Source organism: Oxyura jamaicensis, chromosome 5, assembly GCF_011077185.1.
Source record: "Oxyura jamaicensis isolate SHBP4307 breed ruddy duck chromosome 5, BPBGC_Ojam_1.0, whole genome shotgun sequence".
Classification (NCBI taxonomy): Eukaryota; Metazoa; Chordata; class Aves; order Anseriformes; family Anatidae; genus Oxyura; species Oxyura jamaicensis.
Genome location: NC_048897.1, coordinates 28,038,198 through 28,105,541, shown reverse-complemented (window position 1 = coordinate 28,105,541; position 67,344 = coordinate 28,038,198). Strand labels below are relative to the sequence as shown.

The window sequence follows — 67,344 nt, the reverse complement described above, 5'->3', positions numbered from 1 at the left end:
AGATGAGATAATTATTCAAGATCCAATCTAGTCTATTTCCAGAAATCTCTTGATTTTTCTCCATGATATTTGTATTTGTTGTCATTGTGATCAGCTGCTTTTAATATATTTTGACATTTTATTTTAAACCTACAGTTACACATTAGAATAATTATGGCTACTAAGGCAAATTTAGTTCTTAAGCATCAGTGTAGGTCAGTGTAACAGTCTGATCATATGTGCCTGCAACATTTCTGAAATTTCATCTCCCAGGATCAGGGACGGACACAAGCAACTGCTCTAGTAACAGGCTGGGAGCTCTCACTGCATGTGGCAAAGTAGGGACTGCACAGCTGTAGCTTTCCTGCACATAGGTCTGCAACATCCTCTCCTCAGAGGCACTGTGACTACCAGTGACCACCATGGTATTTCTTTCATAGGATATGCGGGTATTTCCCTCTCTCAGACATCTGGATGAGCAGTGGTGAAATGTGGAAGCTGAGGGGTACCTGAAAAACAGCTACACACTACTGCATCACTGTAATTTCTTAGACTGCTGAGCAAGACAGGGAAACATCCTCTTGCCACACTTGCACACATTTTGTTGTGTTCCTTGCTCAGAGATGTTATTGCAACTCATAGTTAATCTTTTCAATCTCTTCTGTCCCCATGGAAATTTTGGACAGCAGAAAAAAATAGCACAGTGTGATACAAGTTGCTATAATTGCTAATGCTGGCCAGATTAGTTCTGTGCAGTCTCCTATTTTTCTTCCTCTTCTCCCTCATCTTCAACAAGAATATTGAATATGAGAAATGATACTGATTTCAAACTGAAGCTCTTAAAGCAAAATGCACATCTTCTATGCAGATTGGTGTGTTTAATTAAAAACAAATCTAAAATAGTTCTCCACAGAAACTGTGCAATTAATCCAAGTATTATAGTTTGGATTACCAAAACCAATCCATCTAAACTGATTCGGGAGATCCATCCACGCTCCAGGGGTGTGTTACATCCATGCTTTTGTAGGGGAATGCTGGTCTTTCAGGTGAGTTGCCTCTAAGGGAGGCACAGTTTGGGGGATCAGAATGTGCTGTTATGATTTCTATAAGTTTGTAACATTCACAGCATGCACAGTAGTATTTTCGGCTTTGATAACAGGGTGATGCAGATTGGAAGGCCTCATGTTACATCATCTTTGGTGACTGAAAGTAAAAATTCTTGAAATGGGTGGAGAAAGAATTGTTATAGTTCTCTGCCACCCTGAAATGATAAATGCTTGGAAAATTCTAAAAATTTTATTGAAGTGCCTAAAAAGAAAATATTTATGCTACACAAAAAATCTTCTAGACCAGTCAGTAGCTGAATTTGAGTGTTCTTGTGTTGGTTTGAGGTTTCTATTATTTGATTGGGTATTTGTAGACAGATGGCCTCTTGTAACGTTAATACAAACAACTTATGTAGAGTGATTGGGTTGTGTAGTAACTGGGGAAATAGGGATTAGGAAAGAGGAGAGCCTGCCAAAACCTAGTTTCTGTTTATACACAGTTAATTCCTTCTTATAGCAAATTAAGCTTTTCTTCCTCGGACATGTTCAGTTATTTTGATCGAGTAAACTAGTTTACGATACTGAGAAATGGAGGTTTGTAGGTCAACCTCATCTTCCTGTGATGCTTCACGGGTATAACAAAGAAAAGGTGATTTGCGAGTACATTTTTGAGCTGATTTACATAGCTAAACCACCCATACTTCTGAGCCTGAGCCAGCAAATCTATAAAATGCTATGAACTTCAGATGATGCAAGAAATGTTGGGAAGGGACTTAGCTGTGAACAGAGTTGACCAAAAGAGAGCTGAATGGGAAATTTCTGTGTCCTGTCATTTTTTTTTTTTTTTCATTGCACATTGTTCCTCCCGTCTACCTTTTGATTTGTACCATAGTGTTAATTGAGCTTATATTTCTTTTAAATTTCTTTATCACAACTATCACATTTAGAAAAAATGTAAATAGGGAAAACAGTTAAAACTTTGCTTACAAAATCAGCAGGAGTATTTGGCAAACACTAACAAGATACAACATTTTAAACTTGTGGAGAATTTAGGATGTGAAAAAACTCTATTTGAATAATGCCATCAGTTGCGCCCCCTCTTCCTTCTCTTCCCTTGAAAGAAATGTGACCAGCTTTCTCTGCTTTAGGTTTTTAGGTGACTCCTGAATGAAGATATAAAACTGAGCTTATGGGGGTGAGGCATTTTGAAAAACATTCATAGGTGAGAGACTTGCAGCAGGAGGAATACAGAAACCTCCCCAAACCTACTGTAGCAACGTCTTTTATTAGCCTAGAACTGGAAGGGAATTAAAAAGCAGATTCTTCTGTCCTGACCACAGAGAATTGCGATGTGGCTGCCCAAATGTAAGCTGATTGTCTGCACAACCATAAAAATCAATGCAGAGGAGGAGGCACTTTTGGATGTTCTCTGTCTGCTCTGCTGCTTGCATCAGATGAGCTGCGTTGTGCCAGCCAAGTGACATTTTTATCCAGGAACAGTTAAAGGAGCCAGCAGCAACTAGCTCAGACATAGTCACGCCCACTGCAGGTAGCTCTGCTTGGTCATCTGAATCCCACCCCAACTGCCTGCTGTTCGACGGCTGTTCCGAACACCACAGCACACTGCCTGCGGTATTTTGATACTTGGGCCTAAGCAAAAGGAGCTCTCTGACCTAAGTGGTGTTTCTCCTCTTGGATGTTGACACCGAGACAAAATGCATCCTGTGATGAAAGGAAAGCATGTACAATGCAGTTCAAAGTATCAAAACAGTTTGCTGAGCTGGCAGGAAATTTAATTTAGCACATGGGACTTAATGCTGTGAAGATTAAATGTTCTTATTCAGATGAGAATGAAAGCCTTGTGATTGCCTTATCAAATGAAACATGTGTAGGGCTTCCAGTCACCAGGCCATAAAAGCACTGAGATAATTCTGCTCATTACAAAGGTCTTTCTAGTCCTTCTTCTTCTTGCTCCTCTGAAAGTGTTTTAGCTAAGACAGGATGACTGACTGGCATAACCTCATCTAGCTTGCAGTCTACTGTATCACTGATACCAATTTAACCCAGGGCTCAGGAGCTTCAAATGGGTTGGATACAAACAAGGGAATAAGAGACCAGGGCAGGCTAGGAAACTCTCTCTCTCTTGCTTTTTAATTTATTTTTCCATAAAATTTTTGAGGCTTTCATCAACCATTTCTGGTATTTCCAAGTGTGAACTAACTTTTGAAGAGAGAGACATCTGTATTTTGATTCTTGGTGATTTTTTTTTTATTTTTTTTTTTTCCACAAAAAGCATCAATGTCAGGTTCTAACCACACAGATGCACTACAAATTCCTATATCTTTACACCCAAGATTCCTGAGCTGCAGATTGTTGGAAGCTGGATAAAACCTGCTGCAGAGACACCTGGAAAGCATCAATACATGATTAGCATGTTGCTCTTCTCTTCTCTCTTCTTTTATTCCCTAGGTTTCTGCTATTGGCCACTGTCATTGACAGGTTGGTAGGCTAACAGAAGATTTGATATGATTGCTTAGGTCTCTCTTCAGCATAACACAAGTACCTACCACGGTAACAGAGCTGTCACTCTTTGTCTGGTTGGGTTCCAATGTGGCCAGTCCTACCGAACTTCTCAATCCCAAGCAGTGCAGAACCAAGGTGGCAGAATGTGGTACCTAGGCTAATAAGGCTAGCTGGCTTGATGCTTATATGCAGGGGTCAGCTGGTGGCCACTTTACTCAAACAAGGCCCTCACTAGCAATGCTTGTGAATCTGAAGAGCAGCACAGATGCCTCCTGGGCAAAACTGGAGCTCCCACCCACTGAGGTCGCACTGGGGTCCTGTGACAACTGGTGTAGGTGTCTGTGCTCAGCTGCTCAAAACTCCTTTCCTGCCACTACCAGAATGTGCTTATGAAGTCAGGAGCTGCATAACACTACGGTGAAAAACTTATAGAGGAAAACAATATGGAGTATTCTTAATGGAATATTATTAATAGTAAGAGAAAAATGATACTATTAATAAGAGTATTAAGAATAGTCATGGAATTTCCAGTTTTCCTAAGACCTCCAGATTTTTCTGAGTGCTGTATAAAGGCAGCTTGGCATCATTTTTCTGGCGGGAAGCTAGAGCAGTTTCTGTACCCAAAATACAGAAAGCTGAGTGCTCTGTATTATAGTTTTAGAAGATCAATAGGTCCCTTTGTTTAGGGATCTTGATGTTAAAAGAAAAAACCTCTTGTTTATGTGCTGCCTTGGCCTATTAGCCTTGTTTGTTACTAATAAAAGTTCTTTCAGAGCACTCTGACGGATCAGTCTTGAATAACTTTCCATAACCAGCAAAGCATTAGACAGGAAAAAATAGACAAGAAAAAAAGCCTCCTAAGGTCTGCCTTTCTACAGGCAATGTACCTTTGGGTATGAATTTCAGAGTGGGTAGAGAATGTAATTCTGCTTGGCATGGAAATATATACTAAGTGGAAATAAATAAATTTAAAAAAAAGATTCAGGAAATATTCTTAGCTTATCAGTTCTATGCGTGCATTAGCAACTTAGATGAGAATAGTTTCCATGGTGAAAAGTTAACTGTGCATGCTTCTGAACTGTTATTGCAAAATAAGAGGAAGGGGGAAGTTTAATAACTAATGTATTGGGTTGGGCTTTTTGTGTTTTTTTACATATCTTTTAGCAGCTGTGGGCAGGGGAGCATGGAACGGACATGTTTCTGTTCTCAAATGGAAAAAAATAACCTTCAGAAATTTTCATTGGACAACATTCAGAAACTAGGAGCATTCAATATTTTTCTCTAGGCAAAGGAGAACATTTTATGAAAAGGCAAATCGCAGGAAGCACCCAAACAGATGAAAATTTGAAATATTTTTTTATATTTTTTTAACATAGTCTTCATTTGCACACCCAACCTATTGGTGCAGTTAGAAAGCACTGCAGATTTATATAATGAGAAAAATCAGTTTTCTCATTTATATAATGAGAAAAATAAGTTAATAATATTTTAGAAGAAGATCAACATTTTCCAAATGTGAATGTCTAAAGTTGCATTCATAAGTCTTAAAGTTTAGCCTCCTACAGAAGAATATCTTAATTTTTAATAAGCTCTGGACATACGCAAATCCCATTGGAGTTGGGAATAGATGCTAATTTGAAAGTAAAATAACTTTTCTAGAAACTTATATAGGGATTCTAAGGTATCAATTCTCTTCACAGAAAGAGTAAAATCAATGCTATCTGAGCTGATGATACATTTAGGTCTTCTAAAAACTCTTCTTCTTGGACCCAGATCTTCAGTTTTCAGGTTCAATGTCTGTTTTGCTGAAGAGTCCACCTTTCTGCTCTCTCTCCATCAGAGCAGATGTGGACCAGTGGGAAATTTTGGGCAAAAAAAATGCCTAGGTCATGCCAGGGAGGCTGAATCTTGCTTTTTTGGAAAGTACTTCAAGATAGCACTGAAGTAGAGCATGTGGCTTGTGTGTTACACTACAAGCCATGCATCCATACTGCCTTCAAGGGACTGCTCAAATGCTTCAAGTTAAATATCTGTGAGTACTCTACTGGATCAGAGGCCAGCAGATGTGGCAAACAGGGAGTCACCTGCCAACTGCTGATTTTGTCCTACACAGTGGAACCCTCTGCCCTACCTTTGTTTCCTTCTACACCATTCCGTGTCATACCACCTCTTCAATTCTCAGATCCCCTGCCGAAAACATCCGATCTCTTTAGTGACTGAACTAGATGTTTGCTTGCTCTGTAGGCAGCCATGGAGGATTGTGTAATGGGGCAGAGCTGATGTTTCCACAGTGCTCTGGGGAAGCTCTGCTTTGCATTATTTTGATGCCATGTAATGGTCTTAATTTTTAAAGGTTACTTTTGGACACTGGATTTCTTGCTTATGCTTGCTGATTTCAGCTGGCTGAGGCTGATGCCGGCTCTCTGCTTTGCCTGACCTCCTGTGAAGAGGAAGCAAGACGATCCTTTATTTTTTCACAACCAGTCTCCAAAGGAGGAAAAGCCCAGTTCCCGATTCAATTTGCAGTGCTCTGCAATGCAATTCCCTCATGATACCCTCTTCTCTCCTATTTTTTTGCTGTAAATTGCAAAGGCTTCACCAATTGAGCTGCAAGCCTCCCTTGGCATCTACCTGTATCTGTAGCAGACAGGCAATACCTTCATGTAGCTCCCTCCAGACCTTTGAGTTTGCCTATGGAAACTTTGAATGAGCTGAAGAACTGTGGTGGATGGGTAGAGTTGTAAAAATTGCCCAAAGCAAGGAAGTAGATGTGCAAGAGACTAACAGCAGCACCACAGCGTCAACACTAGTGAGTCATCTCCCTGTTGGCACTAAGCACAAGGGTGACACTGCCCAGCAGTGACCCAGAAGACAAGGCCACTGCCTTTCTTGCAAATAAATAGTGTTTTTTCCACCCTCTGTACAACAAAGATCTTTATTTTTTTAAGCTAATGAGACTGCTCTCTATATACTGAGTTCAGTTACATTTAAGCAACTTAGGTATATTGTATAACAGCAGAGCTCCTTGGCATTTATACAAAGGGAAAAAAATCAGATGAATAAACTCATGTTTTATGACTCAGCAGACAGAGTCTCAGTTTCTGGCTTTCACACAATCCTTCTCTGCAACCTTGGGCAAGCTACTTAATTGCTTTCTGTGCCATCAGTAAAAACCTTCCCTTCTCTGTACCTCCTATTTTATCTGTAGACACGTTAATGCAAATATTATCCTACATATTTGCATGGTACCTACCAGCTAGGGAACTTTGCTCCTGGTAATCCCTAGGCATCATTAGAATTAAGAATAAACCAGTAATATCTGAGTAACATCAATTTATTTCAGCCTACACTCCTTTAACATGTCTTCTGGATGTCTTCCAAATATTGCCAAACTAGAAATGAAAGCACTAATAAGAATGTATCTCCTGTCATGTAGTCTGGCTACAGGTTCCACAAATAGAGAGCTTTCAATGCTGAAGACTGAGCACAGATGCCATGCCAGCAGGGAACAAGGCTGCAAAGGGAAAGTTGGAGCCATGAGCTGCCTGGCAGTTACTGTGAAAAGTGACCTTTTTATTCACTGTAACATTCTTTGTCTCATTTTCTTCCTGCCAGAGTGGTGTGTGTGTACAGGTGGGCAGAACCTACGAAACATGATTCCTTGCCTTGCTAATGTCATGCTTACCGTTATTAGGGAGCTTTTCTTTTTCCTCTTGGATTTGCACCTCAGGTTCTGCCTGCCTCCTGTAAGAGATTCCCAGGTACAGATCAAGGAAGGGGAAGGTGAAATACTTCCTGAAGAGTTGCCTTTGGAGGTCAGCAAAAATTATAACACATGCAATACGTAAGGTACCTCATATTAACATGTAAATAAAAACCAGTTCTTCTGAAGTTTGGGCAAATCTAACAGGATTTGTAGCAGGATATTTTGAAAATAAATAAATGCTGAAGAAGAAGAGAAAAGAGAACAGGCAAATATATCCACCAACCTTCCTTCTCAATCAGTTTCAGGTGTGCCCAATTTTGCCTTGAAACTACATTCAAGCAACAGGGTGAGACTAGTCTCTTTCAGCAGTATGGAAGGGCTTTATAAGCACTCATATAACAGCAGCTCTCTTTTTGGTCTGTTTTCACAAGCCTGTGATGCCTACATCTGTATCAAGACTTAGGTTCTTTGGTACTGTGCTGCTTCTGGCGGTGTGAGGTATTGGTACTGTGCTGCTTCTGGCGGTGTGAGGTAGCTCTTAGAATCGCTCTATAGAGGTCTGGTAAGGTAGGTGGGATAATTTTGTTTATGAGTTGGCCCAGAGTTTTGCAAAGGAGAAGAGAGGATGGCACAGTCTTTCCAGAGTCCTGTTCCAGTTGGAGGGAGACTTCTGTGGCCTGTTATGAAGTGCTGGAGGTTTACATTTAGCTTTTCCTGTCGGAAGAAATGGATCTGGCAAACAGCCAACTAGCAAGCTATTTCTGGGAAACTACTTTCTTAATAATTAAAAGCACCTGGGCAGACTTTCCTTGTCCAAACAGCACTGTCTAGCCAGGCCTTGGGGTCAGAGATTCAAATGTGGAGTGGCTTTAGCAGTGGCAGAAGTTTAGGAGGTCATGGTAGTCCTTTGCCTTGCACATCTTGGATGTCCATTTGTGTACCTGAGGTAAAGTTGACAAAGGACTGAATGAAAGTCTGTGACCTCTAGAGCGTCAAAAGCTCCTTAAAAGCCAAGTGTTCATTCTGGTTGTGCCAGATGTTCAGAGATAATGAAATGAACTTAAAAATTATGTCCCCTACCCTGTCCCCAGCGATGCCTTTTGGGTGGTGACCCTTTAGGGATCATGTTTCTAGACTTATTCCTGCAATCAGGAGGGACCCAGTCACATTTATTTTTAAAGAAGGACTGGGAGTCTTTCCTGCCCGTGATGCAGGTGTAGGTACTTCTGGAAGGAGAAAAAGCTGCTGTTGTGAGGCTGGCAGTCAAACTGTTAGAGGTGGTGGTGATCTTGAACTCATTTGAAATTAAATGAATTCAGAGGAATTGAGATGACTGGAATTATTTATAGTTGAATGGAAGCAAGATCAGACTTTGTATTTAGGCAGCTCCTACTTACTTAGTAGCTTTATTAGTCAATAGGTGTCTTTTTGAAAACATGGTGTTTCTACCTGATGTCATCTAGGGATGGAAGGGGGGACTGCCAGGGCATCCTGAGAAAACATTTCTCAGTTGGCTAACAGCTGTCTTCCAGCTTATTCTGCCAGAACCTAGATGAGGCAATAAACCTTTCACTGCTAAATGTGGCAGTTCCTGTAGTTCGTGGGATACCAGGAAGGAATATGGCCCGCATTTGTGGATAATGTGCTTTATAGATGCAGTAGGCCAAGTACAGCAGTCCTTTGTGTCCAGGGAAGAGAAATTAGAGAATGTACTTGGTAACTACCCTCTAGAAGGGAATAGCACCACCATTAAGTGGTAAATAGGTTCTTTATCTCTTCTGTTGCGTAGGTATTACTTATGTCTACATACACCTTAACCTCTACCTCAGGCTGTTTTTGTATACAGCATCCCAAATGTCAATAAAACACACAAGAAAGCCAGTAATTACCACACAAAATTAAAGGGATTAAGATAGGATGCTAGATAATCTACCTAGATAGCTCAGTTAGATTTTTACCTTAACTAAATGAACTTGTTCAGAAAATCTAAGCTTGTAAAGAGCATGTAGATGACAATAAATCTGTTATCCGCTGCTTTTCTGAGCTGCAGGGATTAGAAATCTCTCAAAAGGACACCACTTTGAACCTGCACGGCACCTGCTTGCCTGAGGTTCAGGTAAGGTTGGTCAAACTGCCATGATAGGTGGGCATGGGGAGTCTTCTCATGGCAATGATGCTTCCCCTGTATCAGGTGTTAAGTATTCCTCTTGGGGGTGTTAGAGCAAAGAAGCCAGTGACTGAGAGCAGAGAACCCAGGCCTAGCCAAAAGCATCAGCCTCAGCATACCTGGTTTGTCAAAAATAACAGCACAGTCTGACAGGAAGCCCACGTGGTGTATTTATGGCCACATCTGCAGTGCTTTCAGCCACAGATAGCCCTACCTCCACTTTGCAGTTTGTGGTGTGGCAGCAGCAATGCTTCTTGAACAAGAAAACTTATTTTCTTTTTTAGCATTTCCCTGCTTTTGACTTGCAGCTTTAATATTGAAGATCTGTGCTGTATGATTCATGTTCCTGGTCAGCCAGCTCAAACACTATTTCTTTGCTTTGGTATCACCTGGAGGTATGAGTCTTGTGGAGAAATAAGGCAGTAATTTTCTGCCATACCTGTGCTATCTGTTTTGCTTTCACCCCATTCTCTTCCTGTTTCCTTTCTCCCTGGCCACTGTGAAGTTATTCCTTGCCAAAAAGGGGCTTTTTTACAGTGGCACAGAGTATCTGTACTGCTGTAAAGCCATGCTGAAGACAAGACACTTGTTTATACTCAAAAGGAGTTATGTGCTTAATCTGGGCTGTCTTCAACTAGCAACAGAGATGACAGTTACAGCTCCTTAGCCAGTCACTCATGGGAAAAAAAAAAATAATCGAAAAACCCTGCATCTTTTCTGGCACAGAATATAGTCTGTAGTGCTGTTGCCCTGCTGCACTGTCTCACTTTGGAGTTTGCTAGCAGATCTGCAGCAATTAGCAAGAAGAACAAGTATGAAAATATCAAATGATCAAATGTTTTCATATCCTGTAAAGTTCCTGCAACAGTGTATATCTATACAGATGCACTTTGGGAAGTTCAGGATCTTTAGGAAAATGAATTCTTTCAGTTTTAAGAGAGCAGACTATTCACCCAACCTTTTTAAGTTGTCAAATAGCTGTAAAATTAACTTGGACTATTGTTGGTGAGTACTTGTTGAAGCAAGCAGAATCTAATCTATCAATTTCTAAGTGCCTTCCATGGGATTTATTTGTAATTGTTGATGTGGCTTGCTTGCCCTCTGGGCACTTGTTTTCTTGCAGAACAGAAGCACCATTCAGAACGGCCTATTGTTTAACTAAGGAATCGCAGGTGGAAACATCACAGACTGAAACTATTAATCCAGAAAGCAATGTACTAGTCTGTCATTTTTGTTCATATGCAAGCGCATATTTTTAAAATATGCGGGAATAGCAATAGCAGTACTTTATTGTTTGTTTTGTTGTTCATTATTTCAGCGAGAGTTTAATGAATGTGAGAGCTTCTTTCCAGGAACATAAGGAAGGTGCATAGCACTGACTGCTGAAGTAGTAGATAGCAGTTTTTCCTTAAGAAAATACATACTAAAACAAAAAATCTAGAAACAGAACCTGAGAATTTTCAAAGGGATATAAGCCAACTTGGCGCTCAGTTCTCATTGAGAGTTGAAAGGGCAATGTAAGAATTTGGCCAGCTATGCCTCAGCATGTCTTGCAGGATGTTTACGGCTGTAGTGCCACAGTAAATAGCAGGTTATTGCCAAAACATCATTTCCAGTCTGACAGGACAAGTAAATGAACAAAGATCAGAGTGCATCACCAGGCATTAGAATTGCAAGTGCAGGGATGCAAATTCAGAGCCAGGGAGTGTAGCCATGCTAGCTGGGATGTGAACTGGTAATTTTTTGATGTCAGCTTTTGTTTTCTTCCCAGGCAGATGTCTTCCTAGCCTTCTTGCCATTGCTTTTCAAGCTTGGTTGGTAGGTTTAATTGTTAAAATTCTTGAAACCATCCCAATTCAATCACACTGGTTTAAGCCCAGTAAATAGCACCTGGTAGCCACCAAAAAGAGGCTCAGGATGGTCTCAGTCTCTCTCTGTGCTGAATACCAAGACTCCAGGGACTCAGACTTAACTTCCTTACTTTTTGCCTTTCTGACACTTCTTGTATACCTATGTAAAAGGCAAAAGATGTTCAGCTTAAAGCTGGCATTTGTGCTGGTTATATGTAAAACAGCACAGTTGTGCTCCAGATTTTTATTGCTCAACTTACTGGTTTTCCTGCTTCATTACAGTATTAGCAAAGGTAGATTGCTATGGAAAAAAATCATGATTCAATACTGTGTGTGAAAGGAGTACAAGTGGATGCATCCACATCACTTTTAGGGGCAATCTCTGCAGTGAAGCAAGAGTTGATTGACTCCGGAAACTGTAGTCACCTAGGATATCCACCAACTGTTCTTTCCTAATCTAGCTGACATGCATCACCCTTGAAAAACATCTACAATCTCGTATAATTTCAGCCCATTCTTTTTTTTTCTGGGGGGCTGAGCAGAAGACATCATGAAAGCCTGGTTAGCCTAACCCTAACCCCTAACGCTAACCCTCTGCCACTCAGTTAACAATGTTGAAAATAGGGGAAAAGGAGGCTTGATCATTTTGTCAAATAAAATATCATTATTTGCTTTTTAATTTCTTTAACTTGTTCCTTCTTTAATATATTGATATTTGCCACTTTGGGATTTGAGCAGCCATCTATGGCTAGAGATTATGGTCCTTACATTTGGGAATCTTGGATCTGTTAGTTACCAGTCATTTTGGCAAGTGGTGTCACAGAGCCATGGTGTTACAGACAAGTTTAAGTCCTCAGTTTTTAGAGATGGCAGGATCATTGTAGGACATCGTGGCAGATGGTACTTCTGGACAGCATAGACTATTCAGCCGCTGTCTTTTTTTACTGTCCTATGACAGAAGTCCCCAGTCATATCCACACATATCTACATGTAGTTCACATCGGCCAGGTGACTTCACTTGTTCAGTAGAGCAGACTCAGCAATTGTGAAACTTTGTAGCACAGCTTTAGAAAGCACAGGCTCCCAGATTCTCCCAGTATTTTCCAGACTCGTGTCAGTCCCTGCTGCTTTTTGCTCTATATGCCACCTCAGACCTGTCCCTTATTTATGGGCTGCTGAGATACGATTGTGCCCTTTGGCAATCCCTGCAGAGATTGTCTGTCATGAACATTGCTCTCCTGTCTGAGTAAAACTCTGTATGTTTGTTGTGCTAGTGGTCCTTTGCAACTCATGACATTATTCCTGCGTGAAGCCTAGTGACTACATGGGATGGCATTCACAAGGCAGGCTATAGGGCCAGGATTTCTTCCCTACACCCATTGAAGCTAAGCCCATTCGTTGCTGCATAGAAGACAACCTGCTTATAAGACTGATGTCTGTTTGAACGTGAGTCACCTACAAAAATGTTCTGTTGTGTTGGGAGTAGCTCAGGTGCTGCAGATGCTTTGGAGTGTGATATTCTGTGGGTTTTCAATGCATATTTTCCCCTCAATTATTATGTAAAAGATATCCTCCCTGCCCACCTTCCCTCCCACTCAGGAAACTGGCCGCTGAATGAGAGTAATAGATTGACTGAAGGTGTTTCCTGCCTCCGAAAGTCATTTTCAGTTATTGCACTCTGAAGTCGTGTTGAAAGTCAGGTCAAAAAAAGAAGACAAAAGCTTGTATTCAGTTTGTTCTCTTTTCTAGCTTCCACCATGGCAACAAAAAGCAACTAAAACTGTCTTTCTCCTCTCCCTCAGTCAAAAGAAAACCATTCCAAACCTGGCCTAACCAGGACACAGAAGTTAACTTTCCTCTTTCAAAAAGTGACATAGCCTTTGAATGTCCTATTTGGTCAAATTTCACCATCCAACTTAAAGATGGTCATGCCAGCAGCTCAGTACACCTTTTATTCCTTGTGAGGAACATAAGAAAAGGCAAGAAAATGTGCTGCTTAGGAGTTACAATACTACAGAGCAGTCCTCAGCCAGTAGCTCTGGCAGCTATAGACTGTGGAGAACTTATGTGAGCAGAAACCAGGTTAAATCCACATCCAACTTCAGAGACATTCCAGCATCTATTATAACAGTAGAATTATCCAAGGTGCAGTACTAAATAGGTGTTCTATTTTTTTTTTAACCAAAGCTGCTGCTGAGTGTAGCATTTGCTGCAAATTCTTTTTCTGCCTGCAGCTAGATACCCCAGGAAGATCCACAGCACTCATGAAGAGTCTCTTCTCTCATTCACCTCTATAACCTTTTAATGAGTGTAGCATTATCCCTTCCATGCACTGCACTGCTCTGCTCTTGAGGATGGCTTCTAATGTCATGTCCAGTGTTTGCCATGTCTCTGAGGCTGGGCAGAGAGACTGAACTGTGTGCTGTGATCTTCCATTTGATCTGAGAACATCAGAACCAAACTGAGTACCAATTTTTGTTCTGTTTTATTAATACTTGTGTGTGGACATAAGTGTAGATATATAAAAACCTTCTCCTGTGAAGACCTTTAGTCAATCTTCTTTTAGTCAGTCTTTTCTTCCAAGGTTATTTTAAAAGCAGCAGAACTGGATTAGTTCCCAGGACAACACTGTACATTATGGTGAGGCATGTTTTAGTTTATTCTCCCCTTATTTCTCTGTTGCAATATAAAAGGGACTGGAGTCCTGTTTTCCGAGTTGTTCCCAAGAGATGCATCTGAGTTCAGTGTGGTACATGGAATCCTGAAGGACCTTTTTGGGGTCTGAAGAAGTGGCATAAGTAAGAGTCAGAGCAATGTCAAGCAGAAGGAGCACTTTGGGCTTACATCGCTTCAGGGCACTGAGCAATGAGGGACAGGACAGAAGGCCGTTTGTCATTCAGCATGAGTCACACAGGTCCTGTCTTGCCTGAATCGGTGAACTTGGCAATGGCAAGCAAGAACACACAGTGCTTTTTGGATCCCAGTCTGAAATCATATCACTGAGTGCTTCCTCTCTTATTAATGACAATAGTAACGTACACTTTCTTCACCCATTGTCCTGTCTTCCCTATTTAAATGGCAAGCTGATGCTAACACTCATTTTTTGCTGAGTGCTTATATAGCACTTTGGTACAGCAAGGCCCTGTTTTGGACATGCTGCTGTAAGCAACTAAGGGATGCTCTATAGGGGAGGCCACAGATAAATCTATCCAGACTAGTGTCCTGTCTCTGTCAGCATTAGGAGATTGTGCTTAAGAAGAGCAAAGAAACCTGACTGCCATCTCAGGTCCATGACTAGCATCCAGTCTTCGATTCGGGATATTGCAGACTCACCTCTGCCTTCTTCCTATTTATGGACATGTCCTTGGATTTTTCACCCTTCTTTATGGAACTGCTTATGCCATTTGCCTTTAAAACCTTCTGTGACTACAGATTGCTATGTTTGCTGCCTGTTATGTAAAAAAAAAAACAAAACACACACACACACACAAAAAAAAAACTTATTGCATCTGTTCTAAGCCAATGTCTTACTAGTTTTGGTGTGTGGTTTTAAATCTAGGCTGGATTTAATGAAGAAAAGCTCTTTGTCCTATTTTTGGGTAGCCATCTCTGCTCAATTTGAAAATGTTACCTTTTTAAGTCTCTATTTGTAAGACAGCTATCATCTATGTCATTTTAACTGCCCTTCTCGGTGCCTTCCCTACCAAGTCCATTATGTCCGTCTTGTGCCGCTGAGACCAGAAGTGCACATTAGTCAGGATGTGGGTGCACCTGGATTTTATGTACTGGCAAAATGATGTTCTCTGCATTGTTCTCAACACCCTTCCTGATGATGCTCAACAATGTGAAGCCTCTTTTGGCTGACACTGCATTGAGCCGATGAATGAAACTGTGAATAACTAATGAGAATATGCTATTGTGATCGAGACTGGCTGTGGTATGCAGTTAAATATAGCCATACTGATTTTTTTTAGAAACTATTTAATTGCCAGTCTCAGTGGAAGACTGATATTATCGGCCAGGGTGACTGCTCTGAATTGGACTGCTTTGGATTACTGTGTATTTTTGCAGTCTCCCCTTTCTCTCTGCCTGGAGCATCAATAGTGCACCTTACTGTACAAACTAGATCGGCCATAAGTAGTATGCCTGCACATTCCTCCTGGATTTGTGAGCAAGAGCCCAAGGCTACTTTTAAACTTAGGTCTCTTATTCAAAAACTTCATTATAAGGATGTGGAAACACTTCCCTCTGATGCTTCCTTTTGAAGAGGTTTTATGAGTCAGATGCACAAATTAACTTTCAGATGAAAGTACAGTGGAAGCTTTAGCCCAGGAGCAACACTTACCCGGTTTTATAATCCTGTCACGCATATAGCTTTAATATAAGCCTGTAGAATAAACATGATTTACCTATAGAAACAATTAGGCAACCACAGTTGTCTTTCAGGGAATTTCCAGCAGATTAGTAACAAGCTGTGAAGAGCCTGTGGCCTGAAATGCAACCTTGAGCCTCTAATTCCTGGAAATTATTTGTGTTGAGATGGTTATTGCTGCTGAACAATTAACACCTGGAAGACTCTAAAAATTCTGGGCTTTTATTTTTTTTTTTCTGTTTTCAGCATGCTACGTCCCACATTCTGTCATGAATCACAGCTTGTTCTCATCCAGCTCTTCCCTGTGGTCTGCATGGCTAGCATTCAACAAGAGTGTGCTATACAGAAGAGTCGTTGATCCAAGGAAACTGAGGTATACCTATTGTTCTTTCTCCACTGACTTCTCAAAATCTAATCAGAATAGCTTATTTTGGAATATTCACCCAAGAATTTTAAACACTCTTGTGGAGATGGACGTTTCATTAGAGTCTGTACATACAAAAAGAAGTTTGCTAACATTTTTTTCCATGAATCAAGTGGAAATTGCACCTCTGTTTTATGTTACAAAGCATTACATTCTTAGTGCTTTATGTTTCTTGGCACCTCCTACTGTGGCCATCTTCAGTATATCTGAGCTTATTCAAATGTCAGTGAATCCTGATAGGTCACTTCAGTGCAGCTGGTGTTATCTCACTGATGGCATACTTATAGCACACAATAAATGTCTCTGGAAAGGAGCTAGTCCTTTGAGGTCTGGTAACAGTCACTGGATATTGTACCCTACAACAGTAATGATTCTCCTATGCTTTCTCTGCCAGTTTAACCTCACTATATGGGAAACTGCTGATGACAATACTGCTAGTGATAGTTACAAAGATCTGCATTAAGGCAGTTCTGTCCTACAGACCTAGAAACACTCTGTTTTGCTACATGCAAATTTCACAGGATTCATACAGTTTCTTACTACTGTGGATGTTCCAGAGATGTGACTACCTCCCAGAACTTCACAGGCCTCTTGTTTCAGGTAACTGGCGTACGAGCAGATGTGAGGATTCAGCCATAAGTATTATATGAAAGTAATTATCATAGACTCTGCATAGCCTGTACATGGAAAGCCCCTTCAGCTATGATGGATCCAGACAGACATGCTTTTGTTTTAACTTCCTGTAGTGATGACATAGCTGGCTGGTTGCTTTCTGGAGCAAGGGAGTAAAATACCTGAAGACATACAATGCTTGCTACTTCTAAGATGGGTTCTATGGCCTACTGAGGAAAAACAAATGAGTGAACTTGAGAGTCTGGGAATGAATGTGAGTTCGGGAATGGCAACACCAGCTTCAAGGTTCTTGTAAATTTGAACAGGTCAGAATCCCATTTCTTGTTCTCTCAATGCCACTGCTGCTTAAATCAGTGGAGAGATTCCCACTGAATTTTAGGGCTGGCTGGATTAGCTGTTAGGCTGTTGTACTGGAAAGGCACACAACTGAACACACAACAATGTTCTTGCTGTGAGCTGGAACCGAGGATGGCCAAGTACGACTGCTCAAGTGCAGTTGTGCAGCACAAGCCTGATGTGCCACTGTGAAGGTGTTTGGTTGTGTTTAGATGCGAGTGAAACCCTGTCTGGGCAGAAGCTGCAGTTTGGCATCTTAGAGCCACCAGGGCTCTCTGCAGGCACAGGGAGCTGCAACAAGGACCTTGTGTCAGAGGTGTAATTTCTGAATTCTAGGGTTTGATCTGCAGAAGTTATCCCAGCGTTAACTTCAGTGCAGCCAGTGAGACTTCTGGCAGCCATGTGGCTCATCAGCAAGAGCCTTCAACTGGAAAAATAATTCTCAGGTGCCTTGCACAGAATGGAAAGTATAGAAAACATGATTTTATTTATTATTTATGATTTTATTTATTTTACACAGTCCTTATTTTCTTACTTGAATGTGCCCTAATGATTAAGTAGTTTCATGAAGGAATTATCTATTTTCTCCAAGCCTTACTGATAGGAAGGGATGAGCAGCCTCTTTATCTAGCTCTGATTCTCAAACACTTAGCCATTCACATGCCCTTATTCTTGGGAGTCTCCCCATGAACTCCAGGGAAAAAGCTGCTTCCCTAACGCTGTGCGTGTTTTGAGGGGAAGACGGGCCAATTGCAAACATGTGAGCTCCCAGCCTTTGGGAAAAGCAAGCCTGCCCGTGCTCCCGTAATTAAAGAGGCGGTGTGTAAGCTCACCTCGCTCGGCCTTTTCCTTTCTCCCGGCTGAGGAGACGCCTTAAGGGGCAGCAGGGGAGGTTACAGGGCCAGGGCGTCCAGCGGAGCAGACGAGGAGAGGGACGGGGCCGCCGGGGGGGGGGCGAGGGGTGGCAGGGAGCGGGGGGAGGCGGGGAAGCGCCAGCCGCAGCTCCCCCGCGCCGTAGCACGGCCATGTAAGGGGCGGGGGGAGCCGTGCCGACCCGTGCCGTGCCGAGCCCCGCTCAGGGCTCCCCTCGAGCTCCTCCCGTGCGCAGCGCTAGGGGGAGCGGCGGCCGGGAGGGCGGTGCCGGGGCGGGCGGCGCGAGGCCATGGCTCCGGGGGAGGCGGCGTCGGGTTGAGCGGCCGGCTGCGCGCCGGGAGCGCTCTCCGCCACCATGAGGCGGCTGCCGCGGCTCCTGCCTTGCCTCTTCCTCCTCCTGCTGCTGCTGCTACTCCTGCTGCCCGCCGAGGTGAGGCGAGACGAGACGCGAGGCGGGGGTCGCCCGCCGGGGCGCAGCCCGACCGTCGCACCTGCCCCGCGGGGAGGCCCGGGGCAGGTGTGCGGCTGGGGCCTCCCGGCCGGCCTTTGTCCCCCAGCGGGGCTCGGTTCCCTGCCGGGGTCCGGGGGGCTGCCCCCTTCTGGGGGGGCTCAGCTCGGGGGGGTGGCTACCGGCTGGCACCGGAGGCAGAAGCCCACGGGACAGCCGGGCGTGAGGGTGCTCCGTGTGCTTGCCTCGCTGAAAGCTACCTGAGGGATGGTTCTAGTCCCCCCTGCTGTGTATGGTAGCCTGCCCTTGTTGTGTCACCGTTGGTTAATTAGTAATGCGTTATTTGCACTTCTCCCACGCCAGTGATGCGCGTCACCTGCTGGGTCCCAGGCTTCAGGAGCGGTGTCAGTACTGGGCAGTAAAACCCTGCTATGGCGTGGACAGAGCAGGCCTGGTGGTGTATGGCCATGGGTCAACTGGAGGCCTCAATTGGCACAATTGCATTTCAAGCTTACCTCCCTCTACGCCCCAGCATGATGCAGGATATTCTTCCAAGAACACCTTTGGGTGTTGTAAATTGTAATCCCTTGCCAGGTGATCCACCCATTGCTGGCTGGCATAGACTTTCCCCCATGCTTCTCTTGGCTGATGATTCTCTAACATTTCCATAGGTATGCTACATGACTGCTGCGAACTGTCATGTCTGGGGGCTTGCTGAACTTTTGCTTCCAGAAATACTTGCTTGGCTGCTCTGCTTCGACCGTTTCTCCTACAGAAGCGTGAGCACGTGTTGGTATGAACCAAGGTGCTCAGTAACCTGTGCTGACAGTTCCCCTGGCTTGTGTTTCAGGCCCACCCTGAGTGTCACAGAGCAGAATTACACCACCTATTGTTGAACTGTTTTTTCCTTATCTTACATTGGTACCAGTTTGTGATTACAGCCAACAGTTATTGTAAATCTTTGCTTCATCCTCTTTGTATGTTTTATGTGTTCAGTTTCGGGTACCCGTGTTTCTGTAGTTCCATCTCCTTTTGCTGTTGTACCAACGCTGGGAGTCATGGTCTGACAGTGTTGAAGACTGCAATTTTTGACAGCCTCGGTTGTGACGTGACCCTTACCAGTAAGACTGAAGGGTTGTGCCAGGACTCTGGATTCACCAGCTCTCTTGACTGGTGCCGGTCAGTACCTTGTGGAGTTTTGAACGTTGGGAGCACCTGCTTGATCTCCTGAGGGAATGGGAACTGAGTCCCTGTGAAAATCATTCACTTGTTTGAAATAGCTAAGTTTCAGTACGGCTGCTTGTGGTGGTTAGGGGGGTAACGTGAAAAGTGTGTGTTGGATTTGTGTAACCCATTAATGCCAATAATAAGGATGTGAAATAAACCCTTAGTTGGAGGGAATGATTGCTCTATGCATAATTAGTCTTGCTGCCTGTTCCAAGTACCATTGACGTGGTTTTGTTCTCTAAAAATAAGGATGGCATCTAGTAGGGAACGGTTTGGCTCTGTGCGGTGAATTCTTGGCGCAGGTTAAGGCAGATGTCCATGCTGGCCACTGTTGTTCATGGTGTGGCATTTGTGCGGGTACAGGGACGTGGCCTGTGGCTGCCTGGTGAGTTATCCAGCTGAAGGACGAAGGAGGCAGCAGCTGGTGGGACCATCGGGCACATGCCATGAGCTGGGCTTCGTGTGGTGCTGGTAAGAAATTATGGCCCCTTGTCTGCAGTCTCCCTGCAAGCTTGCAAGAGGGACGACAGCGAGTTGGGTGGAAGCAGCTTGGCAGGATCCGGCCTCCATGTTGCCTCTGAGACGGCGGCTGTAGGGTCGGTGAGGGCACGGCACTCCTAACACAGGCAGCATTGTCGGCCCCAACACACGCGAGGGCCAGGAAGCATCCCGAGCTGTGGAACGGCTGTGTCACGGCAGCTCCTCAGTGGTATGACAGGCATATGATCTTTCTGTGGTGCCTTTTACTCAAGGATAAGCATCTTCCCTATTTTTTTCCTGAAATCACAAAATAGTGGGCAAGGTTGGCTTTCTTTTGTTTTAAAAACAAGACAAAAGAACCTTGTTTTGTGTTTTTATGGGAGCTGGTGGTTTGAGAATGATCCTATTGGTGATACAACAATGTAACATCCACTACTCAAAAGTAATAGACTTGTAAGCTCTTGTGTTTGTGTGGTTGTTTTGGTGCTTAGAATTACAAATGCTTTTTATGTGGACCTAACAGCCTGTTCTTACAGCTTATTCCCTGCACAGAACTCCTACTGATGCTGCGTGAGTCGATTACATAGGATTATGACTTAATTGCTGATGTGAATTTGGAGCTGAGGAGTTCAAAAGAAGCACCATCATATTTAAAATGTGGGCTTGCCATGTGTATATGTTGCATGTCAGTTAATTTCTGCTACATACTGGTCATTGTTCATCATCCTTGTTGATTCTTGTGTGGTACTCTAAATTTCAGTTCACAAAATTATTCTACTCATCGCATGAAAGAAAAAGATATTCAAAGTTAAGTACCATTTACAAAAAAGATTTAGTAAGTATTTTGGTGTAAATCTATGCATGGCTCCTGTAGAGCTTTAAAATATAATAAAGCTTGAGAAATGTGAGGCTACCTAGCTGCTACTACTGTAAAGCCACCCCTGAGTGAAGCCTTTAGCAACCGCCATTAGATAGCTACCTCAGTTTGGCATCATTGGTCCAGAGACCTGAGCATGCCTGGAGTTACGCCATGGAGAGCCAGAATGGAAGCTGTGGCTGTGGACTGTTTCCTTGTGTCAGAGGAGCTTGGAGATATACTTCTCATCTGTCAGGACGCATTATTTTCTGTGGTGACTGATGGTTGATGCTGTAATGCAAATGCTTTAATTCTTTTACTAAACCACAATTTAGGCTTATTTCAAGAGCTTCTGTGTGTTCAAAACGAGAACAGATGCTGCGAACACCTTCTGCAATGCTCGATAAATGCTTTGTTTTCAGCGCAGCACAGATGTGCACAGAGACTGCGTATTGCAGCACACTCCGTTGGTTTCCAGTGCTTGGATTTTAGTCCACAGCCAGCAACACACAACAAAATATCTTCTGCATATTTCAGATCAGAATTCAGGCCCACAGTGGAAATGTTGTCTGTGCAAACAGCCACGCTATTATTAGTACTTCCTCAATTATGTGAGCTACATGCAAGTCTTTGTTGAGGATTTTCATGGCATGTCATTTTTTTTGGTTGGAGTTGCTAAAGTATGAGGGAGAGAAATGGTTACTGTTTAAAATCTTGGGTTGTTTATTATGTAGGGCTGATTCTTACTAATCCATATAACTTTAATTTGTGCACTTCCGTCTTCCTACTACAGTTACAGGGTATCATGGAGTGAGCATTTCAGCAATGTCAGAGTGGTTGGGAACTGGAAATTTGACGTTCGTAGGTATGAAACCATCTCAAGTCATCTGTTTGCTTGTTTTTTTTTTTCTTGCTTAAAAGAAGATTTCTGATATGAGCAAAGGAGAGCAAAGCTATTGAACCAGTCAGTGTCTGCACAGCTGGACGCTAACCTGATGTGACTGCTTTTTGTTAGCCTTCAAAATTTGAATGTAGATAATACCTTGAGCATCATCAAAGGTCACTGGGAGCATAGGAGGAGCTAGCTGAATTTTCTTGAGCAGAGAAGGCCTACTGCTATGTAGGAAGGGGAGAGTGAAAGAGAACCTGCCTTAAATGGAGCCATCAGTAGGAAATCAGCTTTCAACAGGAGATGACTGTGCAGAGGAGGATGTTAATTGTGGGGGGAGGTTGCCAACTAAGTGTAGGTGAGCATGTGCTAACGTGTGAGACGTTAGCAACCGCTGGGGGGGAAAGAGTGATCAGGCATGTGCAGGAAGAGAAGAACAGAACAGATGCTCCTCTCTGGAAAGCGGCACCAAGGCTTTTCTCTAAGCGCTTTCCAGCTGTTCCCAAATGTATCTGCACATAAACAGGCCCCCTGGGGCTATTAATCCAAAATTCCAGGAAAAAATCCAAGATTAAGTGGGAAAGGTATTTCTGTAATCCAGCAAGGAATGGACACATACATGTGGTCCACCAGACCTGGATTGATGAACTCGTGGCTTTTAGTTATCTTCTGAGCTGTTGATGGGCATTTGGTGGAAAGGGCAGGGCAAGACAAGAACAGCCATATCTTGCCATAGTGTCTGCCTGATGGTGGTGGTGTTTGGAACCTCACTGAATGTGTGTAGGGTTGTTTTTCCATTGCCACCAGGACATTGGAAGAACCCCTTGTTCCCTTCTAATGAAACCCGAAGTGTGACTGTCACTCTTCTCCCACTCGGATTTATCTGAGACAGCCTGGGCCACAGAAGAAAGCCTCTGTCTCCATCTGTAGAAATGCAGTGGAAGAAGAGGAAACGATGCTTTCACCAGCATCTCAGAATAGAGGAAATTGTGTCTACGGCTACAGCCAGAAGAAGGAATGGGAGAAGAATTGGAATCTGCTGGGGTACCAGACCTGCAGGGCTGTAACGGATCTTGGATTTGTGTCCTGCAGGTATTTGCAGGGAAGAGGGCTGAGGCTTATGTCTGAAGGAGCCCTGCTGTGGGAAGGAGAGGGGCTGTTAGAAGGATGACCTCTAAGCTCCTGGTCAGTGTCAAGAAGCCTCCTTCTGCCCAGTACTGCGCACCCCTCTTGTCTTCCCTTTTGTATTCTTCTTCCACCTCCCACTTAGTTGGTGCACTTTTGACTTCTCTGTGTCGTACAGTTTTAGCCAGACTAAATGAGTAAAAGAAGTATCTAGTATGTCATTGGCAAATTCCTAATGCGTGCAGCTTCTTTGTTGTTGTCTCTTTTAAAATGCTAGGCCTTTTTGTTTTCTTTATTGGAAAGACTTCATGGTTTTTTGGTTGAGTGGTTTGGTTTTGTGGTGTGCAGGAGAATGCCATCTACATACCGTAGTACTGTTTTCGGTTTGCTGTGCACCATATGGGCTAGGGCTGGAATATAAGGAGTAATTTGTGTGAGCTCCCCCCATCCCTACTGAAGGTAAGAGATTTCTTCTTCTGAGCCCCTAAAATCGTCAAGGCAAGGCTTGAGCCACTGGATCTGGAGCTTTGCTGTAAATTACAGCCTGTGTACTGTAGCCTGGTGAGCAGATGCAGTCTCGTAGTGCTTCTTGTTGGAGGCTGTTGTGTTTCCAAATCGGGTTTTCTATGAAGTCTGTCCCTGGAAATAAGGAGGGAGCCGAGCACAGGTGCCCGGGATCAGGTTGGGAGCACTGTGCTCCGCTTGTGAGTCAGGGACATGCTGCAAAGGTGACGGGGCAGTGGCCAGAGGAGGGTGCAGCTTGGGTTTAGGGCAGGCCAACCTACCTACACAGTGAAGGTGTCACAGACTGCATGTTTCCTGCTGCCTCCCTCTGACACTCATTTTGCTTGCTGTGTCAATTGCACAGTCCCTGCAGGTAAATGGAGGTTGCTTTTTTTCACTGCCTGCCTTCCCTGCTATTTCCTTATTATCTCAGAGCATTCACTTGAAATTTTGAACTTGATTTTGCCCAAGATACCGTGCTGCAGAGGAACAAAGGGGAAAACCGTGGGAGCTTGTTCAGTTAGTGTCACCTGGCCCATGACTAACAGCAATCAATAGCAGCTCAAGGACAGACGATTTGGTGCTTACTGTCAGATTGGTACTCGGAGGGATCACATCCTTGTCCTTCTCTAAACTTGCTCTTCTGCCTGTCTGTGCGCGAGGAGGCCTGTGCGTTTTGAAGTAGAAGTGGCAGGGAAGATGCCGGTAGCCTCCAGCACCGGCAACATCCAAAATGGGAAGAGGAGCCCTGCCTGGCAAGGGCAGCGCTCCTGTGTGCTGGCCCCTCTCTCTGAGACCAAGAGGGAGCTTTGGCTGAGAGAGAAAGGGGCTCCCACCGTGAGCATCGGGGTGCAGGTGGAAGGAACGCACGTTGGTTTCACCATAGCAGAATGTAGCAGTGTGGAACTGTCAAGAGGTTGACTCAGCCTTGCCAGTGGTTTTGTCACAGAATTAGGTGTGCCGGTTTCGCTGTACTTTTTAACATTAAAACGTGATGTTGTTATGAAAACCAGGCTGAAGGGGAAAAACGGTGCTTGTGGAAGCCATCAAATTTACAGATGCAAAATTGTGTTGTGTTGGTAAGGAAGTTTAGCAACAACCTGGGTTTTCCTTCTTTTGTGGTTACGCTCGGTTGTTTTCTCTCATGCAGGAGCTTTACGTAATTATAAATACTTCAAAATGAGGGGGAAATAGAATGAAGAGTGTTAAATTGGCAAGGTCCTTTTAGGACATTAAATTTTGTTTTCTTTTATTACTTTTCTCCAGTGAAAGCAAACATGGGAGTTCTAATTCTTGGTGCTGCGCATATGATCTCTCATTTACAACCAAATTTGAATTTGGGGAATTATTGACAGGGCATGGCTTTTCTGCTGTGTGCATTACATTTTCTAAGTCCTAGTGTTCTTTCAGTCTACTTGCAGGATCAGCCACTTCTGATAATAGACTTGGAGCTCAATACCAATAAGAAAAATAAATAGTTTTTTTTTTTTTTTTTTTTTTTTTTTTTTTTTTCTGTGATCATGATTCCAGTGCCTTTTTTGTGTGTGAAGTAGGCTGTGCATTATTAACTGATGTCTTTGATGGCTTCACCTTTTACAGATTAATATTTCTTTTTCTTGTAAAGGAGAAATACAAGAAGCGTAGGGACAGTTTCCTTCTCACGGTTTTTGTAAAAGCAAGTCTTCAACAAAACTGAGGGAAAAAAAAAGAAAGAAAGAAATGAGAAGAAATAGCTCTTTCTTTGGGGAAGTTCAATGTCTTTGGTTCAGTTTGCATAATTCTTTATGAGGGGAATTCACCTCCATGGTATAGTTCCGTGCAGCTGGGCACTGGGGGAAATAACCAGCCTGTCGCTGAGGTCAGGATTTGGCCTTTTTAGCTGGTGTACTGCGGGCACCACAGATGCAGGCCTGGTGTTTAAGCACAATTTCCAATAGATGTATTTGCCAGCTGGAGAAAGGAGACCAAGATACTCTCACATGAGGTAGATAACATTAGCGTCTGCAGAATGAAAATACTTTCCTTTTCTTTTTTCAGTATCTCTGTAGTGTGAAGTTCTATTTCTGGAACTATTTCTGAGATAGAAGGAGAAAAGGGGGAAGATTTTTGTGTGTTTGTTTTGCAATTTTTCTGATGTGGCTAACAGACTAGCTAGTTATTTTTTCTAAAGAACCTTGTACTAGTTTTGAAACAACTCTTACAACTGACTGAAAAAGCACACTATTTTTACTTGAATGATCAATCATAATACATATAAATTAAATATATTGTCACATCCACATTAAAATAAACTATTTTTGAGTGCATGCAAAACATTTATAGATACTGGTATTATGAATGTGTTAACTCAAGTTCAATTTTAAATCGTAATTATGGAGAAGGACAAGGCTGTACAATCTGGAATTAGATCTGTTGGCCCTTTGTCCTTTAATCTCTGTAACAATGCAGGTAATTGTATGTATTTAATAAATCTCGACAATACTCTCCTTTGTGTCTATTAAAGAAAAAAACAACTTTCCTTTGTCTATAACTTTTATCAAGGACTTGCATTTGGTGATGTTAACGTTTTTAGGAGATGCTTAGAACTAGAGAAGCTAGGCAGCTAACAGCATATAAAAAAAATTATGCCTTGAATCCATTTGGAAGAAGGCTTCTTTTCCAGCTTAACAATTACAGATGAGATATTGTTATAAAGTATTTAGCTATTTCTTGTGAGATAAGACTTTAATGGCCAATGTCCTCCAGCACCATGTCAGAGCATTTTTATCTTGTCTCTTTCTCCAGCTGGAATGGTTTTTCATTATTGCTGGAAGGTAGTCGATCTAAAATACAAATGCCTTAACACAGGGTATTTATACGTGGATTTGAGACTATGTAATGAAAGTGTAATTGCTCCTGTGCTTTTATTGTGAGCATGTGCCCGATTCCTTTGTGACACTAATTTCTGATTTCTGCTATGCGCTCAGAGAAGAAGATCCACATTAAAGAAGCTAATAATTAGACTCTATATTCATGTAACTGAAAGCCTAAAATACTTGAAAAAAAGCAGTTATCCTTAGCTAAGTTTGTAATCACATAACCTGCTAAAAAAAAAAATCTGTTCAACCAGGCTATATAAGCTTTTGATGATTAAAGTATATAATGAGTTTATTGTACTCCATGTTAAGCAAACTTTCTTTTTCTTTCTTGCCTGCAATATTCTGCAAAGTACTGGCACTGCTAGTGAGAGTATGTGTTGAGCTATAGCCAGCAGCAAATATTTGCAGGTGGATGCAATATCTGGAACCGCCTTAAGTAGTATTCATTTCCCAGTACTACAAGACAGACCTACGGTATGTGGTTTAACTGGTATTTAACTATTGTCTTCTGACTCAGTCTTCATACTTTTAAATGCATCTGTTGATTTCCTGGTTCAGTCAGGGAAGCGTATGCTGCAGGAGAAGTGAACAGAAGGCCAGAGCTGGTAATTATTGACTACGGAGTATGCTTTTCCTCTTCTTCACCCCAGCAGTCTCTAGGTCCCTATGGTTAGGATTTCATCACAGAGTTGCAAATAAAGTAGTTCTCTTTTAAATTTCTAAAAGTTTAAGCAGCCAAAAAAAATCTTTTGTTTCACTTGCCATGTTTTGTTTTTGACTTGCAGGAAGGTACTGCTGTTCTGAGGTGGCAATTCTTTATGATTTACAAAGCAGCCCCTGCTCCATCCCGGCAAACCTGTTGCCCGCTGGCTGTGCTGTTAGGCAGGAGGTCATTCCCAGTGTCCTTCACTGTGCTGTATAGGTTATGCTTACACACAAATTCTGTGCAGTGCCTTTCTGCTTTGGCCTGTGAGCAGCGTGTACTGTGCTTGTTACAGTGCCTACCTTTAAGGCCCTTTACAGCACCTGACACAGTTGCTACTATTTATTTATTTTCCAGCTCCTTTTAAAGATAATAAGAATAGTCAGTTGCAATGTCCAACTCTGCCAAAGACCAGTTGCTGCAGATGATGGGGTGACCCCCTGTACTCCTGTGTGTGCAAAGCTGGCTGCAGGAAAGAAATCTGAGGTTGTCCTGAAAAAAAAAATAAATGTCAAAAAGAAACTAGGTACCTCACGTGCTGAGGTTTATTTGTTTTGTTGCGTGCAGTATTTGTCACTGCTGTCTTCAGATGGTTGAAATTAACTTTGAAGCAATGGTAACCTAAGCTTTGCAGTATTAACCTGGTTAGCTGAATGTTTTGTCTCCTGCAGAAAAATTTTGAAAAGATAAGAGATAATCAAACTTCACCTTCCCTGTTGAGCAATGGTCTCTTAATATTTGCTCTACCAAAGTAAGGGATTTGCTGCTTTGTCATCCAGGGATGCTGTAGGACTTCTGAAATCCTACTGGAGATTTGAGGATTAAGTTAATTACTGAGATTTTTTAGGACTTTGTGCTGTCAAGGTTTGTCTGAGAGCAGGGGAGCTGCTCACCTGAGCTGGAGGGCAGACAGGATGTTTCCAGAACTATGTAAATCCATTTCATGCTTGTCTTTGCAGGCTGCAAGAAAGCCAGACATGATGTGATGTCTTTCCTTCTGTCAGCTGAACAAACTGTTAGCATCTGAAAAGGTTCTGATTTCCAGCTGTGCTCTGGCAGCTTACTTGATTGAGTTTCACGAACTCCCGTGTACATGGGTAAAGCTATCCGAGCTCCTGGGACAAGTCTCTGAGCCATAGCTTCTGAAACTAAGCAAGGTTTCACATGAGCACTGGTCAAGATAATCTTCTCCTCCAGTTGCTTCCCCTCACATCTTCTCTGCACATTCCTCCTCTGTCTTGCACTGGTTATATTTTGTGATCTGGAGGTTGTAAATACCGTAGGACATAGTGCATTTGTACAAAGCTAATATTAAAGGATCTTGATGGGGTTAGGACTTCTGGCAATGATTTCTTTAAAAATGAAATAAATCTTTCTCAGTTGCCAGGTGCATGTAGGAACTGAACATAATGCCCCACCACATCTGTCTCTACCAGGATTCACTTCTGCCCATGAACTGTCAAAAATGAGAGCTGGAGGAAAAAAGCTTCCCTCGCACAACTTCCCTGTGTTTTATGAATACAGTATTCCCTTTTGGTCGTGAACGGGTTATAAATTGGACAAAAGCTGGGTTGTGGGGTCTCGTCCCTTTTTTCTCCGAGTGAATTGGTTAATTCTTGTGGGTTTGTAGATAGGAGAGGCATTCCTTACATCGGGCACAGATGGGGAAGGGTTTCTTGTGCTGTGAGATAGACATTCACCCCTAGACAGAGGGCAGCCTGTGGTAAACCACTTGTGTGGTGTGACTGAGGCAGCACAAAACCTTGGCAGGCCCTTAGTGGGGCAGCAGATTTCAGCTGGGATGCTTAGCATGTTGTGGAGCAAATCTGAGCTGTGAAACAGCTTCTTGGAGTGAGTGGGGATAGCAAGGGGGGATCGGGGTGCTAGGGAGCAAACTGTACCTCTGAACCTGTTGCGAAATCAGAGGCAAAGATAATACCCATTGTATTGAAATGGTGGGAAAACCAATTTGCTAGTAAAATGTCTTTGAAATGGCTACCAGCAGGCTGCTCAAACTCCAAATAGTGTTTGTTGTACATAACAAATGACCTAGTTGTTGCCTTTGGTTACACAGCAAATCCTTCTTTTTTTCCAGGGAAGAAATCCTACAGTTTTTCTGGATGTCCTGTAGCACAGTAACAGGTCTTGTGGGCAGTCTGTGGTCTGTAGACGTTGGGTGGTGGTTGGAGGACTCTAATTTGAGATGTTTCTACCCCAGGTTTAACGCATGAAAGGGAGCAAAACGAGAACCATGCGTGGGCACAGTTGGGGAGGACACAGAAAAGAAAGCATACGAGAGGCTAATTGACTTTGGGGCATAAGCACTCTTTCATCATGTCCATCTCTAAGAAACCAAAAGCAGGAACAGAAGTTTCTAAAGAAAAGGAAGTAGATTATTGGGGGAGGATGATGAGTAAACACAGCATACAGGAGGAGCAAGACTTCAGCAGCCTACGTAAGTTAACAGTGTGTATCAACTGTTGTTGAAGCAGTGCCCAAGTATGTGCTGTTTCATTACAGAGAGCTGAACCGTATTCATCTCGGAAATAAAACTGGTCAGTCCCCCCTTCTTTTTAATTAGATCCTGTTGGGATGAGACATCCCTTCCTGAAATGAGAGAGGTAGAAATCAACCCCCTCACCCCCAGTCCTTTGCGCTGTTGACAGCTGTGATAATATGACACTATCGCTTGTAATTTGGATACTGCTTAAACTGGTAGAAGGCATTTCTAGGCAGCTAGTATTGAACTTGTAACCTCACGTAGCAGGAACCTACAAGTTGGATGCAGCTTATAATACACTGATGATCAGTATCTGCTGACAGTCATGCTTGTTTTTAAGCATGCATATGTGCACACAAGCAGCCTGTAGTTAGGCAACGTTTCTATGCTGCAAGATACAATGCTTGGAAGTTAGGTAATGTCAGAATTAAAGACTTTCTGAGGGTGGTGGCAGGGCACAGGGCACACTCTTCTCTTTCAGCCCCGTTTAGCTGCCTTAGCTCAGTGCTGGCCCCCTCACCAGAAGGAACAGCTATAGGGAAGCTTCAGCCTTCCGGGACACAGTCTGGGGTAAAGATGAAAATGCCCCTATGCGGCTCCCCCAGTGCACCTTTGCCAAGAAGTGGCTCTCCCACTTATGTACTGAAGCAGCTTTCAAGCCCGGGTAAGTGCCTGCCTGGCCCGGTTGCATGGGCATTACAGCTGAGCGGGTGCCTGGGGAAGGGCCCCATTGGGTGCCCTGCTGACTGGGACCCTGTCCCATAGGGTCAGTTTCCTGGCATGGTCTTGGATCTGCCTCGTCCAAGCTCCAAAACTGTGTGTATTGTGGCTACTGGTCCTCAGCTTCCTGTTGCCCCTTCCCCACCTTCCCATGCTGCTTCCTGGCATGCCTTTGGCTATCTCACTCATTTTCCCCCCCAAACCTTCCTCATGCAGCATAGTCAGTTTATGCTTACAGAGTCTTTTGGTACTTGCTCTCTAGGTAGCTTTGTGCTGATTGTTCCCCTCTGCTCCAGTTCTGCAAAGACTTGGGTAGGCACAAATCAATTAGGCCTTTTTATGTTGATCTTCCAAAGCCACCTGATATACATAAGGTTTTGCCAGTGATGGCAAAGGCTACCTCAGCAAAGGACTACTGGCGAGGGGTAAAAGGCTGCCTCTTGCCAAGCAGTGCTATACAGCAGGAGGAGGAGAAGGTCACTGGGGTATTTAATAATGGTACAGCGATGTGTTTTTTGCTCATTCTCATTTTTTCAAACATTTGAGGCATTTTGGCTTCCACATTCCATAAATAATGAATATATCTAGCCAAGTATGGGCACTTAGCCTGAAAAATTCCTCACCGCATTGAGGCACTTGAGGTAAGTTACAAGGAAATTAAAAGCAAGGGGCCTTTTGCTAGGAAGGCCTGGGCAGCGTTGCACTCTGGCTGCCTCAGCAGTGCCCCGCTGTGCGCTGTGCCACAGCCTGGCATTGAAACCTTTCCTCCCTAAATCCTGTTATCTGGGCCAAATAATCCTGTTAAAGCTTAAAGGAGGTGAAAGCTCCAGGCCTTCTGTAAAATCTTGGCCTTTTCTTAAAGCAGGTATGGATGGTCTGTCTCGTTACCGGTTTCTATATCAAATATCCAGTTTTCCTAAGTCTTCTATGTGTCTTTCTGAGTGCAGTTTGTCAGTCATTTTGATTGCAAATCCTTCCCTGATAGCCTCCATTTTTACACTGTTCCTTGTTACAATTTTAGAAATGTGGCAGATTTCTTATTTTAGCACTTTCATCAATGTGAATCTTCACTGCTTTTTTTAAGGGCTAATTCTGAAAGTCAGTGCTGTTCTTTACACCCTTCCCTTTCCCCTTTCATTTTCTGCCCACAACTCAAATCAGATTTTAGTTATGTGGGTAGAATGGGTTTTAGTGATGTGGAAGAAAAAGGATGGTTACATGCTGTGGCGATGAGGTGGAATAAATGCCTATGTAGTTTATGGCAAAATGGCGTTTGTTGCAGAACTTGGCTTGTAATTGCACATGGTATATGGCTCAGTTTCTGTCCAAATTTTCTGTCATGCCTGTCTTCATTTTTGCATATATGTGTCACAGTATAGTTTGTTTTAGTTTGTGTTTATTTAGTTTGCTGTGGCGGAGGAGGGTGTTTTAATTGAAAGCAAAAATTCCTGTAAACCATGTGCTGCACTTCAGTCAGCTCTAATTAAATTTCTTTCTCCTCCCTGATTTCAAGTTGTTCCCCCGTTGTGTCCGTAAGTGGGACCTTTTGGGGGAAACTCCCATTGCTGCAGTTACGCCACAGTCCTAATTTATGATCTGATAGTTCACTGTGCATTGATCAGAGATGGTATCAAGGACTGTGATTACAGACACATTCTTCACACAGAAAGAGATTACAGTAGGTTAAATATTACTTCTGCAATTCCTTTGCTCAGTATTGCAGAGTGATAATGGAGAGCAGTGTTATTGGGCCCTCTGGGAACGCTTCTCTTCCCGAAGGTGGAGAACAAGGCAGGAGGGGCTGAAGCAACACAGTGAATTGATGACGCACGGCTCGGACTTACTGCATTTCAGTGCTGCTGTCTGATTGCAAGAGGCTCCTGCTCTTGTTCTGTCTTTCTGCATGAAAGTAATGTGTAATACAAGTCAGCTGAAGTACATGTGTGTGTGTACGTATGTGACCGCATATGCACACATGTATATATATTTATGAATGTAGAACAAGAGAGAAGAAGTGAACCTTTAGTGTGAAATAATTCATTTTGGTATTTAGTTTTGTTTAGTATCAAGTATTGTTTGAAAGGGGCTAAAGGAAAAGGAACTGTGTGTTGAGATAGGCAGTAGGAGAATTTAAAAAAAAAAAAAAAGAAAGAAAAAAAGAAAAAGGCATGCACTTGGCTTAAAAGATGTCCAAACTCAATGTAATGTTTTCCAGGCACTGGCATTTTGCTTTTTTAATTAAAATTGTAAACAGTTTTTTCTTATTTGTTGAGTCTACAAAATAACAAAACCATAATAATAATACATTTAACTGTTCCCCAAATGTGTGTTTCAGTTGTTTTACTGATCCTTTGTGTTTAAAGAGGAATCTTGCTCTAACAGGTTTTAACTTCTACAGCTTATTAAGAAACCATTAGTCTGACAAATAACCATGTGATTTATTGCAGGGAAAAAATGGTGAATCAGAGAGAGAAGTACTTGAATGCCTTCATCTTAGGCACTTAGAAGGGATTTTATCAATGGAAAATGCCAGTGTTATTTCACTGGCTCTTCTGTTTCTGTTAAATCAATCTGGTCAGATAGACTTTCACGGGCCCTTTATGTTCCCTGCCTACCCACGTCTCTGCTGTCAGTGCAGAGGGCTGGGGGACAGGGGAGCGGGGCAGCAGTGTGTGTTTGCACCTGTGGGTTTGCTGGGGCTTTGAGCTCAGCAGATGCGTGGTGGTGTGTTGGCTCAGCAAGGCATTGTGTGCGTTTCGACTCCAGAAAACTGTTCTCTGAACCTTTGGTTACGTCTCCCTATCTGCTTTGTTATCTGGCTGATAGCACGGTGAGCTTTCTATTGCAAGGAAATGATTCCAGGAGAAAAGAGGGGAATTAATGGCATTCTACTTTCGCAGAGGAACTTAATGTGACAAGCATCCCTCTGATGGTTTTACACTTATAATTGGGAATGTATTTTCATAGAAAATAATCTCTGGACACATAAGGCAGTCTGCTACAATGGTAGAAAATGACCTGTCCTGTACTGATGTACTGGTATGCTTCCACAAGGTGCATTGCAAAGTCTAAATATCTGCAGATATGTAAATAATGTCATATCACCTTATTGTGGACTAGGAATATTTTGCTTCCAAATACATACAAAAAAAACATGTAATACTTATTTAAAAATCTTTCTTTTCAGAAGGCCTGTGCCAAGAAGCAGTGTGCTGGGAACCAAGTTCACTTGTAACCAGAGGGAATTCTTTATTAGCAGAGTTGTTTGTGAATGAACAATGGAGATAGTGACCTACAGGGTTTATAAAATGTGGGAATCTGCCTGTCTGGCCAGCACTATAAATAAATGGGGGAGGCTTTTGAAAGACTGTCAGCTCCATATACATTATTTTGATTCGGCAAGTCTCCCGTGCTTCACAAACTCCGTTCTGTGTGTGGTGCTATTTATAAACCGGGGTGGAGAAAGAGTCTCTGGGAGTGGGTGATTCACAGACGTAAAATAGGGCCATAAACAATGTTAACACTGTGGCATAATCTGATAAAATCAGAAACTTGGACAAAGAGCTTAGCGCTGTTCCTCACTGGGGCTGTTGTGCGGCAGCTCTTTCCCCCTTTCCGCTGACCTTCACTGGCTTGCCGAAAATGCTGTCTAGTTTCATTTTCACAGGGACCTGATGCCGAGTTGCCTGGGTGGGAATGGGAAAGGCTGATGTGAGAGCAATGCTCTGTGTCGGTCTTCAGTGGGGAGACCCTTGCAGTGCTGCTTTTAACACAGCGGAGGAAGCCTCTGAGGGCTTGCCTGGAGCATTCCTGTGCGCTGGCCCGGGCAGGGGTGGCTGCAGAGAGCCTGAGTTGGCAGCCAGAGGTGGATTGGTGTTGGTGTCAGGGCTGGGAGTCTGTGTGAGGAGCTACTGTGCATGTTCCCACCTGCCATTCCTTTTGTGGGCTCTGGCATGGGTGCCAGGATGGGGGATTTAGCAGCCTCCTGTAGTGTGCCTCCTGTAGTGTCCCGACTACACCGGGAGGGACAGAGGGCAGAGCAGGCAGGAGCTATTTTATGGTGCATTGCAGCAATGTTTTGAGTGCATAGATAAAGGTAGCTTAGTTACCTCCAGGAATAATACAGGTGTTTCCTTGTGCTAAATAAAGCACTGACAAAGTCCAGGATTATTTACTGAAAGAGGAGAAAGCAGAAAGATAAAGAGAAAGGCCACAATCATTACTGCTTTTCTACAGCAGTACTTGGAGATGTTATTGGAGCTGAACTGTGATGCACAACATAAACTCTGTGTGTGTGCATCATCTTCGAGGCTGTTACAGCCTGATGGGAAGGAGGTGATTTGTTGAGCTTACTCAAGTGCTACACTGCGGAGCCTATCCCAAAGCTCAGGACTCATAAGCAGGCTAGCATAGCTACAGCACAGTGGCGTGTCCCGGTATGTCCAGCAAATAATAATCCAGTGAGTCATGCAGGACAGGACTATGTGCAGAGATGAAAGGAAAGGACAGCAGTACAGGAATTAAAGATGAATTTTGCTGGTGCATGGGGATCTCCAAGTGCTTCCTACTTGGAAGCTTATTAGAGCAAAATCAGAAATGTATTTCTGAGCATTCACTCCACAGCAGAGGTTGAGAGCTTATAGTTTAGAATAAATGAAGAAAAACCGCAGAACATAATAAAAATACACTGACATGAGTGTGCACCCATCATATGCAGGAAAACCCCATCTTGTGCTTTCTCCTATTAGGGGAGGGGTCATTGTTACTTTTTCTAGTAGAAGAATCTTTTTTTTTTTAACGTCTGTGGGAAAGGAGAATAGTCTGAATTGAGTCTTTGAGATGTTGTATTACAGAGAGTCACAGAAAATGTACTATGCAAATGACTATCTGCCTTATTAGATGCCTCAATAGAGTTCATTGTCTCGATATTGCTATTATTGGAGATGGATGGACACTACATGATTTTACCATCGAGCTGAAAAACTTCAGTGTTAGTCTCATTATTGGGTACTAACAGTGCACTGGCTTAAAGGAGAGAATTGAATTAAGGGGAGTGAAAGGTCCCTCACTTTGTCCATTTTAGTTTGTCTTTCGTATACTGTGCATCATTTTAGGGGTCACAGTGGGGAGGGGGTTGCTTTACAGTTCTAGTTTTATGCATCTTTCATTGCTGATAGAAAGCAAGCTCTTTTATAGGAAGAAACTCTGGCACCTGCTGTAATTTTTCCCTGATTGCGGCTGTCGGGAATCTGGTGGTGTTGGGTGGTAGCCGTGCCAGCACCCCCTCAGGTGGGTGCTGGCCCTGTACCGGCTGGGTGTCCCTTGGGGAAAGGTGCTGCTTGTGCCAGGAGCTCGGCATGCTGCTGCTCTTCTCCTGCTGCTGGCTCCCTGCCCATGACACTGCTTGCAGCGTCTGCCCTGAGCTGTCAGCAGGGCCTCGCTCACTGCCTGGGGCACAAGCTAAAAACTGGGAGCTGCTGAAGGCAATGTGTCCCACCTCAGGTCTGTGCATTGACCAAGTCTCCCTTAAGCTTGCTTTTGAGGTCTTGCTTTGGATGTAGCTTTACAGACAGACTGCAGGTCAGGTGCTTGACATTACAGCAGATGCACGTTGTGTGGCGTGTGTTGGGTTTTTGGTTTTGTTTTGTTTGTCTTCCTTCTAATCTAGCTCCTCAGGCAGACACAGCAGGAATCTTGTCTATCAAATTTTGATGGTCAGCTATACCTGATTTTTTTTAACTTTTTTTTTCTCAGCATCACTTGGTGTGTTGCATTTTTCAGCTGAAACTTCGGCTCAGGTGCTGTGTGTGTTTGCAGTGTCTGTTGCCTCGTCACTTGAGCAAGGCTCTGTCACTGAGCTTGCAGCTAGTGGCTGGGCTGGGTTGCTGCTGCCTCTGGAAGGATGTGTCTTGCCCAAGCAGTTTTGGCTCTCCTAGCTCTACCATTTTCTTCACTTACTTCTTGGTGCTGGGAGGGCAACCACCCAGGTTTTATGGTTTGGTTAATATGCGTGAAAGTTAATAAATAACTAGAAGAACCACAGACTAATTGGAAAACAGTAACCTTAGTCTGTGTTTGCTTTTTTTTTTGGAGGTGGGGAGGAGGGGGCATTACCCATCAATAAGAAGTTCCCAGTAGCCCCTGGTGTTCTCCCCAAATAACCAACTGCTCCTGTGCCCAAAAAATCATTGAAAGTAGCACCTGTCCTGCAGTACAGATTAATAACTGGGGATTTCAATGAGTACACACAGTATGAGCTACAGAGAAGCGCTCAACATACTGAACATAGAGCAGTAAGATTATCCTGAACTGGGAGGCTTTGTTTTGTGTGCTTAGTTCTCCATCTAATACCCTGGGCTGGATTCTGCAGCTGTCTGGGTATTCCCAAACTCTGATTTCCAAGGACAGCACAGCTGATGTAAATGACAGTGAGAAGCTGCTTGGCTAAAATCTTGAGCCTGTGATATGAACTTACCTTCTGCTCCCTTCTTTTCCCCATCCCCTCACTAATGCTAACAGTGGGGCTAAGGGCTCTTCTCTTCCCTGATTTTCAGCAGAGCTGCTTGTTTACACTGAGATCTGCACTTGAAGAGCTAGCTAAATCCACTCCTCAGTTTTCTTTAAATATTAAAATATAGATTTGCCTTACAGATCTTTATAGAGAAAAACCTAAACTGCAGGGTAAGGCATACTCTGCTCACCCTGTGTTACTCACCTTGGGGCATGTCCTCTAGCTTGCAGTATTTCAGTGTTCCTTATGAATGTTTAGTACACTTGCCTTCCTTTTGGATATATAGATACATACTCAAAGGTTCTTCTATTTCACTTTTCCGTTTCAATTCTCCACCCATGATCTTGTGAGGTTAGTTTAGTACCAGTGTTTGTACAGAAAGAGAAATGGAGTTACCAATGACTGTTGTAACTTGCCTTCATGTTTTCACAGCAGTTATGGATCTCCAAACAGTTATGGATTCTGGGGGTTAGAAGTTGTCACTCGGTGTAGTCTGTTTGGCATTCTTTGGGATAAGATTTAAGCAGTAACTTAGCATAAATTTCTCTAACACCTCATCTAACAGATGTTAAGAAGTCAAACAGCAGTTGTTCTGATGTTTTTTAATATATTTTTATAGTGTTGTGGCTTCTAGCACGGTGATTACTGGAAGATCTTTAAAATACCAAAACCAAAAAAACCCACCACCACCAAAAACAAAACAAAACAACCCACGACCAGCTACATCCTTCTCCTGGAGCTTTTTGGCAGCACCTTGGCCAAGTCATGTTTGCCCTGAATATTCAGTAATGTTGTGTGTGTCAGGCACAAAACAGGGAAGGAAAAAAATACCAGGGGAAACAGTAAGATATACCTGTAAAGCTCAAAGTCCTCCCAGAGTATCAGGAGTTAGCAGTGTCTGAAAATACTTTTAGCTTATTAAAATTCATTTTTAAATTAAAAAAAAAAAATCTGAATTAGTCATGCAACTTTTAAGCTAAGATTCTGTTTGCACTGAGTTCAGTGAGCGGAGGGTTAGCTTGTATGGTCTCCCTCTATCAATAGAGAGAAGCTAAGACTATGCTGGTATAAGGATAACAGTAGTATGATTTGTTTAGCACGTTTGGCACCAGGAACTCTGCTTTTCTTCTGCTGTTCATAAAAGGCTCAGTATGCAAGGTAGTGTACGGTTTTGCACTGAGCTTTCTGTCCAGTCTTTAAAGGCACATGTGGCATTTTGTGTTGCTTGGATATATTCTGTGGTTATACATAATAACGTCCTATTGTCTGCAAGAAGCACAGTTAATATTCATTTTGAACATTGTAGCATGTATGCAGCTTCTATGCTTCTCTCTGTATGTGACTTTCATATTTTTTCATTCACTTTATTAAAATGATGGGAAAATATTCTCAGTGTCTCACTTCAGAAGGCATGTCATGTATTTTTGACTGGCTGCATAGAGCTCAATTACCGTTTCACAAAGTGGCTCAGAGATCTGTGAGGAGCTCTGGGGTCATTTTCTCCCTTCCTCTTTTCATGACTCCCTCACTTGTATCAGAAGGGCTTTAGCTATCAGCTGTATCCTTTCTTTTAGAAAGTGTACTTTATTTTAAGCATCTCCACCCGATCCAGGTGACTTTTCCTGCCTTTCCAATGAAAGGCTGGAGGTCTGGTTGTCTACAGACGTACCCTTATGTTGCTTGGTTATTGATGGCAGCAAGTGGGATTGCAGGCCTTGACTATTTGGCTCTTCTGACATCTCACTTGCCTATTCCTTTTCTGCACCAAAGGAGATTTTTTTTGCTGCTGCTGCTGCTAGTTTTGCACTTCTGCATGTCTTAGTTTTCTCTTTTTGCAAAGCTGTGTTTTCTTTAGTTCTTAAGCTCAGGCTGTTGAAGCCTGCAACTTTTCTGAGTCCCCTTTTCTAAGCAATCACTCTGTCATTCTTGCATTTTGGACCCTCCATGTGCACCAAAAAGGGAGGATTCCTTTCTGAGCCCTTGGCAGACGGTGAATTATTTATGTCCAGTAACTGCTGCAAATTCATCTTTCAAAAATGTGTTGTGGGAAATAGAATTAATGTTTCCCTCTCTGGAAAAGGGGAGGTCCTTTGCAAAGCCCAGTGTGTTACTGTGGGTAGGTTGGAAGGACAGCGGGCAGGAGCCCTTCTGGCCAGATGGGAGCACCGTTCTCAGCAGAGAGGTGCCCCTGGATGCTGTTTCTAGGTGTCACTGAAGTACGGTTATCTGATTTGCATGATGAGGCGAAAGGAAGGTTGCTCTGTTTCTTCCTGCCTTCTTCGAGTTCTGCTATTAAGAGCTGCTCTAGCTGACTCCTCTGCTAATATTACTGTGCAGAGGAAGGAGAACAGTTTATTTAGAAACAAATACTTCAGAGCAGTTAATTTGTGCAGTATTTATGGCAATTACTTGAAGAACACATGGTACCATTTATGTTGTGAACAAAAACTCCTCTAAGCCCTGCTAAGGAGTAGGCCAGGTTATCTAATACAACATATTTCATCAAGGGGTTCCCAGCCGGTTCATTCATTTCAGTGTTGGTGCTGGCCGAAGGATTGTTTGTTCCTGCTCCGTGAGGAGAATCCTTCCGATGCACAAGGCGCTTCTGCAGTAATGATAACAATAACCTAGGATGTTTTCAGTAGCGTAGCTGGAGAAGTGAGCACTTCTGTAAATAATCCTTCCAAAAGCATATCTGGGAATGATGTACACTGTTAATTATGGCACAGGGAACTAAATGAAGTGACTTGGTCTGTGTGGCTTCAGACAAGTGGCTTTTGCCCTTCTTCTGGCAGCCTTCAGGTGGGTCACAGGCAAAAGAAAGACAGGTAAGTCAGGCAGGTAGGGAATGGAGTGGGTCACAGTAGTGGTGTTTTTGACATTTCCCATCGGTAAAGAACATACCTTCATTTTGTAGGCAACTTGGTAGTCTTCAGCAGTCAGTAAGATCCTGTTTGCTTTCTTCACCTCACTGAAATATTTGTCACCTCTGTGAAATTCCTGCTGCTGGCAGAAGGTGACCTGCACCAGGTGTGGTCTTTTCCTTTATGTTTGCAGGAGGGTGAGGTTTTATGAACCAGCTGAGCCAATCTAATGACCATCTACTTCCCTGCTGCTGCCCAGTGACGTGCGCTGCTCCCTTCCCCTCCGCTGGCCCGTGCCTGACCCTGTGTTGGGCCAGGTTAGATAGCTAAACTGGCAGAAAGCTATTCACATTATTCTGGCAGAGTTTTCCACCAGTCTTGCTCCTCAAACAAACTCACCATGCAGTCAGGTGAGTGATGGGGCAGGAGGAAGGGCAGCCAGAGGAGAGGAGGCACAGCTCACCTCTTCCAGCCACAGCCAGAATGGGCTAGGGCCAGCCACGTTCTGCAGCAGTAGCAGTAGTTAAACTTATATTCAAGATATTTTAGTTATCCAGGGATCACAGTTGGGTTTTGTTACTTCTGCATCAGCTCTCAAAAAATCCACATCCTCACGTACCCTAAAATAGTTTGTGTATTTGGGTTTCAATACATTTACTTTTGGTGTGGATACAGGTGATTAGGCTAAAATTAATTAAGCACTGGAATCATTAATGTGGGAGTGTGACAGATATTCCAGTACTTGACTCTTAAATCAAGACTGTTTTTCTTGAACTGCTGATTTAGCTAAAGCCCAAGATACAGATTTTGTGCAGAAACTTTGCAGAAGGAAACCAGCCATGGGCTCTGAGGCTTTATTTTGAGTGTATATTTATGTCTGTGTGTTGCTTTGCTTTACCTATAACACTTGCAAGGAAGTATTTTGGGGGATCTTGGTGTTGCAACTTTGTGCAGTGTATATTTTTCTTTGATTGACCTTTTGCTTCAGCTGCTTAGCAGAAAGTCAGAAGGACTGGGTTCCTTCATTATCTTCCAATGCACTTTCCATTCTTGTTGCTGCTTAAAATTGCAAACTGGTTACTTAGAGTTCACGCAGAGGTCAGCACATGGGAATCTACTGGCAAAATCTTTTTTCTTCCTCCTCCAGTTTACATTGGGGAATTAATTTTTGTTTCTTACGTTGTTTATTTTACCCAAAGGCTCTTATCTGTTTCCCAAACACATTTTGTTTCTATCGAGGCTTAATATTCTTGTTGTCTCAAATGTTTATTACACGTTTTAACAAAAAAAAGGCCATTTTTAGACTTTTCTTGTAGTTTGGCTGTCAAGGAATTATTTCTAGTTAGGAGACTGAGTTTAAGGCCTGTGTTTTTACCAGTTGGTAAAAGCTGTGCAACAAGCTGACGTACTCTCTCCAGTTTTGACAGTCTTAAGCTGCTGTTACCAGCTGCTGTCCCCCTGTGAATGCTGAGTCCACGTTGGTCCATTCCTGCTGTTGCCATCTGCTTTCCCCTTGTAAATGCTGAGTCCACCTTGGTCCATTCCACCTCTCTTTTGTGTTTGCCTGTACCTGTGAACAAGGACCGCACAGAACTGCAGCTACCTGTGTCCAGTTCGTGCTTGCTCTGTTCTCACAGAGCTGACCTCAAAATGGGGATTGTTTTTTCCTTTTAAAAAAGCCCAAAATAATAACCACAGGTTGGAGTGGGAAGAACAAAGCTAAGCAGACATTTTCTCCCATTGCTGCTTGCCACCTCTTCCCACTGTTGGAAGTGCCCAGCCGGAGCGTTAGGGACTGAGCTGTTGTACTAGAGAAGTACTGTACTCAGTTGTTCTTAGTGTAAGGGACCCTTTCTACATGCAGCTGGACATTCGATTGCCTATTCATCTATTTGGAGTAACACTCACCTTATTTTAATGAAGAGGTTCCAGCTAGGGAAAAAAAATCAGAATAAAAGCAATCTGTGCCCCATTCCTGTTTGGATTGTGAGAGGAAATAAAAGCGGCAAAGACGTCTCTCTAAGTGTATGTATGCAGACTAAATGCTTTGATATAGGGAAGTTTACACACAAATCTAATGATGAGGATCAGTTAGTCATACAAATGTTTGGATGTTTACCCAAAACCAGGGAAGCAAACACAGTTCCCAGCTCTGCCACAGCTCTTTCGATATCAACCCCAACTCCTCCTTTGGCTTGCTGTTGCCTTATGGTGTTTGGGGAAAAAAGAGAGAGCTTGGCGTTCCCCAGAGTATTTTGGTGAGCCTTGTGTTAAAGCTACTTGTACACCCCAGCCACCATTTTTTTCCCTTTGCTGTCTTTTTTTCTTCTGAAATTTGAAATGAATTCGGAAGTGCCAAACTACTATCCCCGCTTTGCAGCAAAAACATTGAAGAAGGGCAGGAACATGTCTAATGACCCATGAAAGCAATAATCCTTGGAAGCAGTTGGTTGGGAAAATAAGTCACATGCCCTTATTTTGAATGTCTGGAGTGACTCAGAAAGCAGACGGCATAAAAGAAAGTCAGTTGAAGCAGTTCTTGTTGACCTCTGTGTGTACATCAGAACCTGCGCAGCTGATCAGAAAAGGCCTTGGGGAGCTGCTGTGCCTGCAGGGCTGCAGGAAGCCCGCCTAACATGCAGTGATTAGCCTTCGACTTTTTCATGAACATGAAGCTTTTTCTTCAATGTGAAGTTTTTTCCCAGTGGTCGCATGTTCAGGAAAACAGCACACGCTCAGAAGTTTTACAGCTGATGTTTTGCCTCGATGTACTGCTGATCTCAGCAACGGTCAGGAGAAAATGAAAACGTGAAAAGAACTTCTCCCGATGTCGTTAATTTCCGTAACTTGTCAAGCTTTAAAAGCTTGTTGATTTGTGGTTGCTGATTAGAATGAACAAACAGGTTTTAAGTTGCTAAATTATAAGGTCAGAGCAATTAATGTACATAGATATATTTTCAGAGGCTTTTTTATACTTGCAAAGATAAGAATCGTCTGTTTCTGTACCAGCAATGACAGAAAACTTGCTTAAATAAACTGAAATAAAATACAATGAACCCTTGGAAAACAAAGCATGGAAGGAAGGGGCAGCAATTTATTGGCTCATTGTGTTGATGACATGCTAAATACACAAGCAAGCAACTTGAGAGGGCTTAGCTCAGGGTCTAGTTCAGAGTCTTCTCTTTGGTGTGTTGTGGTGTCCTTAAGGAAAATTAAGTCTTGTGTCTGGGGGCTGTGTTAAAGACCTCAGTGCTAAGATCCGTACGTTATCTGGTTAGACTCTGTAGAAACTGAAAGCTGTTAAAATAGTACTAGGCGGTTTGAATGTGATGTTAACTAACGTTACTTTGCTTGAAGATCTTCTTGGCTTCAGTATCTGGCTGTGGTCAGCAGGCCAGTTAAATGTATTTTTGCTTAACTCCTGTGTTGCTGTACTTGTTTTTGTAAACTCTTCTTCCTGCAATAGAACTATAATACTTCTGTATGTCATGCCTTGCAAGTCACGCGTCTGTGCGCAATAGATGAGGTGAACGATTCTTTGGAGAGATTCAGCTGAACTATTAGGTGAGTTCAAATTCTAAGTCTTAACTTTTATATATATATATATATATATAAAAAAAAATATTTAGATAGAATTATTTTATATATATATATATAAACAAATGAGTTGACTAGAGTAACACTGGCAATTTATCTTACAAACTTCATAAACATAATGTGTAGATCACCAGGAGGAAACCTGTTGCAGTGTTTGAGGCAGCCTTATGAGAGCTTTACAGTCAGAGGGCCATACAAAAATTCATCAACATTTTTATCACGGGGAAATGCCTGCACTCTGATGCTGCATTTTAAACAGTATGCATGCTCTGGAGCTTAATGTGTTAAATGGCAGACTATATTAAAAAAGAAATAAAGAAAAGAAAAAACACAGAAGCTTTTTTAGATTTCAATTTTGAAAATTATTTGATTTAGACTGTTGCGGAAAGCCACAAAATTAGCAGAGCAAATAGAGAGGAAATAGTGTTGACGGGTTCCTCTTCCTTACCATAATTATTGAAAATATTGACTTGTAAAAAAGCCTATGAGTAATGGTTTTAAAACCTTAGCAGAACAATAAAATCTTGATCTGTCATCTTGGTTGTTACATACATCTGGTCAGAGACTGAAGGAAGAGCACTTCTAGAAGAAGCTCTAAATTATGAGTGGAATGACTTGCATTAAAGAATATAGAGCTTTTGGGAAACGAGGGGAAGAAAAAAAAGAAGCAATACTTTGTATGATGAGACCCGGTGCCCCAAAAGTTCAGGCAGTTTGTTCCTGGTGCAGAATCTCCTGCATGTAACTGGTTTAATTTGAACTGTTTTTTTATTTTTTTTCAGAATCGAAGTATGTCTAAATGCATTGATAATCCTGTCAGCCAAAAAGCCAGCTGCCTGCTGTGCAGGTTCCAATTCCTCACTCGGTGCAACAGAAACTGCCCTAATTCCCATCAGTTCGCTAAAGCACTGTCACTCCATGTGCGTACAACACCACTCTTAATGCCTCTGCTCTCTTGCTTGCTGATCATCCCAGGGAGGTTGAAATGCTTCTGTTGTGTTACAATTACAGCTTTTTTTGGTGGTCTTTTGATGTTCCTTTGCCTCTTGCTTAATGTGGTGGTACATGCTGGGCAACAAGCAGGTTGGGTTTGTTTCAAGGCAGACTGTTACTTTAACCCAAACCTCTTACCTCTGCTATGTGAAGTTGTAACCCTTGGAACTGCAGGCTGCCTGCCACCAGGTTACAAAGTGAAAATGAGGATCAGGGTTAGCCTTTGCAGATAGATTGCAGAAAAAGACATTTTTAAATGACTCCCTCCCTCTCTCTCTTGTCTCTGAGAAAACAAAAGCTGCGTTACCCCTGTAGCTGAAATATTGCAGGGAGCCTGGTGGATGCCAAAATGTGCGTGGTGAATGGTTTTGGCATCTAGTCCAGCACTATCACAGATGGGGTTTCTCAAGAGATGCTGTTTGCAGCAGTGGGAGTAACCGAACTGAGCGCACGCATCCCGATCTGCTGACACTTGCTGAAATTTGCGGTTCAGCCCACTGGACGTCTTGTGAATGTAAGCAAGGACTGAAGCCTCCTTTACCTGTAAAAAGAAGGGTGATTTTTTTAAAGGCACATTTATCTACTGAATTCAAGCTTGATTTGCACTCAACCGTGTGGGGACTGAAGCCCCCAGCTGGCCCCCCAGCCGGCCTGCTCGTCACTTGCTCCAGTTCCGAGCCAATTCTGGCCAACTTCAAAGAATTTACTTCAAAGGCTTTTGGCAGACGCAGAACAGCACAGGCTGAGGTTGTAGTTTCTAGCTTCAGCAGAGCAAGCAAAGTCTTGGCTTCTTGGGGAGTCCTGTTTTATTTTCCTGTTACTCACTCAGTGCAGAGCAAAACGCAAACTGCTTTCATGAGAGGCATGGAGGGTGGCATTCACCAATCACTTGAAACTGGTACAGCAAGAGGGGAAAGCTGGTGAGAGGTACGTGTGTCCAGATCTGGCAGAACAAAGGAGCTTGAAATTCAGCTGTGAGAGGAATTCCATACCAGTTCCCTGTCTCCTCTGAACATCGGGATTTTCTTTGTAACAAAAGTGTGAGGTTTAACCATGCCATTAAGGGATTTATTTTACTTTTTTAGCAATGCAACACTTCTGATTCTTGTTAGTCCTATAAAGGTCTGGTTCCTCTTCTCAGCTTCCTGACATCTTACTTCTCAGCAACTTCCTATAACTATAGCAACAGCAAGCTCCACAGAAGAGGTTTGCATATCCTGGAAAAGTTGCTTTCTTTTTCGGTTGGAATTGTGCTGCTGGGTGTCAAATGTCCGCCTGCACAAGGGGAGGCTGCAGCTTGTGCTGGCAGAATTGCTCTGGGAATCTCGAGCGGGCTGGAGGTTGGGGCAGCCTTCTGCCCCTTGTCTAGGAGGGAGCCTTCTGCAGCGAGACGGGACCTCGGTCATGCAGAAAGATGTGCTCTGTTGCATCTTCCTCCCTTAACATCCTGAAACTATGTGTATGCTGTTTTTTTTGCAGGGAGGAGCCCTCATTCTCCCAAACCCCGGAGCGTGCGTAACATTAGCCACTGTTCTTCATTAAAAACCATCATGGCTTCTGGAGGAGTGGAAAACAGTGGGGCTGGGAGAGCTTCTGAAAATTCTCTGCTCATAAAAATAAAATAGGGGGAAGAGGCATTTTTGTGTGAGGTACTCAGTGTCCTTCCAAAGGAGGTACAGAAGTATATAAAGTGCAGACCATACTGCATTCTCCACATGTGGGGATTTTTAATATTACAGTTTCCTTTAAGACAGTGGCCCTGAGATGGGGTGTGGTTTATACTACACACTTGCCAGGCTATTTATATATTCAGAGCTTTGCTCTTAGTAGTGTGGTGGTGAGGAAAGCAGTGGGAAAAAATGCTTGAAGTTGGCTTTTTTTTTTTTTTTTTCCCTCCTATTATTTTAAAGCACATCTTTTTGCTTGAGGGGGAACGAGAGATTCCACTGCCTGCAAAAACTGGAAGTTTACTGCTTGGGCAGAAAATTCATCCAGAATCAAAAACAAAACAAAACAAAATCTCAATCACTGATTACTTTTTATTACCATACAGTCTTTTCTCATAAATACTTAACAGATTTTATCCCTCCTTTGTGCACCAGCAATTAGTAGAGCGGAAATTGGGAACTACGATCCTGATCCTGACAAGCGCCATGTGTCTGTCCTTCCAGCTAGAGCTGTGGATGGCTGCAGTTCTCCACCCCAGCCTGGCATGTGCCACTGGCTGGGAGTTGTATGCTGGAAGATATTATCAGACAGGAACTTTTGATTCATTTGCGTGCAAAAAAAAAAAAATCAGGCGATTTTGGCTCCCATCGTATCACTGAGATCTTTCATTGTCTTGCTCTTGTTTTTAGAAGTCTTGATGCTGACTGGCAATTGAACAAGCCATGCCGCAGGGCGGAGGCTTTCCTCCACTTCTGCCCAGTCTCTTGTGTGAGGCGGCTGCCGATCCGATCTGCCTGCTGGGCTCTGGGGCCACGGTCGTGCCGGCTTGGCCAGGTGTCAGAGGGCAGGCGGGAGAAGAGAAGTGGCTCACAGAAGCCCTTGAGTGGACAAAATTCCAAACTCAGCACAACCTTCGTGGCTGGCCCCTTTATGTTTGCTTTATTATTTGTATTTTTTGTCATCAAAGGTGTAAATTTGCAGAGATGATGGAGATGCAGGAGATGGACAAGCTTAGGTAAATTGGGCAGCATTTTCAGCTAGTTGCAAGTTTGTCACCAAAGCCATGGAGCCAAAAACATCCAGTCTTTTGGGTAATCCCTGCTGTGCATAACTGGGTATGATGCCTCATGGGCTCTGAGTGGATGCTGCAAGAATAGTCTTGCTTATGAATGGCCACTTTTAAAGCGAGAAATTAGAATCATAGAATCATAGAATATCCTGAGTTGGAAGGGACCCTTAAGGATCATCAAGTCCAACTCTTGACACCGCACAGGTCTACCCAAAAGTTCAGACCATGTGACTAAGTGCACAGTCCAATCTCTTCTTAAATTCAGACAGGCTCGGTGCAGTGACAACTTCCCTGGGGAGCCTGTTCCAGTGTGCAACCACCCTCTCTGTGAAGAACCCTCTCCTGATGTCAAGCCTAAATTTCCCCTGCCTCAGCTTAACCCCGTTCCCGCGGGTCCTGTCACTGGTGTTAATGGAGAAAAGGTCTCCTGCCTTTCGACACTCCCTTACGAGGAAGTTGTAGACTGTGATGAGGTCTCCTCTCAGCCTCCTCTTCTCCAGGCTGAACAGGCCCAGTGACCTCAGCCGTTCTTCGTACGTCTTCCCCTCCAGGCCTTTCACCATCTTCGTAGCCCTCCTCTGGACACTCTCCAACAGTTTCATGTCCTTTTTATACTGTGGTGCCCAGAACTGCACACAGTACTCGAGGTGAGGCCGCACCAGCACAGAGTATAGTGGGACAATCACCTCCCTTGACCTACTAGCGACGCCGTGCTTGATGCACCCCAGGACACGGTTGGCCCTCCTGGCTGCCAGGGCACACTGCTGGCTCATATTCAACTTGCTGTCTACCACGACCCCCAGATCCCTCTCTTCTAGGCTGCTCTCCAGCGTCTCATTGCCCAGTCTGTACGTGCAGCCAGGGTTTCCCCGTCCCAGGTGCAGGACCCGGCACTTGCTCTTATTGAACTTCATGCGGTTGGTGATCGCCCAGCTCTCCAACCTATCCAGATCCCTCTGTAAGGCCTTTCCACCCTCATTCGAGTCCACGACTCCTCCAAGTTTGGTGTCATCAGCAAACTTGCTCAAAATACCTTCTATTCCTACATCCAGATCGTTTATAAAAATATTGAAAAGTACCGGCCCTAAAATGGAGCCTTGAGGGACCCCACTGGTGACCGCCCGCCAGCCTGACGCAGCTCCATTTACCATAACCCTTTGGGCCCTGCCCGTTAGCCAATTGCTCACCCATTGCATGATGTTTTTATTTAGCTGTATGGTGGACATTTTGTCCAGTAGGATCCTATGGGAAACCGTGTCAAAATTACCTGTAAAGTAGGATTTTCTCTTCTCTGAAGGTAACAGAATAAAAGCAGCTCTTCAGGCCCAGTTCCAAGGGCTGGGAATGCTGCAGCTAGAGCACATATTAGAGCACAGGTTCCCCAAATATCCCAGTTTGCATAACTCTGCTTTCCTGTACGTATATCAACCCACCTTTACTGGTGTTAATCAGAGCATTGCATGGTGATCTCACTGCTGTCACTTCACACCATCGTCATGCACGTAATTTTGATTAATTAGATGGCTTTTGGAATTAACCTTTTATTATTTTTGCTTATAAACAAAAAAGGCATTCAGTGGCTTATACCACTCCCTCCCCAGGATATTCATTTCAGTGAACGTATTATAGATGTCTCTATCTGATACATGGGCTTGTTGAGTAGCATTTAGTCCCACCCTAAGTAATAGGAAATAATGAATAACATTCTTACCATTGTGCTCTGACTGCTTTTGAATGAGGGGAATGTACCAAGTGGCCTCTGGTAGAGGAATTTAATGCTGTTCCCCAAATTACAGCTATTCAGTTGGATTACATAGAAAGCTAAACAGAAAGGAAAAGGAACAATTTATGCCTTTCGTTTGTACTTTGCTGCCTCCCCACCCCTGCATGCAAACAGATGCCTTTCCCCAGTGCTTCTTTTTAACGTCCATATATTGTTTTTACAGTGCTTTCTGCTCCAGGGCAGTTGGTGTCTAGGTGCTAATGAAATGTGGATGTGTCCTAGGCTCACCTCCTGTACGTGCATGCAGTTCTGCTGTGGCCAGATTTCTTTCTAAATGACTTTGGATAGCATTAAAGAAAATAAATGGATCTACATCTGTCTTTATTTTCACATTTGGTGGCATAGATACAGGAAAATAACTTTGATTTGTTCTTAAATTTTTGAAGCGGGGCAGGGGGAACTCGCAATTTGAGCAAGCATTGGCAGGACAACAACCCAGAAAGCCCTCATCTGGCTAGTTTTGAGTTGATTTGCCCGCTAGGCATGACCTCATGTATGAGTGGCTCAGCTTGGGCTTCTTGCCTGTGTGGTTTGCGTTGTAAAACCAAGAGCCATAGGGGAAGACAGTGGGAGAGGAAGGCAGCTCATCCTTTCCCCCGTGGCGCATCCCCACGTGCCTCTGCTTGAGGCCTGTTTCCCTCCTCCGGGCTTGGCCTCGGGTCTCCAGGACCATGTTTCGAGCGTGGTGCTGTTTCAGGGCATGTGGCAAAGAACGGGCTGAGCCGTGCTGATGGCCGGTGGCTTTTGGAGGGGAGCCGAGGCCCTGCTCTGTGCTTGCAAGGAGCTTTCGCCCTGAATCTGCTGCGTGCCAGCGGAGTGCTGTAACCCTTGGCTGTCGGGAACTACTTGCACCGTATTTCGGCTGAATGTAGCCCTTTGTTGCCTGGGCTTTTATTCCCCGCGCCCAGCATCCAAATGTTGTGTTGCATTCAGAGTAGTTCACTGCAGAAGCTCCTGCGCTGCTTTCAGTGCAAGTTGGAGGGGTCTGTCCTTGAGTGAACCCTTCTGTAAGTTCAGCCCAAATTCATGAATAGTTTAGGCTTCCCTGGAACTGTTTTTTAATGAATAAATGATTCAGCAAGGGAAAAAGAGGCTCCATCCAGCAACAGCAATATCAACATCTGCTAGGCCTGTTCCTTTATTGTTGTTCCTTATTGTCTTCAGGCTTGTCACGAGCAGCGTGGATCCCACTCAGCAGACAAGCATGCTGGACGCCCTCAGACAAGGGAGCTTGGTTTTTCTGCTTTGTTTTTTTTTGCTTTGTTTTTTTCCCCTTGTAAGCTTATAGCTTTAAAAAGAGGGCTTAGCACCAAAAGCTGCAGTGCTGCAGAAGGAACTAGCTCACATGGAAACACAAACAAGATATAAGAGGCACCATAAACTCTATAATAATAGAGGAAATGATTAGTCATTTAAAATTCATCCCTATTCAAAGCAGTTCTGGCTCTCGGGTGTCTGCTCAGTGTTTGAAATAAAGGAGGAAGCTCTGGTGCTTTATTGGAAAGCTCGTTTCTGCAAAAGATCGTTGGAAGATAATGTTTCGCTCTGGTTTGGGTTCTGTAGCTGTGTGGGCACTGGGTCTGGGGTGACTGAGCCACCATTTTCACCAAGCTTTTCTGATAGTCCTTGTAAACGTGCTTGGATGCACTCTGCTGATGACATAGCAGTAAAATTAATGAAATTAGTGAAAGAAAACTCAGACTGCATAATACAGATGTTAAGTCTTTAGATGGATACATGAAGTGTGGAACATCCCATGGGTACATGGGAAAGGGAAACAAAGGAACAGTGTTAAGAGCTTAAAAAATTACTGTTCTAAGATTTGATGATGCGTTGAATTTGAAAAGATATTTATTAGGAAAACTGGTGATACTCTTGGAGCAAAAGTTCTAGTTAAATCCGGGCAGAGAATGGAAAGAATAAAATACCCTTTTCTGTAGTTGTTTCAACCTACAGTCTCCAGCTTGGGTAGCTTGAATGTAGGGTATAATGGATGTTACTGAGATGAGGCAGTTTCAGAAATCTGCAACATAAATGCTGTGATTGGGAGTTAACAAGAGCACAATGGCAGTTCATTTTATTTCATTGGAATACAAAAGTTAGGTTCTGGTAAGTCATATAATCAAACTTCAGTTTTTGAGAAATTTCCTGAGACCTACTCAATGGTCAGTATTGCAACAAAAATGTGGAAGATGTTATTGGAGACTTTTCCATTAAATTGCTGCCTTTTATTGTGGCACTTGTGATTTTAGTGCAGGGCGTAGGCATAATGACAGATCGTGACATCTTCTTGTGTCGGTAACAAGTTAATTATTTTCTGTTGCTTTCTTCTGTGCTTGCCTTGTCTCTGCTTGCATCAGGTTCCTGCCTCCAGAGTAGTAACATGTGACTGAAAAGACAAAGCGGTGTGTTACCGCAGTCCAGAAGGATGCTTGGTTGCCTGAAGTACTTGCATTGAAGTCCTAGGACAAAAGTGTTCACTGTTACAATGTTTGGGATCAGTTGGCTTAATGCTGATGCATTTCTTGGTAAATGTTAATAAGGCTAGGTAGGCTGAAGAGGTGATTTTTTTTTCTTTGATACATATTAAAAGCTACCTGCTTGCTTCTCATAGGATAGTTTAATCTTACCAGTTTTATGTAAACCTATCCCTGATTTTCGTGACAGCACCTGCTAAGATATTGGTTTTTGTGGTGGTGGTTGTTTTTTGGTTTGTTTGTTTAATCAGGATCTTGAGAAATGTCTGATATGACAATATCATATATATGATATGATGAGAGCTTATTTTTTCACCAACCTATGCCTGACTCCCCTGGGCAACAATGCAGGAGTACAGGCTTGCTGGTCTTACCTCTGTTCTAAAACAAGGAAACCCCTCAGTTATCGACAGACTTTTCTGTTTGGCTTACTTGTAAGGAATGTGCTTTGCTAAGTGTCTTTGAGAGATGGTGCAGGGACTGTGCTCTAAATTGTAGAGGAAGGATTTAAAGCAGGCCGCGAACGCACCCTTCACAACGTGCACTTAGAAGCAGCATAGGCATAAAACTTGCTGAACGGTGCAGGGGAGAAAGCATTGTAACAGTGGATCTTAAAAGGCTATGAGTCATACAAACAGGATATATCACTAAAGAAGAAAAAGAGAAAATGTCTTTGTAAAGACGCTCAGCCCTTAGGGATTGTCTAGACATCTGCCTTCATGCCTTGTGGCATCTGGAGACTCGTGTCCCAGAACATGGCATTTTTCCCTTGAGAGGAAAAAAAAAGTTTGTGGGTATATTTCCCTTTTTATAGCTTGAGTCAGGTGATGGGTCAGGCATCTTTCTTAATTTAAGTCTTGTCTGCACTGGTGAATTCAAGTTAATGTGTTTCTTGGACAAATGAGAAGCCTTTTAGCTTTGCACCGGGCAGCCTGGGTGCAACAAACAGTAGTCTTTAGTTCGGCTTGGCGTGCTTTGCCTTGGGTCTGGTTCATACGTGTCAGTCCTAGCAGAGTCTTTCATCCTGCTTAAACTCTTAACGGTTATTTTCTGCAAGTTGCCTCCTCGCTGATGCTGAAACACAAGGTGGGGGTTCTGCCATGTGGGCAATGGATGATCAAACCCTGCATGCACCTCTTGCCAATAGCACAAATTGGTCAAAGAGCCTTTTTTTGTTGTTGCTAGTTTGTTTTCCCCAATTAATCTGCTGTAATGTGATTGCTATAAACAGTAGTAAAAGCTGCATCTCCTGGAAGTTATGAGGCTGAAATAGCCAGTGAAGAACGCACTTTTTTTTTTTTTTTTTTTTTTTTTTTGTGTGTGTGTGTGTGCTATGTAATTATAAAAGTTTTATCTTCTTTATTCAAACCCGTTTTGCAGGTAGTCACGTTTCTGTCAGCATTATATATAATTCTGTGACATTCTGACTTTCTGTTAGAGGCAGGAGTGGCACAGAGGAATCCAGCTGGTGAATCACTCTTGGTTTAACTCTTACTGGAAGGTGGGGGGAGAGCACGAGGCCACTAAGAGCAGTTAAGGGAAGGCAGTGTCGAAATCTGCACAGTGCCATCAATTAAAAGGTGCAAGCAAAGGAGGTTTTAGCAGCTGGAGTGCAGGTGCTTGCACTTCAGTCTTATCTCTGTCCCTGCGTGCACGTTTCATGCAGGTGAACAGCCATGCAGTGGTTAACAAAGGTCACGTAATTATTTATCTCATCTAATGCAAGGCTTTGACTTCTGACTCGACACTCTGACTTCTCCCATGTTCTTTAATACCCTAAACCGTAAGGATGTGTCACTGGCCTAAGAAGGTCAGTGTGGTGTAGAGCACTTAAGCTTTGCATGACTCCTGTTTTATACTGGTGCTTTAAAGGCTTTATTGGTAGTGAGCAGCAGTTGCTAGATAGTTACATGTGTGTATGTTATGCCCCCTAATCTGCTGGAAATGTGGCAGTTTCCTGAGAAAGTGCAGTAAATGACTTAGGTCTGTAATGGGCATGTAAAATACAATGGTGGTATGCAGGACTTAGTCCGTCTTAATGCTGATTTAAGGTGGCTTCTGTGCTTGATTGGGAAGATGAAGCTTTTCCCCATTTGGGCATGATGAAATACATCATAGTGAACTGAACAACTTCTCCTGTACCCTCTCTGTAGCTCCTGCTCCAAACCTATGGAGATACTTGCGTGGAATTTTTATTCAAAGCTTTGGAAATTGTCAACAGCAAACATATAGATGAGAAACTGTAGAAGAATATTTTTAAAAGACCAATCAAAATCCTATTTGTGACCAAGATCTGTGTTAATGCAACCCTTGTGCATTATTTTTCATGGCCTTTCCTATGTTTTACCCTTTTTTTTTTTTTTTCTTCTTTAAGCAAATAAATAATAGTGTAATTGTGCTCTGTCTGGTTCTGGGTGTATTTGTCCTTGTTTCCTTCCCGAAAATGATAGAGATGTTGTACTTCAGCTATTGTGAAGTATAGCAAGTTCAATGCTAATGTCAGGCCAGAAAAAAAAAATTTCTGGGGTAGAAATCTTTTACTATAATTTGTTATTCTTTTGGTTGGTAATGCTTTGCTTCTGTTTATTGTAGGCATTGTTTTATCTTTAACCTATATAAATCCATATAGATTTGTAGGTATAAAAATCATCAAGTTCTTGTCCTTCTAGGCTTCCAAGGTATTTTGTGATGGAGAAGGAAAATCGTTTCTGCAGTTTAGAAGGTTATAAGGTCTCAAGGTTAGAAAGCTACTTGAGAGGAAGTTGTGATATTTTTCAGTTTCTGTGTTTGAGGTATGTTAAGGACATTGGAACAAAAGAAAATGCATCTAATGTTTCAAAGACATTGCCTGTGAAATAAAATCAGATCTGTTCTGAGTTTCAGTTTTAGTCAGAGAATGATTAGTTGAAGGAACTATTCTGCTGTTGCTGAAGATGCAACAAAAATTAAGCTCATCTTGTCATGACTGATTCTAGTACCTGCTACTCCTCGTTCATTCAGCCATTTTGTGTATAAGTAATAAGAGAGACTTGCTTCAAGTGCGTGGAGCGTGTCTGGGGGTTGAATTTCTAACTGTCCAAAATACATTTTTTAAAAGGAATTTGCCTAACTAAGGTAATATTATAGACAGATCAGAGGAATAGAGACACCGACGGAGCCTTCCCCTACAAATCTCCTGCATGATTGGTGGCACCTGACTGGTGTTAGTTCTCCTTAATATCTCGCTTTCTTTCAGTCACAATCAGGAGAAGAATTTACACTACAGACCCATCCAAAGTCTGATTCTGCCAGAATGCTCAGAGAATGGAACTGCACTTGTTGCCGCCCCTTTCTGTTTTTTATTTATTTATTTATTTATTTTTTGTTAGGGATAACACTGTCAAATGTCATTGAGATGAAATTATTCTTAGTAGCACACCATTATCTCATAAATCTTCAAAGTGCTTTACATTTTTTTGCCAAAGCAGTCTGTTAAACAGAAGGCTGGCTGTATAAAATGTGTCTGCCTTCAAAAACACATCTTGTGTGGAAATTTTCTTTTTAAAGTCTTATGTTTTTTTTTAAATTTGTGAAAGCCACCATAACGTGGAAGGTGAATTTCTGATTGAAATTGCTGTGCTTCATCATTAAACTTGCTGGTGGTTGATATTAATTTATTGGTAATGCAATCAGTTTGGGAAAAAAAAAAAAAAAAAAAAAAAAAAAAAAAAAAAACAGGTAAATTTAAGGAATATTTGTCTTTTGTTTACTTGCATTCTTTTCTTAAAAAGTTATTTTCAGGAACTTTTAATGCAAACTTGGTCTGTTTGGACAATGCAGGAGAAAGATGGGTGTTTTTGTGTTTTGATAGTACAGGTAACAGAAAACACATGATTGTATGGAAGTGGCAAAGGCTATGGGAAGCTATATAGATGGTACTGCTGCTCCAAGCAAGCAATGAACAGAATGTTGTAAACAAATTTACTTGTTATTTCAGAAGTTCCCTCTGTTTCTTTTTCAAGTGATGTGCAAAACCAAGCAAAATGATACAATATGCGATTTGTTTTGGGGATTAACACGGTTGTCTCAAGACTCATAATAAGTAACATAAATTTATCTTCCTCTTAAATGCAAGAGTTTGAAGCAGTCTAATAGATATTTGATTTGTATCAGAGCTAAGCCAAACTCATTCACATATTTTGGAAAGAGAAAGAAGCCCTGGATATTATTTCCCTAGGGCAAAAAGTTTGCAGCTGGCTAGGCTGCAGTGTCACATTGATCTCTGGCTGTGATGCTGCATCACCCAGCCTTCTTCCACCATTGCTGGTCCTCACAGGTGGCCACGAAGATAACCTTTTATATATGGCCTCATCTATTGACTGGTAAGTGAGAGAGAGCCCAAGTTGTTGTCAGTGAATAACTTCTCATCCAGCCTCAATGTATTCACAGAGGCGAGTCTGGCAAAGGGTGATGGTGGAGCCAATTCTCATTCCTGTTTCTATTCAGCTTCTGTTCAAAGGGGAGGAAAAGAGAGCCCTAGATGAACTTACTGGAGCTGTACAATGGATCTTTTGTTCCCTCTGAGGACTACTACTACATGTTTTGGACGTTTGTAGTCCATTTGTCTCTTGCTCCAGTTTAAATTCATTAAAGTATTAAATGGGCAGACAGTTGTGGGCAAACCTCAGCGGTGTCTCCCACTGGCCCCATGCTGCTGCACATGAAAACGGTGTATGGAAAAGCATTGTTTTTTTAATCAGATTGTTCGTTTGTGATAATCTGAGCCTTGTAGATCAGCTGAAGCTCTGACTTAATTTAGAGTTGGAACACGTTTAGCTCCACGCTTTTTGCTACGAGGCAATTTGCATTTATTTTGAAGAAAATGATCTGATGCTGCTTTGCTATTAGGGCTCATCAAAAATTGCGGGTTCGATACAAAACAGCACAGCTGAAGATGTGACAAGTAGTAAATAACCACTGTGAAGAAACCATGAGGTCTAGACGATAACTTACTGTATAAAAATTACTTCCCTCGTGACAGGTTTGTGATGCTTGAAGATGCACTGAGCCTGCCTCAGCCAGCCAGGCATGGTGGCGTCAGCTCCCACGACCGCGGCTCAGCTGGCGTTTACATCTACATCCGCCCAGCCTACTCCAGCACGGTCATCCTTAGCCTTGTATTTTCCGGTATATGTCAATTTGGGGGGAAATGCAGGCATGCTTCACTGTTGTTAGTCACTGTTAGGCTGAAGTTTGCTGGTTTTATTGAGGCCTCTAGTGGTATGAAGGCTGCATTACCAAACCAGAGCTACTTTTTGGGGATGGCCGGGGAGGATTGCTTTCCTCCCTCCCTTTGGATAGGTTTTCCCAGCTAAAGGGCAAGGGAAACACAATACAGATTTGGGTTCTTTTGTAGTGTTTTATGTAGAGTTAGAAGCTAACGAACTGAAGGAGCATAAATAAATTGTAATAAACAGTAACAGAGCTTGAAGGAAGAGATGAAGGTTAGCCTGAAAGGTCTTTGTGTCAGGCAGCGGTCACGGGCTGGTTTATCCCAGCTGCACACCTCATTGCTTTTTAAATTAGGAAGTTTTCAGGAGCCTGATAAGGGCAAATAGATGAATGGTCCTAAGACATGTATAGAAAAAAAGACAGGAACACAGGGAGCAACAAGCTTTTCATGTACCAGCATCAAGACTGCCATAAAAGAAGGATTTCTGTCTAGCAAGACAGAATTTTGAGCTCCTCATGGGAGGAAGGAAGCTGAAGGCTTTCACGGGCCGTGGTTCTCCTGCCCATGGATTAAAAATTTGGTCTTTGTAATTCACCTTTCTCTCTTCATGTCGTATCTGAGTTTTCTTTATAATTTTTAAAATCCCTTTATAGTTAGAAGTACTTTGAAAACTCTCAAACCAAATGCAGCTCAAAAGTGAGCTTTAACACTTTCCTGAGCAAAGGCTCTAAAGAGTCCAAAGTGTCCGACTTAGGAAAAGGAAATCTACTTTTGATAAGAGAGAAACTTAGAGCCTCAATCACTTTCAACAGATCTGAAATAGGGCCCTGTCAGGAAATGCCCCTCATTTTCATGACTGCACAGCAAAGGCCAGGCAGCTGCTGGCTCTGGTGTGCATTTTCCATGTTGTCTGGGTGGCCAACCCTGCTGATTTGGGGACAGTTAGCATTGTGTCGTTGCCACAGGACTCTTTTTTTCTCTAATTTTTTTCTCTTTCCTTTTTTCATTGTATCCTACTCCTTCCAGGGTGTGCCTAAGCAATGACTCAGAGTGGAAAAAAAACAGTGCTCTTAGGCCACATGAAGGAATGTGCTTTGTTTGTATAAAATGAAGGTTGATGCTGTAAACTCTTAATTTTGAAAGGAAATGGCTGTGTTAACTGAAAATTCATATTAAAAGAGGAGTTTTCCATTCAGGCATGGCTTATTGCACACTCAGCTGCACTTTACACCGATGTTGGTGTGTTAAGCAGCTTGAGTAGGATAATAATTTGTTTTTTAATAAGTGGCTGTCCTAAATACTACTAATTGCCATTGTTGAATAAGCACACTGTTGTGTTCATAAACTCCTTCAGCAGGACCATCACTTAGGAGATGTTATATGTAGGGCTGATTGGTTTATACGGAAAATGTAAACTCATTAATTAAACTGTGCAGCCTTTCTCCAGGATGAAGTTTGGTTGTTGCTTTGTCAACTGGATGAATGCAAGATGCTTAGAGAGGTGCTGCCAAACTGAGGTGGCTTGCAGCACCCATGGCCTGGAGTTCTTCAGGACCTGCAGGTTTGGGGGAAAACATAGAGAAGCTGTTGGGTTGCATGGAAAAGTTTTAAACTGATTTCTCATCTGGAAGCCTTTGGAACAAGGTCTAGTGGTGCTTCCTAAGGTCAGTGGTGAGCTATCAGTTGTAATGCAGTCGTGTTTGGTGTCTGGGCCTCCTATCAGCCAATTTACTACCAAAATCTGTGCTTCTTGGCCTTAGGTATTTCTGTTGCCTGTTCTGTATGTACACTGGTAGATGAGTCATCGCCTGGTACCAAACCACTGGGAAACTACCCTCAGAAACCTTTTCTAGAAGTGTAGGAGTGAGGAAGGAGAAGCAAGTCTAACAGTTGCACTTCAGATGAGTTCCATTCTAGATATTTTTCTATTTATTTTGGATACGTTGCCCAGAAAATTCCTCACTCCTAGGTTAGCTATCTGAGAAGCAGATACAGGCCAAATACAGAGAAAAACCAGGAAAAGAAGGAAAGATTTTCTCCAGTATATTTCACTGTGAATTTTCATTTGGTGTCTCATCTTGGCTTTTCTACAAGGCTTTGTGTTCGACAACATTTTTAGTTCACTGGAGGTGCTGCACAAAACAGAATCTCAATTTTTTTCATAAAAGTCAGTGGAAAAAAATATATTTGGTCCCTCTTTGGAGAAAAGCTTGCTTTGGGGAAGACAGAATTTAGAAATATCGGGTCAAATACAAATATTTGTAAAGTGGAAATATTCTTCCTTCTTCCACATAACTGCATAACAGCTCAAAATAGCCTATGCACAGTTGTGTATGGCTATTAACTGCTTTAGGGTTTTGCATAGCTTCCTAAAACAATATGGTGTCAGAAGGGGGCCCAGCCCTACCCAATTAATAGCAACCATCAGCTCATTTTTCTTCTGGATTTTGGACCTCCAGCTAGCCCCATGCAGTCTCGTTAGCATTGCTGCTCATTTAGGGTTAAATGAAGACTCCAAATATCTCACAAAATCTTGAGTTCTGCTTCTAAAATTTGAGCTTTCCCCCCAGGATAAACCCTCTTAAACCACTCTGTGAAATGGTGTTTTGTGGATATGCTATGAGTGCCTGCCTAAGATACCAGAGGGAAAACAGAGCTGACACTCGCTGCAGTGTATCTTCAGTTTTGCTTTGAAAGCAAATATGTCATGGTTTTGAGTTCATCTAGAGCTACTTTAAATTGAAAAACCTATTGTGGGTTACAGTTAGAATGATTTAGCAGAATAAAAATACATTGAAAAGAAAATAACACAAAAACAAACACCCCCAAACCACTACTACCACCACCACCAATAAACTTGCACCAAATCCAGAAAATAATGTTAAATGAAACTTTACAACTTAATTAAAAGTTAGCTTCTGCCTTAGACTCTGATTGCTTCCTATTTTCCCGTTCAAGTAATAAGGACTTGATGCAGGTATGCTGAGAATTTACTAACGCCACTGAAATTGCTGAGAGCTCTGGACTGTTAGTATAGTTTGGAGCCAGTCTACACACACTGGCTTAAGCTGCATTGCCTTTTTCTTTGAATACTGTAAGCGTGAGGGGAAACGCTTCCTTGGCTTGGCATATCTTTAATTGCATTTAGGCTTTGTGAATTTCTATGCATTCTACAATGGTGTAACAGTATAATGATTTGTATGCATAGACTTTGCTTAAATGCATAGAAGAGCTTTGGAATTAAAGATGACATTTTAGGAAGAAATTAGAAAATAAGGCAAGATACTATGGCAGTATGGTTTAGTTCATTTTCTGTTATGATCTTTTTTTTTTTTTCCTTTGCCAACGTAAGGCATGGTACTTGAGGTAGGCTCATATAGACTCATTCACACCCAATGAGTGGGACGTGGTTTTAAGTCCCAGTTCATGTAATCTCATTTTGATTGCCCTGTGCTGTAAGCCTACAAAATCCATTGATTTGGCAATAACATGGAAATGAGTAAGGTGAAACAGCCCTGAGATGGGTTGAAAGAGACAAGAATGTTGCATCTGTCCAAACCCTAGCCAGCCTTTGAGACTGATATTTCCTGCAGGAACGCATCCTGCTGGTCTAGACTCTGTACTCCCAATGCAGTGGGAACATGTCCCCAGCTGGAGCAGCAGTCAATGCCTTACACGTCCTAGAAAATGAGCAAGTATTGGAGCGCCTTGTCAGTCTGTGGATGCAATGCCTGGGCAATCTCGCCGTCAGTGTTGCAGGGCTTCATGGTGGCATTCCTGGCTTTAGTTTTCACTTATTTTGTGTGACTTAGAGCAAAACCTTTCTGTTGGAATGCTTTCTGAATAAACCTGTGCCAAGTATGAAATACCTGAGGTGTCAGAGAAGACTACAAGTGATGGAGTCGTGGCTTTGCTAGTTAGTATTTGTCAGCTGGGCAGTGGTGGCTGCTAACTTCAGCAAAGCCCAGAGTCTTAAAACCATTTTGATGATTTCAATGTGTTGGCTTGCCCTAAAAGCCCATAGTCATGGGTGTGGGACAGCTAATGGTAGGTGCACACAGCAGGGGGAAAAAGGAAGTGAGATCAAGTTCAGTGGGCACCGAGCTTAATTAGCCAATGGTCTGATTGCTATTGCTGTTGTGGAGGGGCTTTGAGAAGGAATTTGGAGATGACAGTAATGACAGCTTGGTGGTGTTTGTGTAGAGCTCTTCCAAACCTGTGAGGATGGGTGGGTGGAGAAGAGAAGATCAGAAGGTACAGGTGTGAAAGATCGTTAGCTGTGAGAGGGGTGTGAGCAGCTTCCTGGCTTCTTGCATCTGAGTCACAAGGCACGCACTGGTGAGCACATGAAATAGTAAGCAGCAGCCTCAAGTGTCTTCTCAAGAAAGATGTGTGGCTAAGGGGTTTTCTTGGTTAGGATGTTTTGGTTTGCTCACACTTTGACTCTAGAGCCAACTTCCTAACCCTCTATTTACATGAACCAGACCACATTGTTTGTTTTGGAAAAAGGAGCACCCCAGGCTGGTGGGTTGCTGTTGATGAGGGTTTTCCCCCTGTGCAGGAACCCAAATTTTGCTGGAGGGTGCAGTTTGGCAGCACAGCCTAGTTGGAATCGTGGAATCCTATAATCGGTAAGGTTGGAAAGGGCTTCCAAGATCATCTGGTACAGCCATCCCCCTGCCACCAATGTCACCCACTAAACCATGACCCTAAGCACCACGTCCAGCCTTTCCTTGAACACCCCCAGGGACACTGACTCCACCACCTTCCTGGGAAACCCATTTCAATGCCTGACTGCTCTTTCTGAGAAGAAATGTCCCCTAATTTCCAACCTGAACCTCCCCTGGTGCAACTCGAGGCCATTCCCTCTTGTCCTATTGCTAGTTGTCTGTGAGAAGAGGCTGACCCCCAGATCCCCACACCTTCCTTTCAGGTAGTTGTAGAGATAAGTTGTAGAGTCGATCCAATGTCTTGCTGCCAGCAGAAGGAGAGGCACCGCTGGCCTTCCTGCTGCTGCCCAGCTCCCGTGGCTACTCTGGTGCTCATGTATGGCAGACACATTTCAGATCCTCCTCTTGAAAAGCTTTGAGTCTTATAGCAAACATCAGTGCAGCTTTGGCTTCTTAGTCACGTAGAATTTTTGAAAATGTTTTCCCTCAGCCCATCTTAGTTTCTTCATTGGTAAAATTCCCTAGGAAAATAATAATGATTCCTCAGTGATGTGACCCATTGTCTACCTGAGGAGGATGGAGTTGAGTCCTGCAGTTCTTGCACCCCACAAAACAAATGAGGAGTGCAGGACAGACCTCGTGTGAGTGCAGATGAATTCTTCAGCTCCCCTGCAAAGCACACCCTTTGGTCAGACTCTACATGCAGCTGATGACAGCGATGAGTTTGTGTATACACACCTCTACTGTTGTTCATTTGAAATGTTCACTGTTTCACATTTTGCTGTCTTCTCGTTTGCTTGATCTGTTGAATATTTCCTAGCTTTTCTTGGGGAGAGATGTTCTCCCCTGCACATTCCCGCTGTCTGGAGGGGAGGGGGGGTGGGAACAGCTCCGTACATGAGTAATATGGATTAATGTAATTGAAAAGTGGAATTGGCATGTCTCTGGGCATGTCAGGTGTGAACCCAAGGAGAATCATGTGTTCAGCATGAATATCCTCTGAAATAATAAACAAATGTTTTGTATAAATAGCATTTCATTAAGTAATAACAGGAGGCTGGAGAACAGTTAAGTCGATGGCTTGTTGAAAAATACAGCATGGAATGACTGAGTCAGGCAGGCTGACGCTCGGGAATGGGATCATTTGTTTTGCGTGGTTTTGGGTTTCAGGAGGTCTGTCTGCTGCCGGCAGGGTGTGCTTTGTTCAATTTGGTTAGAATGTAGGTTTCTGGAAAGTCAGAGGGGTATTGCGAGATTGCTGAAGTCTGTGATGAACAAAAGCAAATAAAATGCCAGGCGGACGTTCGTTCATCCCAAGACAGAAGTTTTAGCACAGCTTTCCTTTTGTTGCTCGAACATCATTAACAAAACCAACGCATGACTGTACGACTGGTTTTGTGGCAGCTTGGTAGTAAGTTGCTGTCAGATCAGATGGTTGTAGCTGGGGGTAAACCAGGAATCAATGTGTGTATTGTTTGGGCAGGCAGGGGAGAAATGGGGAGGTGGGAAGCAGGGGTGTGGGGGGCTTGGTAGTGGTATAGCTATTTCTCAGTCATCGGATGTCTGTTGTTCCTGTTGCTCAGGAAGGATGCCATATGCCTGAACTCGACCTTTAGGGAGAAGGAACTGAGAAACTTAAAAATTTAAGAACACTGGCATCTTCAGGTGGTTTTACGGAAGAGAGAATAACTTAAGGACAAGTTGTGAGAGATGTCAGGCTGTTGCTGTTTTGCCTGTGGGGCTGTAAAAATCACTGTGACATACACAGTTCTGTTTCTTTTTTCTTTGTTCTTCTTCTTTTTGCAATTTCCCTTTCTTATTAAGCACAGCATCTTTCTGGCTTTGCTTCTAGATTGCCCCACATTTCAGGGAATCTCACCTCTTGCTCATCATTCAGCAGCTGTTTCCAGGTAGCTCAGTGCTTGTACTTGGAACGCTGCACAGGGCTGTTTTCCTGCATATGAGTGGCTTTTTCCTTTGTAGTCACCTCTTCCTCGGCCACTTGTTTGTGAAAGAATACAGAAGGATTCTTGACCTGAGTGCAAATGAACACGTTTCTTCACTTCCTAAAGGCCTAGCGATTTGGCTGGGCTCTCAAATATTCAGAAAGGTTGACGATGAGTGTTACATTTGTAAGTAGGAGATGTGAAACCAACTATTATCCTTTGTGCCCTGAGACATCTGTAGGACTGCACTGGAGAAGATCAGGAGTTGTTTTTTTGCCTCTTACAAGAGCTTTTTTGCTTAGGAGGCGTGGCCAAACATTTTGCTGCAGCGCTGACATCATCGCAGGCTGGGGGTTTCTTCTGCTGCATTTCTCACTATTGTAAAGCTGAAGGGTTTCCTTCTGCTGTGTTGCTTCTAGTCAGCTTGTCTGCCTCATCTTTGCAGCCACTTTTTGTAGCTACTTATACGAAGAACAAAACTTAATGGTATCCTCTAACTTTTTGAGAGTGTGTCTGAAAGGGCCTGTGACCCTGTTGCTGTTGGAGCTGGTTGCGGCAACAGCAGAGCTGAGGGGTGAGAGACTTGGGATTCAAGCTCTACGTTGTGTTGTCACGATACAGCCGCTTGTTTCTAGTTAGCTTGTGGAAGCTCAGAACTGGAATGGGCGAGGGTGGAAGGGACCCTGGAGATGATCAAACCTACCTCCCCACCAGGAGCAGGGTCACCAGGAGCAGGTTGCCCAGGGCCGTTGCTCACTCATTGCATTGTTGGGTGGTAGCAACCTCGTCTAAGAAAACAGAGTGGAAAAAGAAAATGAGACAACACTTGAAGTGCTTCATATAAGTGTGTCAACCTTTGCTATCAGCAGGCTTAGTGCTTTGGGTGGGTAAGGCACCATCCAGCATAAAGCTAAACTGGATTTTCTAGGAGCAATGCACTGGGGGGTGCAGCCCTTCAATAGGCACCACCCGAGCAGTCGGGGATGGAGGCAGCCTCCGATTGCCCACGCCATGATGCTGGAAGACCCAGAGGTGTGTGGCCAGAAACCTCCCGTGCCTGCAAGCCCTTGTGGCACAAGGGAACCGTGATCTGCTCCCCAGCACCGTCCTGGGGCCCCGTGTGTTCTTGGGACGTGTACCTCTCCCTGCTTGCCTTTGCCTTCTCATGTGCATCTTTGCAAGGTGAATGGTTGTATTTAATTCCCGCTACGACTGCTGAAGCAATCTTTTGTTTGTTGCCTGACAAAAGTGCCTGCCGCAGTCGGTTGGTGTCAGCTGGCTGTGAGTTCCAGGAAATCACATTTTTCTCTCAAGTGCCTTCAGCCCCCAGTGTGGTGCCTTTAGTGCGCTCCTTTAGGAGCATGTTGTGCTGCCACCTGGCGGGAGATGAGGAAAACAATTTGTAGGGCAGTTTGTGCGGGGACAAGCAGGAAGGGAAATGGCTTACCTGGGAGTAAAAGCATGAAGTTGAAAGACTAAAAACGTTTTCAAAGCAAAATTCTTGTGTGCCCGTCAGTGTTTCTAGCAGGCTAGTTTCAGGTTGCAGTTAATAGGCAACTACTGATATTTTGTGTGTACGTACACATCAATAAACTAGTTTCCAGAATATATACTAAATGTTTTGAATTTTGACTTGACTGAGTTGTTTCAGAAAATGCAAAATGCTCTTTTGTGAGAAGTAATGATAAAGTTTATGCAACCACAGGATGAAAGAAAAATCCCTGTGGATAAAAACCCTATCAGTCTCATCTGCCTCTTTTTGTGGGATGGTATTGAGGGTAACTTAAGGCTCTTAATTAAGATCTGGGGTTTGTTTTTAAATTTCTATGTGCAAAATAACCGCCATATGCTAAGCCAGATTTTTGACAAAATAAACTTTGTCTGGTTAGAGGAAAAAATATGGAAATTAACGTTTTACCAGCATGTTTACCTTTTGTCTCTAATTGATCAGAATGTTTTTGGTGTTGTTTTTGTTAATAAATTTTTAGGTATTTCTTTTGCTGGTTGAGAAGTGTGTAGTGAAACAATACTTTTTTTTAACTTTTTTTTTTTTGTACTACCTGTTACATAAACAGTCCTTATTTTATTTGAGCCTCTAGTAGTTTTAAAGTTTTAATTTCTGTTATTTCTTTTTGTTTTCTAGGTCAGATGTACGATTGCCTGTAAGTATTATTCTGTTACTCAGCTATGTATTTTTTTTGTACATAACTTTTGCTGTACTCTTTTTTCTTTAGAAAGGTCAAACAGCATCAGCTGAGTATATAAAAAAGGCTGAAATTATTCTTTATAAAAAGCATTCAAAAATATAAACTCCTATTTAGTCACCATAATTCAAGCAGTGCATTTAAGGATATCTAAGGACATAAACGAGCATTTTAATCCATTTTTGCTTTTCAGTTTGTAAAGGGTTCTGGTAAAATCAACTACAGGTTTAACATAGTTAGAAAGGCGAAAATATATATCAAAACAAACAACTTGGAGCAAAAATGACTCCCAAAGTGATGCTCCGAGGATTTTTTGAAGTAGGTATAGCAATTGCTGTGCTTATTAAGATGACATTTCATGTGTCACTGCTTTCCAAAATTACTTGCAGATGAGATCTACCTTAATACCAAACCTCAGACTTAAATGAGTTAGCCCTTAAGTTTCAGGACCAAACTAAAATGGGAGAGACAAACTCACATTTTACACTGCTTTAAACTGTATATAGTTCTGAAGGAGCTTTGAATTGTGAGTGAGTTTGGCTCATAGTATTTTCTTTGCTTTCACTTTGATGTGAACCTCCATGTGTATTGGTTTTGATTTTACTGAGAAACAACTGTTCTGTTGGGATTCTGTCCAAACCCATACTCCAGGACTAGGAATCTTGATGCTCAGTCACCTTTCCTAAGTGTGCTTGCAGTGCGTATTGCTCATGTAACAATATCACAGCTTCAACTAAGATAGCAATTTTTCTGTGTATTGTTACTAATAGAGCTGAATCAACTCTCTCCTCTCGTTGGGCTGCACTATGTCAACTTAAAGTTTTCTGTAGCTATATCATATCTGCCTTGTGGGAACAGTATGTGAATACCAGAATTAAAATTTTTTTTTTCTTTCCTACACTGAGGCTAAGAGAGAAAGTTGCTATGCCAGGTTGAGTAAGTTCATTCCGTTCTTTTCTAAAAAAAACTGTACAGAGCAGATCATGGTAAATTCATTCAAACATGCATTCAAACTATGAGCTGAGTCACTGAATACCTGAAGTAATGTGGCAATTTCTTAATCTAATATAAATTGTCTGACAAAAGTTAAAAGTGGTAAAACCAGGAAACATGCAATGAAATCTCTGTAGGAGAACAAATCGAAAGAACAGAGGAGACTGTGGGTCTCTGCAGGCTCTCTGTAAATGGCTATATTTTTTCACATGGGGGATCCAGAAGTTTTGTAAAGATATTTACTGCCTTGTTTGTTTGTTTTTTTTTTTTTTTTCTTTTTTTCTTTTTTCTTTCAGGCACTGAGGATTGCAGCTCAAAAAACTTTATTGCAGAAATGGGAACCAGTAGTGATGATGGTTTATCAGTAAACTCTACAAGTAGGAACAAAAGATCATCAGGGGATGTGCCACCTGGTGGGGCAATAAGTGATCCGAACAATGTAGCACGTAAGTGATTTGGAATGCAACTGGGATGTGAACCTTTAGTGTATTCTGTGCTTTTACACTACATTAACATTTTAAGTCCAAACTATAGTTCACAGTGCAAGGATCGTGGCAGGAAGTGGATCCAGCTGCTTTACTGGAGTAGAGAATGAGCAAAAAATTATCTACACAATTGACTAAGACTGTAACTGAACAATGTGACTGTAGGATGGCCTTGAAATGGCTTTATCACCATTAGACTTGGGTTCCCTTCGCTGCTTATTATGGCAAATTTTTACAGTACAGCTGCAGCAGTTCAAATATGTGACCTAGAGATTTGAAATATATATGTGATGGAGTACAGCTGAAATAACCTACCTTGGATCTAGAGGAGAGTTTTGTGAATCTTGCAGCAATTCTGTTTAGGATAGCTAGCTAGGAAAAGGGAAAAAAAAATGTATGGGCGATTCTTTCTCAGCAGCTTGCATGAAGCTGACAGCTAAAGAATGGAAGTCACCACTGTTGCACCAAGACTGTTTTAATTTTTGCCATGAAGTGAGTCTTCAGGAGTTAGAGGGAGATCACAGAGCTAGCAATCATGCCATCGAGCATAAAAGAATGTCTTGATTCAAATAGTAATTGGTTGAGGAAAATACAATAGTTTTTCCACTCTCTGCATTTCTCTGTCTTGACAGTTTATTTTCTTGCCTTTCCAG

The 67,344-nt window shown here is 42.8% G+C and overlaps 1 protein-coding gene and 1 long non-coding RNA gene across 2 annotated transcripts in view; both read left to right on the top strand.

The window, feature by feature from the left end:
- Nucleotides 1-7,570: 7,570 nt before the first annotated feature.
- On the top strand, nt 7,571-16,926 carry LOC118167683. The gene is made up of 4 exons (XR_004751225.1): nt 7,571-7,752; nt 7,786-7,821; nt 15,890-16,016; nt 16,589-16,926. It is a non-coding gene; the product is annotated as an uncharacterized LOC118167683 (long non-coding RNA).
- Nucleotides 16,927-43,724: 26,798 nt separating this feature from the next.
- Nucleotides 43,725-67,344, top strand: part of PTPRJ (protein tyrosine phosphatase receptor type J) — a 40,006-nt gene continuing 16,386 nt past the window's right edge. The window contains exons 1-2 of the mRNA XM_035327369.1: nt 43,725-43,731; nt 56,794-56,798. The gene's annotated coding sequence lies outside the window, so the exon portion shown is untranslated. The remainder of the gene's footprint in view (nt 43,732-56,793; nt 56,799-67,344) is intronic.